Here is a 72,089-nt window from a genome sequence, read left to right on the forward strand (position 1 = left end):
AAAAGTTAAATTCAAAAGGTCATGTTGTATAATCCCATTTCTAGAATATTCTCCTGATGACAAATTATAGAGATGGAGGACAGATTAGTGGTTGCCGGGAGTTAGAGCTGGTGGAGGTAGGTATGACCATGGAGGGAGCAGCACAAGGGAGAAGTTCAAAAAGTTTTTCTGAACAAAAGATCTCATATATTACTAAACCAACCTACTGGTACAGAGGCATAGTCACAGAAAAATCATTTCCCCAATAAAACATGTCTATTGTTCAGATAGTAGTGATGCACACAGAATGATAGGATACGAGCACGTGACCTTCGTGCAGGATAAGCATGTGTGCCATCTCATATGTAATCCCTTAGAGACCTAGTCTGGTTCTCCTCCAATGCATCCTCTTGGAATTATACCTGGTTTTATTACCAGTTCTCATCTGAATCCAGTGGGGGAATGGGATAATTCTGCTTTTGTTTCTTGGCCAGAAATCACTTGATCCTGAAGTTTTGTGAGAAAACATGGAAAGGAACAGTCAACTCCACACACCATGAAGGCAAAGAATAGTTCCTTATCTTGACTGTACTGAAGGCTACACAAACCTACACAAGTGATAAAATGGCACAGAACTATTTGCACACATTGTCCCTATGTCTATATCCTGGTTGTAATAATGTATTACAGTAACATAGACGGAAAAACTGGGGTAAACTAGATTTAGGCTTCATGACACCTTTCTGTACTATTTTTACAACCTGCTGTGAATCTGAAATTATTCCAAAATGAAAAGTTAAAAAAAACTTAAACACACGAAATTCACAAGATAAAATGAAACACAGCCAATTTTATTCAAATTCCCCCAAATTTATACTCAACATGTTAACTGTTTCTAAAATGTATGTCACTCTTTATACAGTGATTTTATTATTTCATCTTTATTTTATAGTTTTTTTCATATTATCTTTATACAGTTCTTCAGTAGAAGCCAGAGTCCTGAGTTGCCCAGTTAGGAGCCTAAAAACACAGAAAGAGAAATTGACATGGTGAGAAGAAAGTACTTTTGGAAAAAGCTAACTTAGAAGAAAGTGAGGCTAGCATTTCCTTTTAGAATTCCTGCCCAAACCACTATGATTTTAACGACCTCCACCATTTCTAAATGTCAAATGTGCCACTTAGAACAAAAAACCACATCAAAATATCAGCTAAAACAGTTTTTGACCAATTATAAAGAGTAACAATGACAGTATCATCAATATTATTTTTTTTCATTTTTTTCAATATTATTTTAAAAAGTCCATACAAATTGATCTTCAAGCAAACAGAAAAGAATAAAATAAGTTGTTTTAGGTTGAGTTATTCTGGACTTGGTTGGAAGAGGCATAAACATAATTTCCCAATTCTTCCTCTCTTTTAAAATTGAAGAACTAGGGCAGCCCGGGTGGCTCAGCGGTTTAGCGCCGCCTTCAGCCCAGGGCGTGATCCTGGAGACCCAGGATTGAGTCCCACATCAGGCTCCCTGCATGGAGCCTGCTTCTCCCTCTGCCTGTGTCTCTGCCTCTCTCTCTCTCTGTCTCAAACAAACAAACAAACAAACAAACAAACAAAAATTTTTTAAAAATTTAAAAAATTGAAGAACTATTCAAAGTATTTGAGTATGAACTTCAATCATGAGGTCTCTGATTGTCCATCTGTTTTAGGAAGCAGCTATATGCTTCCTAAACTTCCTACACTCCAATTATACACAACCATAATGGCCAAAAAGCATTAAAGCTGGTTTGTGATTCTAAAATTACAAGGCCATTCAAGTTCCTTTAATACCTAATATGCATGCTCTCTACCAAAAGGGAGGAGGTATATTTTTTTGACACAGTTAAATACGAGTATCAGATAAAATCAGTTTTTAAAGATCAACACTATAAATAAGATCAATATTTTCAGAGAAGTATTTCTTCAGATTTAAAAAGAATTTCAACCTCTTGAAAGAAGTCTACACATGTAAGTTATCATATGCCAGTATCAAAATGATATGTTGTAAACCCTCAGCAGAAGAGTAAATGAAGCCACACAGGCAGAATAAATGGGAAGAAAAACAGATATAATATAAACCAGGAACACAATTTTTTTCAGTTTAGTAACAGATTTTTAAAAAAATGTCCATATCTCTAATTAGAAATACAAAATCAGATATAACCAATATATTAGTATTTATGTTACGTTACTGCTAAATTCCAGACAAATCAGAAAATCTGTGGTTCTTACCTCTGACCTACTATTCTGATTAAGTTTCTTCTCAATATTCATGGCCAACATCTGGCTTCTAAATGAAAGGCTTTTGGTCTTTTCAATCACTTGCTGATATGGTGAGACTGCATTGTTACCCATAACCACATGACCCTAAAATGAGACAGAGGGAAATTGATTCTGTAATACTACATCTGAACTGTCCAGGTAGGTCATGAGCATGACATCACAACACTACATGATTGTTGCACACATTTTTATGCACTGGAGATGACAATCATCATCCAGCGACAAAAAAAAAAAAAAAAAAAAGGTGGCTGCTATTGCCTTAAAACGAAGCAAAAATTCTTAACAAAATACAATAAAATATCCAAATGAAAAATTCCCAAAAAAGCTTTACAATAGTCAGCAATTTATAGATGTAGCATAACTAATTTAATACTCACTAATTTAGAATCAATCTTGGCATCCAGTCTAGCATTTCTAATCAAATTTACAATCCACCTTTCAGCTTCTTCTGGAGTCATGTTCAGTTTGTCTGCCAACATGCTAATGAAAAAAATAAAAATGATGTTAATGGAGTCTAGAAACTAAATTTCATGTACATAAGTCTTTGAACTCACTCTAGAGACTTTCAGGTATTTATGGATCACCTTCTTTTAAATATTATGATTCAGTACCTGCAGTGTTCATGTTTGTGCTATTATCTTCTACTATGCATGACCTATCCCATTTCACTAACCAGAGACTGTAAGATCCTTGAAGGGAGGAGACCACATTTCACATTTACAGAAATCCTTAATTAGTAACAATCTAAGGGAGAAAAAAGTTTTACGATGTATAATGATGACAGAAATTACATCTACTATAAGGAACATCAGTGATAAAAATATAATGAAATAACCAAAGCTTAGGGCTAGCGTATATATTTATGTTGTAAACTCTGAGGACACTCAGGATTGCACTCTATAACCTAAACGGCCACTGAATTTCAGAGGAAAGAGAAAGACACAAAAGGAGAGAGGGAAAGGAGCAAGGGAGATAATCGTTTTTGAAAAAGAGGCTTAATTTATTGGTACCAACAATAGCACCCTTTAGTAGTAGGTAAGTAGGTAACTCAAGCTGATGGAAGAAGATGTATGTATAGTATTTAAGAGTATACGGTATACATCTATGCACATATGGGTGTTTGAACATTAACTGTTCTCTTTTCACCTCTCTTCATTGAAGACATTGTACACTTGCCAGGCCCTCTCATGTTATCACTAGTTTGATGAAGAAAACTAGAAAACTAGTAATAAAATCTTTCCTTAGAATATTATAAACTGGGATCCCTGGGTGGCGCAGCGGTTTAGCGCCTGCCTTTGGCCCAGGGCGCGATCCTGGAGACCCGGGATCGAATCCCACGTCAGGCTCCCGGTGCATGGAGCCTGCTTCTCCCTCTGCCTGTGTCTCTGCGCCTCTCTCTCTCTCTCTGTGTGTGTAACTATCATAAATAAATAAAAATTAAAAAAAAAAAAAAGAATATTATAAACTAAAATTCCTAGCCTGATAGCCTTCCTGATTTTAAAATATAGTCAAGACATTGGCAATCACATAATTATGTAATTCCAGAGCTCCTAACCAACCCAAATAATCTAGTTAATAAAAATACCCTTATAAGAATAACAGAATTTATGCTAACCCTATTTTATAATTTATTGAAAAAGTTAATAGAATTTCATTCAAAATGTGAAAATTAAACTAGGTCATCAATAAAATAATTATAAACTCAATCTACAAAGATATAATCATTTAAAATTTATCCTTAAAATATGCTTAGAGTTAAGAACAATTTGATGATAAATATGAGCCAACTCAACCATAAAACTCCCTGGATTTATGTGTCAAAATTTTGTTCTCTGTGTTTCTGATCAATTTTCTTCTAAGTACACATTCTAAGCAAACATAAAGAACAAGTAATCCAAGAAAAATGAAATCCACTACTATTTCAATGTCATGGATAGTGGATTTCATTTTATATCACTGTTCTTTACTAACCCTCCTTTTATTTGTTACTAAAAATCAGGAATTGTGTCGATTTACTTAAACAAGAAGGCTTATTTTTTTGACTGGTAAAAATTCCTGCAGCTTGTGTGGTTTCCCATTAACTCCTGTGTTTTCTGCTGGTGCCTGACTTATTTTAGAAATGTGTAAATTTCATTGTCTCTGCATTGCTATAGTTAGCTAATATCTGATACTCTTACCTAAAGCTGAACTCTAAAGGTAAAAGATTTTCCACAACATACTCAGTATTTTATCACATTCGATAGCCATTTATCTTTTGTGTGTCTCCTGCATCCCCCAAAACACAACTCTTTAAAGTGAGGTCAAAAGCATTTTACTCTGAAAAAAACAAAAGAAACTGTACTAAATATATTAATACTCCAATGTTTAAGACCACTATATTTTGTTTTAAAAGAGCAGAAAATTTATTCCCATTAAAGCTACAGATTATGTGGAGTTGGTATTACAAACATGTTTTTAAATGATAATATAAAAGCTATTTATGAAGGTGGTTTAAGTAGCTAAACATTTAATGACACATTCAGTCTTGAAGTCTAGGTTATCTGTTGGATTCTTTCTCTTGCTGCCATATACAACTGAGAAGACCTAGAATTCTCTTTAACCACTGCCTCTTATCTAACCATTCTATTACTATCATGAAAGACTCCTCTCCACCAGCCATACTAAATTTCTCCATTCATTAAACATGACCAGTTTTCAATCACTTCAGGGCCTTTGCATATACTGTGCCTCCTGCTTAAAAAAAGGCTCATCCATGTTCTTCTTCATTTAGCTAGCTGTTCTAAGGCTCTCAGCTATATCAGTATCCTCATAAGCCTTCCAAGACTTCTCTGCAAGCTGTAACATATCTGTTTGATGCTTTCATAGCCCCTTTATTTTCTCTGGAGCAGTCATAACAGTTGCAGTTTTTTCTGCTGAATATCTGCTTTTATGATATACTGCATAGATAACCAAAGATCATGCACCATAGCTTCTTTGTTCACTGCTTTCTATCCAGCAATTAGCAAAATGCCCAGTTTATAGGAGTCGATTAATAAATATTTACTGTCTGATTCCTAAGCTGGTCACTCCCCTAAGTCCAGGCTCATTACTATTTCCCCGTTTTTTAACGAATTTACTTCTCCAGTCTCTCTTTAATCTATTTTTACATAACTGTCAACTAACCAGTTTATGCCCAAATTCCTTTTAAAACTTTAACAGAGCCTTTCTACCAAAACAATAAAATCCAAACTTCTAAATTTCTCATTCATGGTTCACTACAATTTAGGTACAACCTCGTTTTCCAACCTCTCATTATTCTCCCCCATGAGTACCATATGCCAGCCAAACCAAACCAATTACCTTCCTTCCTTGCCTTTCATTCAACAAAATATGAACTATTAGATGCTAATGACAAATACGTCTATTCCCCACTTTTATAAAGTTTACGCCAGGCGATGGGCAGTAGAGGACAATCACTTAATCCCCAAAATATATAAATTATTATAGATGAAAAAGATGGAAAAAAAGATGAAAAAGTAGAAGGAGCTATGTGAGATGCAAAAAAGTTTACTAGTTTTAGTTTGGAGGCTTGGAGATATATTATTTAAGGAAATATTTAAGGTCAGATTTTAACATAAAAGAAAGAAAAGTCTATTCTGCATAATAACTTCATGTAGAATTAATTTTTTTGTCCTTCCTTTCTTTGCATCCATATTCTGTCTCATATTCCAACATAGCTGGGGCAAAATGGCAACATACATCAAGACCCACAAGTACTGGGGCATCCCTGGGTGGCTCAGTAGTTTGGCATCTGCCTTCGGCTCAGGGCATGGTCCTGGAGTCCCTGGATCGAGTCCCACATCGGGCTCCCTGCTTGGGGCCTGCTTCTGCCTCTGCCTGTGTCTCTACTCCTCTCTCTGTGTCTCTCATGAATAAATAAAATCTTAAAAAAAAAAAAAAAAAAGACCCACAAATACTGCAAGCTGATCCATAATCCTACTCTGGGGATTTACTGCTTTGCATTATGCTTGTTGATCTTTTTATGTATTAAAATCAGGTCAAAGCAAAACCTGAAATAAGGTCCATGAAGTATTAGTAAATTATTGATAGCATCTCAGGTTATCTAGGCTACCAATCACTCCGAGAGTGAATTACAGAATATGGCAATAGTCCAGTTCCTTTAAATAACAGGAAAATATATAGAATAAGAGAAATTAAATGACAGAAAGCCTCAAAATTGACAATTCTTACAGTCTACCGATTTTATGCAAAAATAGTAAAGATTTAAAAATAAAAATATAAATTCAAGCTTAAAAACAAAAAGCTGGTTTAAGCTATCCTATACAATGCTTATCTTAAAGTAATTCAGCTCATCAATAAAATACAAAATGTATCAAAATGCAGAACTTCTGAGAAAAATATCTAATTTGGTCAAGATTTTAAGCACAAAAATAATTTTCTGATTATTCAGATTATATAGAAAAATCTCAATCTTGTCCAGACAGCTTAAATATTTTGTGTAAATATTCCTTAATAGATATCTTCAAGTTGACTAGCACTCCTTTTCCTTTCCCAAGTGATGCAACAACATATTGAGTACGTTAAATAAGAAATACATATGGAACCACAAAAGATCCTAAACAATCAAATCAACCTTAAGCAAGAACAAAGGTAGAGGTATCACACATCCTGATCTCAAACTATATTACAAAGCTATACTAATCAAAACAGTATGGTACTGATACAAATAGACAAATGGAACAGAATAGAAAGCCCAGAAATAAACCCATGCATATATATGTGGAATTGACTTACAACAAAGGAGCCAAAAATATACAATGGGGAATTGTATATTCTTTGATTATATATTCTTCAATAAGTGGTGTTGGGGAAACTGGACAGCCACATGCAAAAGATTAAAACTGGACCACTATATTACACTATAAACAAAGTTAACTCAAAATGGATTAAAGACTGAAGACTTGACTGTAAGACTTGAAACCACAGACATCTATTAGATCGCACAGGTGTGCTAAGTTCCTTGACATAAGTCTTGGAGATGACTTTTTGGATCTGACACCAAAGTAAAGATGACAAAAGCAAAATTAACTAAGGGGACTATTTCAAACTAAAAAGTCTGCACAGCAAAAGAACTCACCTACAAAATTAAAGGGCAAGCTACCAAATGGGAGAAGATATTACAAATGATAGAGCTAAGGAGTTAATATCCAAAATACATAAAGAACTCTACTACCGAATAGCAAATAAACCTAAATAATTCAACTAAAAATTGGGCAGAGGATCTGAACAGACATTTTCCCAAAGAAGACCTATAGATAGCCAACAGGTACATGAAAAGATAGGCAACATCACTAATCATCAGGGAAATGCAAATCAAAACTATAGTGAGATATTATCTCACACTTCTCAGAATGGCTATTATCAAAAAGATAAGAAATAACATGTTGGAAAGCATGTGGAGAAAAGAGAATATTTGTACGTTGTTGGTGAAAATGTAAACTGGTGCAGCCACTATGGAAAACAGCACAGAGGTTCCTCAAATAATTAAAAATAGAACTACCAAAACAAAAACACGAAACTCAAAAAGATACATGTATACCCATGTTCACTGCAGTTAATTTACAATAGCCAGACATGGAAACAACTTAAGTATCCCATTGATGGAGGAGTGGATAAAGAAAATGATAAGCATCTAGCTATTTATAGGCCATAAAAAAGAATAAAATCTTGCCATTTGCAATTCCATGTATGAACCTTGAGGTCATTATGCTAGGTGAAATAAGAGAAAGACAAATCCATGTGATCTCACTTATAGGTGGAATCTTCAAAACAAAACAAAACAAAACAAAACAAAACAAACAAAAAGCTCATAGATACAGAGAACAGATTGGTGGTTACTAGAGGTGGTGGGTGAAGGGACAGATAAATGGATGAAGAGGGTCAAATGGTACAAACTTCTAGTAATAAAATAAGTCATGGGATATAAAGTACTGCATGGTGACTATAGTTATTAATACTGTACTGCATATTTGAAATTTGTCAAGAAAGCAAATCTTAAAAGTTCTCATCACCCCCCCAAAAAAATACTATGTGTGGCTATGGGTGGTAACTTAGACTTATTGTGGGGATCATTTCATAATATATACAAATATCGAATCATTACATTGTATACCTGAAACTAACATGTCATATATTAGTTATAGCTCAATAAAAACCCTAGAACTATCAATATCCCTTGAAAAATGAAAAATCATTGATATTGTATCAATAATTGATACAATATCAATAATTATCAATAAAATAATTGTCAATAAAATAACTGAAAGATGTAACATCAGATTTTTTTTTAAGATTTATTTATTCATGAGAATACATAGAGAGGAGAGAGAGAAAGAGGAAGAAACACAGGCAGAGGGAGAAGCAGGACCCATGCAAGGAGCCCGACGCGGGACTCGATCCTGGGTCTCCAGGATTATGCCCTAGGCCGAAGGCGGCGCTAAACCGCTAAGCCACGTGGCTGCTCAGAGATTTGTCTTTAACCTACAGAAGATTTGGAAGATGATGCGAGAAAATCTCCCACAGTGTAGAACACAAAGAGATGGGAAATTGGAGAAAAGATTAAAAAAAAAAAAATAGAAGTCTGGTCCAAGAGATCCAATATTTAACCAACAGCAGTTCCCCCAAAGAATAAACAGTGAACATAAAAGAAAATAATTCACTTAAGAAATAATTTAAAATATTCCCCAGAACTAAAGATGAATTTCTAAATTAAAAGGGTCTATCTAGTATGAAGAATTAAAATAAACCTATACTAAGGAATATCACTGTGAAATTTCAGAGCAATGAGGATAAAGGAGGAAAAATAAACCCTTCAAATTGCTAGAGAGGAAAATACATGATCAAGGATAAAAATGGCTTCTGACTTCTAGAGTAGAAAGCTAGAAAGTGATAGAACAATGTCTTTAAATTCTGGGATAAAGTAGTTTTCAACCTACTATAGTACCATGCTTAGCAATACCATTATTCAAATATGAGAGTAAAATGGACATTTTTAGGTGTGAAAAATTTACCTCTAAAGCAACCTTCCCTATAAAGCTACTGAAGCTTTACAATAGTAAACCAAGAAAAAGGAAGACAATGAAACTGCAGCTCTATCACAGGAGACAGACTAAGGTAATCTCCAGAACAAATGACAAAGGGAGACAGGTATTCCACCAAGGCACAGAGAACAAGTCCAGATTTTTTTCCCCCAGGAGATATAACTGATAGAATAATCAATCTTGAGAAGAGATTTATAAATTGGCAAAAAGTATGAAGTATAATTAATAATGAAGACAATAAGAAAAACAACTAAGCAAATGACAGTGGGTCACAATGATCAAGTCTAGGGAGCATAGCAAATACTAAAACATATCACAAATCTACCTTTTTCGAAACAATTTGGTCCTGACTCAGGAATCAAGACACAATCAGATTAAAGGGTTCAGAAAAAGTCCCACATACAAATGAGAATTTAAAACGTGATACAAGTGGCATTTCATATTAGTGGGGGAAAGGATAATCTTTCAACTGAACACAAGAATGATAAGAAGCCAACAGCCCTACTGCTGATAGGGAGAAATTTTCAGTGGTCTGGAAAAAAGATCAAAACAGGCATAACATTCCCTGAAGCTGAAACCTAACCCTAAACAAGGTCCTAACTCTTGTCAATTCTATGAGGCTGAGAAAGGTTAAGAAAGCTACAGAAGAAAAGTCTAAAGCTAGTAGAGGTTAGTTCATGAAGCTTAAGGGAGTTACTTCTAGAACATAAAAGCACCCAATGTGAAGTTGTATTAATGTAGAAGCTGCAACAAGTTTTCCAGAAGATCTAGCCAAGATAATTAATGAAGGTGACCATACCAAACAGATTTTCAAGTAGAGCCTTATATTGGAAGAAGATGCCATCTAGGACTTTCTTTTTTATTTTTTTTATTTATTTATGATAGTCACACATACAGAGAGAGAGAGGCAGAGACATAGGCAGAGGGAGAAGCAGGCTCCATGCACCGGGAGCCCGACGTGGGATTCGATCCCGGGTCTGCAGGTTCGCGCCCTGGGCCAAAGGCAGGCGCTAAACCACTGCCCCACCCAGGGATCCCGCCATCTAGGACTTTCATAGCTAAAAAGAAGTCAATGCCTGGATTTAAAGCCTCAAAGGACAGACTGACTCTCTCATAAGGGGCTAATGTAGCTGGTGACTTTAAGTTTAAGGCCCTTATGAATTATGTCAAATTTACTCTGTGCTCTACAAACAAATTATGTCAAATTTGCTCTATGCCTGGATGATAGTACATCTGTTTACAAAACCATTTACTGAATATTTTAAACCCACTGTTGAGACCTAATGCTTAGGAAAAAAAGATTCCTTTCAAAATATTACTGCTCATTGACAATACACCTGGTCACTCACGAGCTCTGATGGAGATATACAATGACATTCATGTTGATTTTGTGCCTGCTAACACATGATCTGTCCTGCAGTCCATGGATCAAGGAGTAATTTCAAGTTTTATTAAGAAATAGCCTTTCCTAAGGCTATAGCTGCCATAGATAGTGATTCTTCTGATGAATTTGGGCAAAGTAAATTGAAAACTGTCTAGGAAGGATTTACTATTAAGATGTCATTAAGAACATTTGTGATTCATGGGAAGAGGTCAAAATAGAAATATTAACAGGAGTTTGGAAGAAGTTAATACCAAGCCTTATAGATGACTTTAAAAAATTCAAGATGACAGTGGAGAAAGTAACTGTAGATGTGGTGGAAATAGCAAGAGAACTAAAATGAAAAGTGGAGTCTGAAGATGGGACTGAAATGCTGCAATCTCATGGTAAAACTTAAACAGATGAGGAGGTGCTTCTTATGGCTTTCTTGAGATGGAATCTACTCTTGGTGGAGATTATTGGAAATGACAACAAAAGATTTAGAGTATTACATAAACTTAAGTTGATAAAGCAGCAGCAGGATGTGAGAGAACTGACTCCCAATTTTGAAAGAAGTTCTGTAAGTAAAATGCTATCAAACAGTATCACATGCTACTGAGAAATCATTTGTGAAAGGAAAAGCCAGCCAATAGATGTGGAAAACTTCACTGCTGTTCTAAGAAACTGCCGCAGCCACCCCAATCTTTAGCAACCACTACCCTGATCAGTCAGCAGTCATGAAAATCAAGGAAAGACCCTGCACCAGCAAAAGATTATGATGCACTGAAAGATCAGATAATGGTTAGTGTTTTTTAGTAATAAAATATTTTTAAATTAAGGTATATATATTGTTTTTTAAAGACATAATGCTATAATGCACACTTAACAGACTATAGTACAGTGTAAACACAACTTTTATATGCACTAGGAAACAAAAAAATTCTGACTAGTTTTATTATGATACTCATTTTATTGCAATTGCCTGGAACCAAACCCACATCTCTGAGGTAGGTCATATATTACTTTTGGTTAACACAGAAATGCAAAAAGGCTTTTAAAACTATTTCATCTTCATCTGGAAGTGCACCCTTCTATATTTTTCCTTAATATCAGGAAGTATAATTATGAATATAAACTGCTGTGTAATAAGAACTTTAAGAAAAATATTAAGATTTAAAATGTTACTTATAAATCAAGTAGAATGGCTTCATAACTTAAAGAAATGCAAGCGTAGTTTGCAAATACCTTCTTTTGTGAAAAGCCAAACTAACTTCCTTAAAAAAATTACACAAGTGTACACTCCAACATGTTTATCACACACATTCAAAATATTACTTCCATACTTTGTTTTTATCTACAATTGAAAACTGGTCCAAGAATTATTCTAGAACAGCTTTTAAATTTCAGACACACATCATATCTGATAAATTATTCAGCTATACAAAATTAAATCCCACCATAGTAATCTTTTTTGACAGATGCTGCATACTTTATGGTAAACAGATTGGTTATTTATCCTACAAATCTATAAGACTGTATATAAACTGATAAAAACATTCTTAATATGCATTTTTATAAAGATATAACTATCACATGTGCTCAGTCATAAGTCAAGAAACCTATCAACTAAGAATGTTCCAAATCACAAATAGAATTGTTTAATAAACAACCTTGGTTTTATACTATGTACTATTCTCTTCAGCATTTAAAATGTGTTGACTATTAGACAGTAAGGAGGACAGAGACAAATCCTTCCTTCTCTGCCCCCCCCAAAGATAGAGTATCAAATAATTTTAGATTAATTAGAGGCAAAGATAGGTCAGCACAAGCTAGTGAATGGAATAATTTGTAATGATTAGTATACAGTGGAAGAGAATTTACTTTGCAGCTTAAAATATTCCATTTTGGGGCACCTGGGTGGCACCTGCCTGTAGCTCAGGTGATGATCCCAGGATCCCAGTATTGTGTCAGGCTCCCTGCTCAGCGGGGAATCTGCCTCTCCCTCTGCTCATACTCTCTCGCACTCTCTCTAATAAATAGATAAAATATTTTTAAAAATTCCATTTAGTGAGTTACCAGGGTTCATTAAAGCCTCAATCTAAATTACTTCTCTGACTGATTTTCCAACATACTAATTATGCCCATGTCATTTTAATTATATTTTTCTTCAAACACCTATCATAATTTATAATTTTATCTTCATTTAGTATGTTTCTTCTGGGATCCCTGGGTGGCGCAGCGGTTTGGCGCCTGCCTTTGGCCCAGGGCGCGATCCTGGAGACCCGGGATCGAATCCCACATCAAGCTCCCGGTGCATGGAGCCTGCTTCTCCCTCTGCCTAGGTCTCTGCCTCTCTCTCTCTCTCTCTCTCTGTGACTATCATAAATAAATAAATTTTTAAAAAAAATAGTATGTTTCTTCTTCTGGACTTAAAGCTCTGAGGATGTGCTCTCTACCTTCTACCAGTGTGTGGCCAGAAGAGGCACTCATTCACATTTGTAACATTTCCTTCTCTGAACACCTGTACTAGTTACACTGCTATTACTAATTACATCATAATCATGACACATAGTGTATTTATCCTCTTGGGAAAGTTGAACATTACCTTTTAAAAAAGTTTTTGCATATCCTTAAATGACAGAATTGTAGAAATGGTTAACAGATGAGAAGGTATCAATGTCAGTATGCTGGCTGCAATATTTTACTACAGTTTGTGAGATGTTATTCCAAGATGTTATATTGGAAATGTCAACTGTGTAAATGGGAAACTGTATGAAGAACAAAGAGGATCTCTTTATTATTTCTTACAACTGCATGTGAATCCAGAACTATCTCAAAATAAAAGGTGTAATTAAGAGGTCTTACAGAAGAATTACTTAAAGGAGCTTTAAAAAAATATAGATGCCAAGATCTCCTCCCCAGAGAATGTTTCAGTTTTTTAGGGGTCGGACCCACCCTTCTTTCTTTCTTTCTTGCCTGCCTGCCTGCCTGCCTCCCTCCCTTCCTTCCTCCCTCTCTACCATTTAGTCATTCATTCATTCATTTTAAAAGATTTATGTATTTGAGAAAGAGTGCATAGGAACACAGTGGGGTGGAAGGGGATAGAAAGGGAAGGAAAGAAAATCTGAAGTAGACTCTTAGCACAGAGCCTGACCCAGGGTTCAATCCCATGACCACAAGTCAGTTAAGATGCTTAACTGACTGAGCCATTCAGGTGCCCCTCAGTCACCCCTTATTTTTCTTTTAAAAGCTTCCCACTTGGAAAAAAAATTCCCACTTGATTCTACTGTGCTGTGAATACTATAAGTCATTACTTTAGAGCAAATGTTTCTACCCAAGGCTGACTATACTTGGGAAGCTTTAAACTCATATTCTCAAACCCTGATCCTAGAGATTCTGATTCAGAAGATCTGTGGTGACTCCAGAAAATCTATTTATTTTAAGTTGCTGTTATTTTAAGTTCTGTACAGCTAGGTTAAAAACCTGGGTTACAGAACAATGATTTTTTTCTACGTACTGTTTAAAGGTAAGCATTAAGCTTGGTAGATTATTATCATGGATTTCAAATCCTTGGGAGTCTGAATTAAGATGATTTCTGAATTTATAAAAGGCCAACTTAAATGCCTATTTTAAACCATATTCCTAACCCATTTAAACAGTTTTAAAAAAGGAAAACCTGGAGTGCCTGAGTAGCACAGTAGGCTGGGTGTCCAACTCGTGGTTTTGACTCAGGTCATGATATCCAGTCCCATGTTGGGCTCTGTGCTTAGCACAGAGCCTGCTTAATGCTTAAGATTGCATGTATGTATCTCTCTCCATCTGCCCCTCCCCTAACTATTTGCATGTGCACGCTTACTCTCTCAAAAAAAAAAAAAAAAAAAGCCTAATCCCTGGACTAAGTCCTACTGGATACACACCTTAGAGATCTCATTGTTGCTCTAAGTCGAGTATTTCTTTTTTCACCTGAAGCTATATATTCTGCTTTGCCCCTATCTTCTTAATTCTTTATATACTAAAAATACCAACTCACTGACTTTTCTTTCCATTACGTTAACAGGCTGTGAATGTGCGCCTAAAAAACTGGCAACCTGATGCAAGTTCTTAATCTTGGATGTGCTTTCGAATAACCACTCTGAAGGTATAGTACAGTAGCTCTGTTATACAACATAGCAGAGCATACTCAGAAAATCTGATCCAAAAAGTTTGAGATGGCTTCAGGGAATGTGTATTTGTAAAACAAAATGAACTTATTAATAATTCTAAGACACAAAATTAAACAATGACTTATGGTTTCCATCTTTATCTTCTTTTAGTGAAAAGACTAAAGACAAATTAGTCTAAATCTGATATTTCTAAAAATATCATTAGTTCACAATGAAAAAGAAAAAAATTGATTTTCTAAAAAGATGTTTTATTTATTTGACAGAGAGAGTATGAGAGAGCACAAGCAGAGGGAGTAGCAGAGGGAGAAGCAGACTCAGACTCGCAGGACCCTGGGATCATTACCTGAACTGAATGCAGATGCTTAACACTGAGCCACCCAGGTACCCCAAAAAAGAATTTATAGTGAGGCACAATACAATGAATGCCAGAGACCTATTAGAGTCCAGGCTCTCCATTAAATAAGACCTAAGCAGCTTAATGTCTCTGAGCCTTAAGTTTTCCAGCTATAAATAAGGAATCATCTCTTTTTCTGGTATAAACAGTGTTTCCAGAAATCTTATGGCTCTACAGAAGTAATTCAGCAGTCAAGAGGAAAGCTGAATAGCAGGCTAAACAGCATGAAGGGGCTCTGACTGGACTTATACACACACACACTAATATATATATACATACTGCTCATCTGAAAACAAGCATAATACACACACACACACACACACACGATTTAAAAACCACGGTTGTAGAACTTGAAACTTGAGCCACATTTAAAGTGCTCAAAAACTACCAGAGGACTACTGGCAACTATACTGAACAATGTAGTTATAAAAGATTTCCATCACTGCAGAAAAAAGTCCTATTGTTGATGATTCAGCAACTGTGCACTGCTGGATCAGAAACTCTTAAGATTTTTTCCAACTCAAATTCTTCCTTAATATTTGAAGAAAATGCATTAATATAAATCACTGAATTAGAAAACATTTCACAGGTAGCCAAAAACATTTAAACAACTAAAATAAAAAGGAAACACTATCATTGGAAAAGAGAAAAGACTTCTGGACTTTAGACAGCCACTAGAACTTTAACCTGAAAATGCTTTATTTAGACTTTGTTCAAAACTATAAAAAACTACAGGAATCAAAAACATAAAAACTACACTGGTATCAACTTTACAAAGAAAAAAAAATTATTCATTCAACAAATATTTATTGAACACCTATACTGTACTAGACTGGTATATTGTGTGTACTAGACTAGTATACTCTGTATACTACGTGCTAAAGGTATAAAAAGGAGAATTTGTTTTCAAAAGAGTCATAACAGAGATAATTAAGTTAGTTCTAGATAAAACAAAACACCCAAATGATCATATTCTAAAGAGAAATAGGGGAAAAGTCCACAAGGAAAACCAAAGTATTGGAATCCTTCTATCACAAGGCTGAAATTATACATCTTTGGGGGGGGAAAAAAAGGCAGCACAAGAATTCAGTTATCTATTGTCCACTACCATTTCACATATGATTCATCTCTTTATTTCACAACCAATAACATATTAGGAATTGAATGTATTATTTAAGAGAATCAAATTTTTTTAATTATATGTCTGCTAGCTTTAGTAAAGTACTAATAAAACTGGTCAAGGCTTTAATTCCCATAGGAAAAGCCTCATGACTACATGATACTTCTACTCTGAAAAACCACTTCAATAACAACCCAGTAATAATAGGCAAACAAGTACGGATGCCTCAGCAAAACAAATGGCACTAAAGAAAAACTTTGGTCTACACACAATTCCAAAGAGACAAACATTAAAGTAATTTTTTAAACATTTATGGAGCATATTTAGTTTTGACTTCTTCTGTGGCCAAAAGGGCGCTAGTTATTTTTCAAATTCTAATATGTAAAATTAGTTTCTAATAGGTTATATAAGTTTCACAATTTTTCCACCAATAATTTTCTCACACAACAAAGAAAATTTCAACTGAAATTCACCATACTTTCCATGTTTCAACATTTTAGGATGTCATAGGAGTTTACTATATGAGAATTCAAATATATAATTAAATGAAACAAACTCAATTAACTGAAATGATTACCAAATGTGGTCTTTCAACAGTATTTCCGATTCACTAAGGGCTAACTTCTTCCTTATTTGAACTTCTGTTGAAACCATTCTAAAACTGGCTATTTTTTATTTTTCTTTTCTCCTTTCATAAGGCATAACAGTATTCTTTAAAAAGGTAACTGACAATTATCGTGATACTCCCCTGAAGTTACCATTTCCAAAAATCTTGCTATGCCACACATGTAGAAGCTAAAGAAAGTATTTCTGAGTCTGTAGTATTAGCATCCCGAATAAAAACAAAAGTTAGGATTTTAAATAAATCACTATCAGATTGTTTTCTTTTTCTTCTAAAGCAAAGGGAAATAAAATAAAAATCCAATTAACTGGAATTCTATGAAGTGTCATTTTACAGTAAATGGAAATTTCCAGGAATTTAAAAGTAGAAAAATACAAATCAAATCAGGGTGTTCTTACTTAATGCTGATACACTGGTGGATGCGACAAAAAGTCTCAAATATGAAGAGACGAGCATTTTCAATGAAATCCTCAAGACAAGCCACCAAGAAGAAGTCATTCACAAGTACCTATGTATGAAAATTTAACAAAAAATAATTAATAGCACTGACAAGCAATTTTCAAAAATGTGACTCAAAATACTTCCTGTGCTTTACTCATTGTTCCAGTTTACTACAGTTCTCTCACCTAATATCACAAGTTCTATATACCACAGCACCTTATATATATATATATATATATATTTTTAATACATATATTTTTTGTGACAAACCACAGCACCTTCTAGAACAGTATGTTCAAGCCTCTAACAATTTAAAGAGATAAATGAATGCTACAAGAAAAAACCTTAGGCACTGCCATGTTTTCTTGTTCTATTGATGACTTGAGCAACCTTGTGACAAAGTAGTTTTGTCCTGTTCATTATCCTACATTAATGCTTTGTAGATAACATCTTTTCTAGGTTCTTAAAATAGTTATGAACAGACTAAAATATGCATATTTATATGTAAAGTAAGTAGACTTGAAAATAAAGGAAAAAAATTCAAGGCTTTGGCTCCTACTTCACAGATGGTATCATAATTAAAAGAGAATATTTTAACTTCATTAGTGTCTATTTAACAAATGTACACCAATACATAACACTGCATATAACTACATGAACACAAATTATCACACTGTAGTCTATTTTATATTTTGTCCAATGTGTGAAAATCACCTCTGAAGTTCTATTACATGATAATTTTCTTTTCCTTAGAGAAGATCTTAGTTCTTGAACTAATTCTTTATATTTTGTGTTAATATTTGGGTTTGAAAATGAAACTGACAACTAATAACTTTGGATTTGGTAAATGCATTTAAAAGGTAAGTTCCTGGGTAGCCCCGGTGACTCAGTGGTTTCATGCTGCCTGCAGCCCAGGGCCTGATCCTGGAGACCCAGGATCAAGTCCCATGTCGGGCTCCCTGCATGGAGCCTGCTTATTCCTCTGCCTGTGTCTTTGCCACCCCCCACCGGCCCGTGTCTCTCATGAATAAATAAATAAAATCTTTAAAAAATAAAAATAAAAAGTAAGTTCTTCATTTTTTTTTCATTTAATTTCTTAAAATTCTGCAAACTAACATAAAAAAAACAGAAATCTGACTCAGTTGCTCCGAGGTGCTTTAATTTCTATCAATTAACAATAGACATTATTGTTAAAAAAAATACACATCCTTATACCTTAACTGGTTTATAGCAAATGTGAAGTACAATCATGTGAAAAATTCTAAAGATAGGCCCACTTATGAAACAAATTGAGAATCAGACTTAGCATGTGCAATTTTATACAATCTTACACGTACCTATGAAGTACTTCATATATTTACTCATATAAGATAAGACATGGAATTACGGGTATATGTATTAATTTATAATGTCACCAATGTTTTAACAAACTACTAATAAAAGGGATACAATATGGCAACATAAAAAATGTCAAAAAAAAAAAAACTCATAAAAAATGTCTTTACCCCAGCACAATTCTAAACAAGTATTTTAAGACTAAGGTTTCTGATTTAATTACTAAAAAACTGCAAGTTAACTCTTACAATATCCAATATCCAAACATTAAATAATGTTATTAATGTATAAGTAAAAATTCATACTTACTGATTCGCATTCCCTCAGCTTTTTCTGAGCCCCATCAAAATCAAAGTTAACATATAAGCATTCAACAAATTCTGTAATTGGGTCTTTATATGTGTAAGACTCCTGTAAAATTAAGTCAAAGGTAGGTTGGATCAGATTTTACACTGTTTGGTAGACTGCCTCTAGAATATTCTAATCTTCATGTTTTCTCCTCCCTTACCATTAATTTCTAGCAAATACCTAGTGTCATCTTCTTGAAACAATTGCTCATATCCTGATTCTAGGCCACTCCTTAAGCTTATAATGCCTTCCAGACTGAGTTCTGTACATTATCATCCTACAACCATTCCACCAAAGGCTTTCACGTTCCTCTACTGCCAAAAGTCTCCCTTAGTCAATAAACAGTGATGAACCATCCCCAAGTATGTAAGGGTATTCTTATTTAATTTATTCTTAGGTCAAATAAGTAAGCTCTTTTTCCAACCCATAGTTATTGCTGAGAAACTTGCTAAAATCAACCAGTAGGGCCACAGCTTTTGTACAATTGGAGACTATTAATATTGTATCCTATGTAAAGATCACTACTCTGGAATTATGTAGGTAAGCCATCTCCCAAAAGACAGTGCCAAGCTCCAAATCTCCTTCACTCTTTGCAATAAATGCAACACTAATATAGAAGACACATTTATCCACCTAGCAGAGAGCACTATTTATTCATATCACATCTAACATAAGTATATCTTGGAATTAAAGAGAGTAAATTCCCAGTTGAGTATCCTGGGCTCCGTTCTCAATATATATACTGCATATATCCTTTTTTCCTATTTTTAAAACATTTTTACCTTAACATGTTTACCTAGAAACATATGTTAGATCTAGTTTAGACACATTTTAAAACTTAATAAAGATTTTAGTTTTTACCTGTTGAATAACTTTAACAAGATCTTTTAGCACCTGTCGGCGTTTCCGAACATCTTTGTTTGTTATGACGGCTGTAGTCAAATATCGCAGAATATGTGGACACATTGTCTGAATTGCATTAAGGTACCTATAGTAAAAATTTAAATAACTTTAGTATTTTTAAATTTAATAACACAGTTTCTCTAAATCTATAATCAACCACGTGTGATTCAAAGAAACACCTGAATGGCCAATTAATTACATTGTGCTGTTTCAGTAACGGAAGACTGAGAATACTTAAGAATAATTATAAGGACCATCTCCTCCAAGGAAATGAAAAAAACAAAAGTTTGAGGAGAATGCCAGCTTTTATGAAGACTCACTTCAGAGGTAAATAATCCTATTATTATTGTAACAGGATTTGGGAAGGCCCCTATACATGCTGCCAGTCTGTTCCAAAAGATTGCTAAGCTATGGCTTTCAGTCATTCACCTTCTGGAAAAATGTGTGAAAACTTTCTATGTGCAAATCAGTCATCATAATCAGAAAATGAGGCACTTAAAGTTTCAGAGAATGAAAGACTGGAAACTACAGGGAGAAAGAAACTGTTACAGTATTATAAGGCTCTGGTTAAACTGGTAACACCGGGAATTAGAAAGGAAGGATTAGATGTCAGACAAATGTCAACAGGGGCTCAGCTAATATTTGACAAATCCTGCGATTCTGATGCAGCTGGCCACCCTCTGTCACTTGGTGTTTATCCTGTATTCCTCCTGCTCAATTTCCTTAAATAGCTCCATAATTTTTTTTTTCTTTTTTAGCTCCATAATTTTTATCCAAGAAGTACCTTGAAGTGTCAGGCAGTATGCCAACCTCGGAAATACATGTCAATACAGTCCATTACTCTGGGCTGAATATATAAACCCCAAAGTACCATCCAGCTTCATCTCCCACCAGACCATCACTGACTGCTTCCTGTTTTTCTACTTCTTAAAGCTCACTCCACATATTCTCCCAAACACATCCCTCTGGAAGCCTAAACTCTAGCCATCCTTCAGGATCCAGCTCAGGTACCTTATCTTCCAAATTCTTCCAGACCATGATATTAATAAATCTTTGTATTTCATCATGTAGTAGATTACCAATAAAATGTTGTTCGAACTCTTTAGAGGACCCTAGACACTGTTAATAATCTAACAATTAATAATATTTAGTCCCTCCTTAAATTTCCTCTAAACAAGGCAGAGAATAAAAAGAATCAACACTCACTCAAGAATAAACCACTTTCTAGAGAAAAATAACTAAGTAAGTCGGCTAAAGTTTCATCATCTGAAAAATTATGCCTGAGTTTCAGGCAGAAATTTATAAATTGCAATCTTCATTCAGAATAACTTTTTGTCTCAATACTCTCTTATCAGAGATCTCATGCACAAACACAGGAAAGGATGACTGTTTTCCTCAATATTAATTTTCAAGTAAGTAATTTTAAATAGGCATTCCTGGAACTAATAAACTTATCCATATAGTTTAAAAAACTAAGTTTATGGTATGAAATGTTAAACGTATTTACTTATCCTAGCTTTCTATTACTGCACCACATATATCCTCATTGTTTTTAATATAGGAGAACTTCTTGGGAAATCAAATCCCACTCTTGGAGAGTATATGGCAGGGGTTAGAAAAAACTTTTCTAAAAGGCAGATAATAAATATTTTAGGTTTTGCAAGCCAGGAGGCACAACTGAGAATATTGTATAGGTACTTATATGTAAGAAACCAAAAAGAAAACAAATTTCCTGGGGGAACCTGGGTGGCTCAGTGGTTGAGGAACTGCCTCTGGCTCAGGTCATGATCCCAGAGTCCTGGGATGACCCCTCCCCCCGCCCCACCACTGGGTTCCCTGCAGGGGGCCTGCTTCTCCCTTGGCCTATGTCTCTGCTGTGTATTTCACAATCAATCAATCAATCAATAAATAAATAAATAAATAAGCGAACAAACTTTAAGAAAGAGAAAACTTTCCAAAATATTTTATTGATAAAACTCAAAGTATTAATAGCGGAGTATGATCTTTTAAATAACTTATTTACTAATGAGAAGAACAGCATTTATCTATTGGGGATAATTTTGCTTAATTGCATTCAAAGTTAAAGATCCTAACATTAAAACTTACTGCAAATGTTTATCTGTTAATGCTGTTCTTAATTTACATACTCCGTTCTTTGTAAATGTGTTTCATGAACCTAGCTCAAAAACTTCTCAATTGACAGAAATGTGATCTTAATTTAGCATATTTATCAGCTGGGAGGCATTATAGAACTCTGTTAAATTATTTTGATATTGTCCCTTATGATACTACATTATAGATAAATCACTTCCAATTCAATAGCACAGTTAAGTGAATTTGAAATATGGAAATTTCCTTTGTACCTAACAATGAGGCCTAAAACATTCTGGAACTGTAATTTGAATTTGAAAAATGGATCTACTATAAATCTGTGTGGGAATGAAGGTCTCCTTTTTTGTTTTATCATGTGAAAGAATGGAAAACAAAGCAGCTGGACATTACTTCTTATTCATTCTATGTTAGTTGTCATCAGAGTGACTGCTAAAATATAGTTTTCTTATTTATTTATTTATGAATGATTGTCACAGAGAGAGAGAGAGGCAGAGACACAGGCAGAGAGAGAAGCAGGCTCCATGCACCGGGAGCCCGACGTGGGATTCGATCCCGGGTCTCCAGGATCGCGCCCTGGGCCAAAGGCAGGCGCTAAACCGCTGTGCCACCCAGGGTTCCCTAAAATATAGTTTTCCATATAAATACTATTTTACTTTGACATTTTAGGGTGAATTAAGACACAGTAACACATTATAGCAAAGTTAATTTCCAGAGCCATCCAAGGCTTGATAATTATTTTTGAGGGCAATTTTTCTCAGAAAAAATTCAATCTTGCCCTGAGCTCAAAAAAGTCACACTAAAACTTTGCCCTTGCTAAGCCATCCAACTGTTGTTAAGTAGGGAAAATCAGGATATTCTATTTCTGACAAAAATTCATGGACAACGGTTAAGTCCACAGGAGCAAATGAAGTTCACTGTTGACAAAAATGGTTCAAAACTATACCACATGAGGTGCCTGGGTAGTTCAGTCAGTTAAGCATCCAACTCTTGATTTCCGCTCAGGTCAAGACCTCAGAGTGGTGAGATCAAAACATGCATTGGGCTCCATGCTGGGCATGGGGCCTGCTTAAGTTTCTCTCTCTTCCTCTCCCTCTGCCCCTAACCCTTGTTCATTCTCTCTCTTTGAAGGAAGGACAGCTAGCAGGCAGGTAGGCAGAGAACACACAGATTCAAGTATTTGCCACAAAGTATCTGGTCTCAATAGGTTTTGAACTTTTTTTTCTTCCACATGTATTTGCCACAAAGTTTTATATCTTAGCAGATTCCACTTCAGGTTTTATTAAATTAGTGTTTTGTCCACCTTGAAAGTATTTTCACCTACACCTGTTCCACATAGACTATTCATAAAGGTATATTCTTTAGTCATTTCAAATCCAACACTGATTCCTCAAATCAACAACTAAGCCATTTGGTAACATCTGTTGACTCCTCAAGACCCAAGGAAAATCACTAAAAATCACGTGCCTTGTTTTTTAATTGATTATTGACATTGTTCCAGATAACTTCAACTCTCAGTAACTGTTCTCAACCAAAAAGTTAATATTTTTAAGCAAGTTTATTTTTTCTGAACATTATTTCTTCAGCTACTTCAACTGAACATGATTTAGAATCATCATTGGTAAAATGGCGTTCCCTACTTGGTGAAACAAGAGCCACTCAGAAATTTATCTGCTTGAAGTCTTATTTTCACTAATTTTTGTGAGGAAATTCAGCTATAATGACATTTTAAATTTCCTAATTCTTCTGATGCTTTGCTGTCAGTTGCAATATTATAATGAGTGCTTACAGTCTTGCAATATAAATTAAATTGTACTCTTTCAGCATACCTATAGTGTCAGTTCAATGCTTTGCTTTCTAATTCAGAACAAAATAATCCCCACTCCATTGTGCCTTAAAAGCACATTTGAAGTCCACTTTTCTTGTTTTGACATGATGAGTATGCACTGGTAATAAAAGTGGTGAAGTATTGCAGTATGGCAATATAAACAGGGCCCCAGAAACATTGGCCAGGTGTATGTGCAGCATTGTTGGTTTCATAATGCACTGAGTAGCAGTGTGAGGCAACAAGAGTACAACAGTATATGATCCCTGTCACAACAACTCTGTCCTTATAGTTCAAAAGCAGCCAAAGACACTATACAGATCAATGAACATGGCTGTGTTCCAATAAATTTATGGACATGAAAACTATAGTCTCAATGTAATTTTTACATGTCACAAAATATTTTTCTTTCAAAAATTTTTTAACCATTTAAAATGCAAAAGCCATTCTTCAATCATAGGCCATAAGAAAAAAAAAAACAAAAAAAGAGGCAGTGGCCCACAGTCCAGACCCTTAGTATACAGTATTACCATGGCTCTAGACTTCCAAACAGGAACTCCCTACCTTCTAGAACAGAAGTGATCCTTCCTATGTATGTATATCTACATAAATCAATACATAAAGAAGGGGAGTGAGGGATAAAGTGACTCTTAAGTTATCTTAGTTCACAATCTTGTAGGATCAGTGATGATATGTTTTATTTTAATTAAAATACAAGCAAAATCACAGATGTGGTTTAACAGTCTACACATGTCTGCTGTACTATTTTATTCTATTTCTTTCTTGTTGTCTCTTTTTCTGTCAACTGAAATCAGGATCAATGTTCATCTTTACTGGACTCTTCTAACTTTTCCAGATCTTACTGATCTGGAAGGAAACTGTTAAACCTATTGTATTTATAATGCACAATACATCAGTACTTAGTTAAATATGTTTTTAAGCTACTTCTTGTATTATTTGTTTGGATTATAAACTATTTAGGGATAGAGGGTGTAACTCCTCTATTTTTGAAATCTAATTTTATTATTTTTCCTTTCTTTTTTTAAAGTAGGCTCCACACCCAATGTGGAGCCCAACTTGTGGCTTGAACTCACAACCCTGAGATCAAGACCTGAGCTGAGATCAAGAGTCAGACCTTAACAAGTGAGCCACCCTGAGATCAAGACCTGAGCTGAGATCAAGAGTTAGACCTTAACAAGTGAGCCACCCAAGTACCCCTATTATTTTTTTCTTTTAAATAGAAACATCAATATTTATTGTATTTAAGTATAATTTCATGATAGGTAATTAAAAATGTTTTAGTATATTTTTTCTCTAGTAAACCCTGCTCCAATTATACAGTTTTATGGAAGTTTTTTGCAGTGTTTTCTAATTGCAAGTCAGATCATTTAGTAATCAAGACAAAACATCCCAAAATAAAAAAATATATAAGTAGCTAATGTGCCAGATGCTATCATAACACAGAGAATAAAAATTCTGTCCTCATACATCTTATACTCTAGAAGGAAAAATAAAGCAAGTATAAGTTATTTATTTTAAAGGCATTAAGTAATTAAATATCAAATATAAAGTAGACACAATACATAGACAGGACTTCATGAAAGTTGAAATAAGCCTGAGCTGGATCTTCAAAAACAGGCAGGCTGAGATAGGTATAAAAAAAGAAGAGAAGGGCATTTCTGGAAAGACAGTCTGAAAAAACAAAAACAAAAAACAAGGCAAGTAACTTAGGAGAACTTCAAAGGATAAACTTTAATTTTAAAAAAAATTTTTTTTAGATGGAAACCTTAAATGTCATCATCTTGTGCTAGATTAGCTAAAATATCTGCATGAGAAAGAGTTTTATCAGGAACAGTCCAAAAACAGGAAAAATAGAGACGGAAAGGTCAGTCAGGACAATTTCTGAATACCACCCAGTTGACTATTAACAGTAAAACTTGAAATTTCTTAGGCGGGAACCCCGGGTGGCGCAGCGGCTTAGCGCCTGCCTTTGGCCCAGGGTGCGATCCTGGAGACCAGGGATCGAATCCCACGTCGGGCTCCCAGTGCATGGAGCCTGCTTCTCCCTCTGCCTATGTCTCTGCCTCTCTCTCTCTCTGTGTGTGACTATCATAATTAAATAAAAATTAAAAAAAAAAAAAAGAAATTTCTTAGGGTGTTTATGTTTTTAGTTAGAAAACACTCAAGGCAGTGTTTGACTCCAACTGAACTTTAAATCTTTTTACAATTGGAGAGTAAGTAACTAGGGCATTGTATCACAAATGCATTCTTTTCTCTAATAGCCTATGAACATTTCTTTGTCTTATATTTGATACCTTATCTTATAGATGTTACATTTAAAAGTTCAACATTTTTCAAATGTGCAAATCATTTCCATTTTAGATTCAGAATAAATTATGTCAGAAATGGTAATATATATGATGTAAAACATTATTTAACCTGCACTGGTACCTAAACTTTCACTTCAAGGACAAAAGTATAAATTATCAACTAAGAACTTTTCTGTTCTACAAAAAAAAATTATGTCCAAAATCTATATTAACTATCAATTTGATGTAGTTTTATCGATTAATATACTCAATGAACCACATTTAATTGTATTATTGTGCTATTAGAAATTGAAAACAGGGGTGCCTGAGTGGCTCAGTTGGTTAAGCATCTGCCTTTGGCTCAGGTCATGATCCCACAGCAGTCCTGGGATGATCCCTGCATCTGACTCCCGGCTTGGCCAGAGCCTGCTTCTCCCTCTCCCTCTGCCTGCAACTCACCCTGCTTGTGCTCCCTGTCACATAAATAAATAAAATCTTAAAAAAAAAAAAAAAAAAAAAAAAAACCTGAAAACAGGAAGAGTAACTTCTCCACAAATTTCTAGTATTAATCAAAGACAACTGAAAGCACATACTGATTGCAGACCTACAAATGCAAATGACACTACTTACTGGTAGGTACTCCACAATCTAGAAAAATGGCTAACACAATGATATGCCAAGCCAACTAGTTATATTTTTGTATGAAAAAGATTAGAATCAAGCAAAACTCAAAAAGAGCCATGAAGACATTACTAATGTGGAAGAAAAAACAATGGTAACCTGACCTTATGGTAAGTGAAGAATAAGCACAGTATTTTAGTGAAAAGTGAAAGCTATAATCCTGCAGGAGTAGTTATTTTCCACTTGTGCTAACACACTGTTTAAAAAAAACAAAAACAAAAAACAAAACAAAACAAAAAAAACACATACACACAAAAACACAATTCCACAGCCATGAAGTTTCCTTATTGAGCAGTTGAAAATATCCAAAAATTGATTTATGGTGATGGTTGCAGTATCTGGTAAAGTTACTAAAATTCAATGAATTGTAAACAAACAAATAAATGAAAATTTGAGTATCTTAGCACAAATTGGGATAGTGGCATCATTCTATGCTAGCACTGTTTTTTTCCCACTACCATACTTGCAGTCAAAAAAAAAAAAAAAAAAAAAATAGCAAGCCGGTGCACCTGGGTAGCTCAGTGGCTGAGCATCTGCCTTTCACTCAGGTTGTGTTCCTGAGATCAAATCCTGCATCAGGCTCCTGTCACTCAGTCTCTATCTCTGCCTCTCTCTCAGTGTCTCATGAATAAATAAGTAAAATCTTAAAAAAAAAAAAAAAAAAAAAGCCTGTTTAAACTACGTCCTTGATTAGGCAGTACAAATTATTGATTAAAAATAAAATTCAACCCCTCTATACTAATCTTTTTAATATTCTGTATGACTTAGTGGGAAGTATGTATAATGCTCTTCTGCAATATACTTCAGTGTCTCAGTTATTTTAGGGAAAAGCACTTGTAAGATTGAGTTTTGTAAGCTTACTTGTTTCTCTCACAGAACACTACTTTTACTTAAAACAATGGATGACAGATAAACCAAAGCTATTCAGAATTGGGTATTTGGCAGATATTTTCTAGAAAATTAAAAGTGAGCCTAAACTTTAAGAAAAACAAATGATAAAATTAGAATTTTCCCAGAAAAAGCAGAATTTTTGAAAATATCTGTCAACCAAGAGCTTGACTACTTTCCAGTACTTTAAGCCTTTTCTAATAGGTTTAGTGGTGATAGTAATGAGTGATCTTTTTTTTTTTTTTTAAAGATTTATTTATTTATGATAGACATAGAGAGAGAGAGAGGCAGAGACAGGAGGAGGGAGAAGCAGGCTCCATGCCGGGAGCCCGACGCAGGACTCGATCCTGGGGCTCCAGGATCGCGCCCTGGGCCAAAGGCAGGCGCTAAACCGCTGAGCCACCCAGGGATCCCGTGATTTTTTTTTTGGTATTGCATGTGAACATAATTTGGAATATCTGCCTAACTCATGGATCCAAGATTTCCCAACCAATGTATGATGTTATATAGAGAAGTACAAAATCCATCAAGTGCAAGACTGACCACTATAGTTTAGGATTCAAAAAACCAAGTAAGGTTTCAGATTCCACTTATAATAACCTTTAAAGTACCACTACTTGAGTTTTTTTGGATTACCAAAAAAGAATATTCACATCTGAAAAGGCTTTATTAAAACAGCTTTTCTTTTTCTTTTTTTTTTAAGATCTTATTTATTTATGAGAAAGAGAAAGAGGCAGAGACACAGGCAGAGGGAGAAGCAGGCTCCATGCAGGGAGCCCAATGTGGGACTCGATCCCAGGACTCCAAGATCACACCCTGGGTCAAAGGCAGGGGCTAAACCACTGAGCCACCCAGGGATACCCAAAACAGCTCTTTTCTAACTATAAGTATGTGTGAGACTAAGTTTTCTTCATATCCTTCAGAAAAAAATAACATCAGGTATGAAAGTAGGTATAAAAAATCTAGTTTATGCCAGAAATGGAAAAGTCTGCAAAAATGTAAATGTCAACACTCTCACTAAATTCTTAAGTAATTTTTAAAAAATGAGTCAACTATAATCAATTTACTACTTGTCAATTACCAAATATGTCAACTTTCTTTTTTAATAAATATCCAATAGCTCCCCTGTATCTATGTTAATTTAGGTCCTGCAGGGAGTGCAAAGCTCCCATTGGATATTCCAATAGAGTTCTATTTGCCTTATAAAGATAAATGAAGGCTATCTCTCTATATAAAACATACTTTTTTTTCTAATGCACCAAAATGACCAATAAATCCATCACATCCTTTTAGTGGAATCACTGAGAAACAAAACAAAACCATCTCAAATTTCTTTCCTCATTAACTGATCTGATAAAGTAACACTTGTGTCACTTAGGACATTTCAGGTTTTGGAGAAAATCGTACAAGTGTATAACAGTATTCCTTGTCATTTTTATTATTATATCACTTCCCATAAAAAGCCATTTCATTTCTAATTCTTTTTTCATTCTTGAAATGAAATTATCAGGTTTAATATTAGTAATTTCAACATTGATAATTTTCATTGCCTTTGTTGTGTTTTTCTGTACTTTCAATCAAGGTTTTAAAAGCTGAATAAGCACTCAAAAATATGAATTAATCTGAGTGTTGCTTTGACAAAATTTTGTGTTTTATGAACATTTACTCTCTTCTTTGATTCTGTTCTTTATAAGACTCTAAATAATTTCTAGGTTTAATGTACTCTGTTCAGAAACTACAACCTATAAAATTTATATATTTTTTAACTTATTAGATTTTAAATGGCAAAAGGTACTGTCTTTTTGTATATGAACCATGGAAGTACAAATGAAGAGAAGAATTAAACCTATTAATCTAAAATAGCTTCATAATTATCTTAATTCTGAGTGTCATTTTAATGTTATTTCTATGGCTATGAGTCTCTATCTTACCTTAAAATTTTTTTAAAAATCTACTTTTTAGGAGGAGTTCTGGGAGACAGCAGAGTAGAAAGATCCCAAACTCAACCTCATCCTATGGATACAACTAGTAACCCTGTAACAGTGTAAATAATCCACAAAACAGCCTGAGGACTGGCAAAACAGACTCTCTACAGCTCCGTGCAAAAAAAAAAGAGGCTGCATCAAAGTGGGTAGAAAGAGCAGAGATACGGGTGGAGACTTTCCTAAGGAGACCTAAGGGATTGTTCAGAAAACAGAGGGATGCCTTGGGCTTGAAGTGGGGAGAGAAAGGAAACCTCATGCCAAACACTCCAGGCACAAGAATAGCACACAGGGAAAACAAATCCCCTTAACATCTGACTTTGAAAACCAGAAGCATGTAATTTCACAAGTTGTTACATCAGTGCTTAATACCTGGAACTTTAAAATCAGTAGGTGTGACTCTGGGAGCCAGCAGGGAGGGGACACTGAGTCCTCACCCTTAAAGAGCACAACAAATAGCCTCTAATAGACACAGCATAAACGCAGCAGTTTGAAAAAATATCTGGGGTATGCAGGAGGGAGATCTGTTTACTAATCTCAGAGCCTATGCTGGACAGGTAGGGATTGTTGAAAGACTTCTCCAAGAACAAAAGAGGTAGCAGGTGCCATTTCCCCCCTTTGCCTCTCAGATACCTGGGTCCCTGCAAGGAATCAGTGCGGACAACACTCTCCACCTAGCTTCCTAACAAAGCACCACACCCCCACATTCTCCAGTGGACACACCCTCTCCAGCCAGGAGTTGGTTCCACATCTCCTCCCAATGCACAAACCTTCCTAACACTACCCATCCTCACTGGCTACCCCTGCTCTTCTGATAACCCTACCAACTTCCCTCCCAAGAGGCTACAGATTTCCTACAGCAGACCAGCTAGGACCTAGCTGGCATGATACACCCAACCCCTCTAACCCCTGCAGCAGGAATTTTCTAAAGTGGAGCAAGGCTCCATAACAAGAGACCCACACAAACCTTACCAACTATCAACACTGAAACTGAATCAGTAATCAAAAGACTCCCAGCAAATAAAAGTCCAGGAGTAGACAGCTGCACAGGTGAATTCTACCAACGTTTACTATTTTTCTCAAGCTTTTCATAAAAAACACAAAAGGAAGGAAAGCATCCAAATATATCCTCTGATACCAAAATCAGATAAAGGCACTATTAAAAAAAAAAAAAAAAAGATAAAGGCACTACTAAAAAAGAGAACGAACTACAGGCCAACCTCTCTGATGAACATAGATATAAAAATCCTCAACAAAGTATTAAAAAACAAAAGCCAACAATACAAAAAAATCATTCACCACAATCAAGAGGGATTGATTCCTGGGATGCAAGGGTTCAACATTTACAAATCAATCAACATGATATATCACATCAATATGAGAAAGGATAAAAACCATATGATCACTTAAATAGAAGCCAGAAAAGCATTTTACAAAGTACAACATCCAGGGATCCCTGGGTGGCGCAGCGGTTTAGCACCTGTCTTTGGCCCAGGGCACAATCCTGGAGACCCGGGATCGAATCCCACATCGGGCTCCCGGTGCATGGAGCCTGCTCCTCCCTCTGCCTGTGTCTCTGCCTCTCTCTCTCTGTGTGACTATCATAAATAAATAAAAATTAAAAAAAAAAAAAAGTACAACATCCATTCATGTTAAAAACCCTCAACAAAATAGGTCTAGAGGAAACATACTTCAACCTAATAAAGACCATATATGGAAAACCTCACACTCAGTTGTGAAAAACTTCGAGCTTTCCTGCTAAGGTCAGGAACAAGACAAAGATGTTGACTCTTAACACTTTTATTCAACATTGTCCTGAAGTCCTAGTCAGAGCAATCAGACAAGAAAGAGAAATAAAAGGCATCCAAACCAGTAAGGAAGAGGTAAAACTTTGACTATTTGCAAATGACATGACACTATATATAGAAAGCCCGAAAGATTCCACCTAAAAACTACTAGAAGTGATAAATGAATTCAGTAAGGTCTCAGGACACAAAAGCAATTTACAGAAATTCACTGCATTTCTATACACCATTAATAAACTAGTAGAAATAGAAATTAAGAAAATACCAGGCATGACTACACCAAAAATAGCAAAATACCTAGGATTAAACTAACCAAAGAAGCAAAAGATTTGTACTTTGTAAACTACAAAACACTAATGAAAGAAAGTGAAGACAACACAAATGAAAGCTATTCCATGCTCATGGATTGGAAGAACAAATACTGTTAAAATGTGCTTACTATCCAAAGCAATCTTCAGATTTAACACAATCCCTATCAAAATACCAAGAGCCTTTTCACAGAACTGAACAAATAATCCTAAAATTTGTGTAGAACTACAAAAGCCCCAAACAGCCAAGGCAATTTTGAAAAAGAAGACGTAACTGGAGTATCACAACACCAGGTATCAAGATACATTACAAAGCTGTAATAATCAAAACAGTATGGTACTGGCACAAAAAGAGACACAGAGATCAATGGAACAGAACAGAGAGCCCAGAAATAAACCCACAATTATATGGTCAATGAATCTTTGACTAAGGAGGCAAGGACATGCAATGGGAAAAAGATAGTTTCTTCAACAAATGGTATTAGGAAAGCTGGACAGCCACATGCAGAAGAAAAACTGAATCACTTTCTTATACTCTACATCCATACAAACTCAAAATGGATTAAAGACCTAAATATGAGACCTGAAACCATAAAAATCCTACAAGAGAACACAGGCAGTAATTTCTCTAATATCATCCATAGCAAAATTCTAGCTATGTCTCCTGAAGCAAGGAAACAAAAGTGAAAGTAAGCTACCAGTACTATATAAAAATAAAAAGCTTCTGCACAGCAAAAAAAAGCAATCAGCAAAACTAGAAGATAACCTACTGAATGGGAGAAGATATTTGCAAACGATGTATCTGATAAAGCGTTAGTATCCAAAATATATAAAAATTTATACAACTCAACACCAAAATAAAATAAAATAAAACAAATAATATAAAATGGGCAAAAGACATGAATAGACATTACTCCAAAGACATACAGATGGCCAACAGAACATGAAATGCTCAACATCACACATCAGAGAAATGCAAGTCACAATCAACATGAGATATCACCTCATACCTATCAGAATGGCTAAAACACAAGAAAAAAACTGTTGGCAAAGATGTGGTTGAAAAAAGAGCCCTCGTGCGCTGTGGGTAGGAATATACAAACTGGTGTAGCCACTCTGAAAAACAGTTTAATGGTTCCTCAAAAAATTAGAAATAGAATTATCATATGATCCAGTAATTCCACTACTATTTATCCAAAGAATATGAAAAACCTAATTTGAAAAGATACATACTCCTTGTTTATAACAGTATTATTAACAATACCCAAATGATGGAAGGAGTCCAACTGTCCATTGATAGATTAATGAATAAAGAAAATATGATATATATTTAATATATTCATACATAATGGAATGTTACTCAGCCATAAAGAATGACATCTTACCATTTGCAATAACATAGAAGGATCTAGAGAGTACAATGCTAAGTGAAGTCATTCAGAGAAAGACAAACTCCATACAATTTCACTCACATGTGGAATTTAAGAAAGAAAACAAGGAAAAAAGAGATAAACCAAAAACAGTCTTAACTACAGAAAACAAACTGATGGGTTACCAGAGGAGAGAGGAGTGGGGAAATGGGTGAAATAGGTGAATGGGATTAAGAGTACTTATTGTGATGGGCACTGAAAAATGCACAGAATTGCTGAATAAATATATTGTACGCCTGAAACTAACATAAACCTGTGTGTTAATTATACTGGAATTGAATTTTTAAAATGATCTATTTTTTTTTGCATTATTTACCTTTTGCAAAATTTTGATTTGTATTTTTTTAAAAAGATTGTATATCAAAGAGAAAGAGCAAGAACATGAGTGGGGGGAGAGGCAGAGGAAGAGGGAGAAGCAGACTCCCCACTGAGCAAAAAGTCAGACACAGGACTGAATCCCAAGGCCCTGGGATCATGACCTGAGCAGAAGGCAGCCACTTAACCCACTGAGCCACCCAGTTGCCCCAGTATGATTTTTATCTTGACACTTTCTGCAATCTCAACTGAACTACCTTTGTATTTCTAGTATCCATAACAAATGGTTCTACTAATTAATTAAACATATTCTATATACCTTTTAAAATTCTCATAAGTCATAAGGTTGTCAGGAATTGATCCATATTGCTTCCCCTACTTGTATTACAGAAATTTCAAAGTGAGTTTGAATACTTTTATTTTTGTTGTTTGCATGCTTCTTTTTATTACTTGAAAATAATCAAAGAGACTGTTAAATTTAATGTTCCTTCCTAAATATATATGTAACTGCAAAAAACACAGAAGAGTAGCTCTACTAGTAAGTAGTACTATGGAAAGCCAATTCCTAATGATTCCTACGGCTTATTTCATTCAGGAAGAGCTGTCCTTATCCTTAACCCATCCCCTACGTGTCAGGTTACAGGCCAATGACTGGGTCAAATCTGCTAAAACAGAGTATAAGATCATCTTCCCACACTGATTTTAGGAATATCAATCAACTCTTAAGATAACCTTACAGGTTTTATTAAACAGGACAGAGACAAAATACTAAGTGTTATTTTTAATCTCTTTTCATTTGAATGCATATTTGGCTAATTTCCATAAATATTGAGAAATATATCCTTAATTCTTATTTAAAATACTGAGAAATATATCCTTAATTCTTATTTAAAATTCTCAGAAAACATATCCTTTATAAGATGCATAGATAATTGGGGAGCCTGGGTGGCTCAGCGGTTTAGCGCTGCCTTCAGCCCAGAACATGATCCTGGAGACCCAGGATGGAGTCCCATGTCGGGCTCCCCACATGGAGCCTGCTTCTCCCTCTGCCTGTGTCTCTGCCTCTCTCTCTCTGTGTATCTCATGAATAAATAAATAAAATCTTTTAAAAATGCATAATTTAACATTAAAGACAGGTAGGTAGCTATTTTACTAACCAACATTCCCAAATTTCCTGCAGTAATCAGTCATTTTTCTGGATACTCCAGCTTCATCCCATATTGATGTGTCTCAACTACTGCATGAGATTAACTTCAATTGTCAGTTATCACAAATAAAAAAGCCTTTTCTAAAATGTAATGGTTGCATAAAAGTACTTCTCAAAAGGGTACCTCTCAAGAATCACTGCTCTGAAAGGATTAAATAAGCAATGTACCACAGCCAAAAGAGATTAATCAATTTAATCTCTCATAGAGAAAGCTACCAGATCAGGAAGACTTGAGAAGAACCTGATAAAAGACATTAATATATTTAAATCAGAATGGGGGACGGAGGTAAGAACACAGTGAGAAATATTGATCTGAAATGAAATCATGAAAAAAGTAAAAAAGCAAATCTTAGAAATGCCCATCTAAACGTTTTGGGTGACATACATATCAAAAATGTTCATTATCTGGTACTACGGCAAGAACAGTCCTACTGTGAAGATAGATCCATTAGGCCAGCTTAATCTGATGGTCCATTAACAGTCCAGTCACAAATTAACTTTCCATTCTGATTCCAAGTACTCTTAAAGCAACCTTCTCTTTATTATATGGCTTCCTAGGTGTTAAACTTACAGGGTCAGAACTCTTACCACTTATCCTTCTCATTATGAATTACTGATGGCATTCTGATTTTATACATCAGTCTTTCTGAAGTTGGTTCAGCTTTGTCCTTCATAAATCTTCAAGATACTGCTAATATTGCTGAGCTTACTATGGTAAAGCCCACAACCAAGAATTACACCCTTGTAGGATCTTAATATACAGTTGTTTTTGTTTTTTTAAATTTTTCCCACTAGCCTTTTTCTTAATTCAACAGACTATGATTTATATATCTTTTAGATTATAAACAATTTATTATGGCATTCAGCAAACAGCAAAATATATAATAAATAAAATTTAAAAACTGCATATATGTAATTTTAATAGTGAATTTCCCACAAACAGGATTTAAGGAATAATAACTCAGAATTAGCTAGTATGTACACAGTGAATAATATGAATCTCGAGGGCATACTTAAATATATCTCTAATAAAGGAATAAATACAATGCTATGTAAATTGTAAAATTTCACCTCTTGCCATTTATATTTAAAGTGGGGTGCAGGGCAGCCGCAGTGGCTTAGCAGTTTAGTGCCGCCTTCAGCCCAGGGTGTGATCCTAGAGACGGGGGTTGAGTCCCACATCGGGCTCCATGCATGGAGCCTGCTTCTCCCTCTGCCCATCTGTCTCTCTCTCTCTCTCTCCCTCTGCCCATCTATCTCTCTCTGTCTCTCTCTCTGTGTGTCTCTAATAAACAAAAAATTAAAAAAAAAAATAAAATAAAATGGGGTGCAAAATCATACACTGTCTTTTATCTTAACTAATGCCATGTAGTTCTTCTTTTTATCTTTTTTTCAAGGAAAGAAAAACACAATTTCTTGTTACAAAAACTCCTCTGCCCATGTTTGGTTTTAACATACTGGGTCACCAGGTCATTAAAATACTGACTAAATATACTAATACTGAGCTTACATTACAATGTTAATATGAAAAATAAAACAGGCCTATTTCTGTTAAGACTGCTTCTTTTTACCAGATTCAGGGGAACAGTTAGCATTTAATGCAGAGAACAGAATATACACCATTTAAAAATGGTTCCCTTGATTCTCCATAAAAAAAAATTACTGACATTTCTAGGTTGGCTGGATACTTTTCATCTGTATTACCACTAATAACTTAATTTCTCTTACATTCAAAGTGCTATTATGTTAACTTCACTGAAGAGGTCAAACATTTTAGTCTTAAAAATCTTACTAAAACATTTAAAGTACATTTACTAATTAAAAGTCACATTTCTTAATGTGACTCAGTTTAGAATCTCATCAACTTATCCAAAAATATTGCTATAGATATTATTTTCAAGACTTTGAAAATTACAAAACATCTTAAAAACAGGTAACTCAATCTTCACTGATGTTTTAATTCAGAAGGGTATTATACCATCTATTTCCAAGCTATACCTTTATAAATTAAATATGCATTTTAGAGAAAAACATTAAAGTAATAATTTGACAGACATGAAAACAAGTGAAATATAACAACTATATCTTCATTTTGGTAACATATAACAAAGAGATGGCTCAAAAGTTATGGAGTTTAGCCAACAATATAGTCAATATAAGCCATACCATGAAGCAAATGCCAATCCATTATTGCAATCTTGAACTATGTCTATATAAGCACATATACAGGTCAAGAAGTTAATATTGCCCCTGTAATCTATAAAACAACCCTAGAATTCTGAAGATCTGTATTTTAAGAGGACTGTGGATAAACTGGCAGCTACCTACGGAGGACAACCAAAACACTAAAGAGTCTGAAAAATTACACACTTGATAAAACCATAGATATTTAGCCTGAAGGAAGAGATCAGGAAAAATTATCTTCAAACATCTGAAGTGCTCCCACAAAGTGGTTTTGTCTTCTGTTCTTCTAACCAATAAGAAATAATGAGATTCAAAAGGCACTTAGCTCAATTGGAAAAATAAATTTTCAAAACTGATTTGCAGCTAACAATAGAATGGTCTAGTTCATAAAGCAGTGAATTTCTTAGCACCAAAAGTTATATAATTGAGCAATGATGATATAAAGGACTCTGGGATATATATATTTATTCCACGCTTTGGCCTGGAGTCCTAATTCTGAATATATTAATTATCTGGGATCTTGTTAAGATTCCGATTCTGATTTAGTTCCTCACGGGTAAGGCCTGAGATTCTACATGATGTCTATGCTGCTGACATAAGCAGCACACTAAAGAAGCACTTCAGCAAATTCAAAGTACACTTTTTTCAAATAATTTACTTGAGTTACATGTAAGCTTTTTTAATTAACAAGCAAATTTATCATTTGCAGAGGGAAAAAAAGGTTGACAACAAACTGAAATGTTAGTGAGAAGTACATTTTTAAGTTAAAAAAAAAATCCATGTAATTTCACATAACGAAAGTCAGAATCATACTGTGAAATAACTTACTGCGGCTGGTAGAGGAAGAGATCAATTATGTTATCACGCCCTTTGGGGTGGTTAAAGAAAACGAACAGAGACCAGTGGATGAGCCATGTTCGCTGCTGAAGAGACTGAAGTGGAGAACTCACAGACTACGGGGTTAAAAAATTCACACATAGTAAATATTAATATATGAAAAAGAGGCAAGAGAATAAACATTGCTGATCTGAGAATTTTTATTAAAAATGAGAACCTTCTGAGGCATGCTCTAAGGCCATTATGATCAAAGTCCTATCCCCTAGAACCTCAACATTAGAAATTACCTCTCTGCTCTGAGAAATAGATTCCATAATGTCCCATATGCCATTTTTACAGAAGATGTAAACTAACTATACATCTTCTGAAAACATTTTACACATTTCAGAAAACATTTTACACGCAAGGACTGACCTAATTACTCATAAGTTGTTTTATTAGGCAGATTTTAAGTGAAAACTGTCATCTTCTGCATAGGACTTTTTGAGGATCTATCACTGAGGTGGCACTAATAGTATCATGACATTTTCACTGTACAAATAAAAAGGTGCAGTAGTTTAGGAGAAATGAAAACTTGACTTCATTTCTCCAAGAGCCAAAAAGTTTGACAGTTTCAAGGAGATTCAGTGAAACCAGTCAACCCCTAACCAGCTGTAACTTTTATGTCAAGTTAACAAAAGCTAATCTGACCATTTTAATTTCCCCCACTTATCCTTCCATTCCTCCCTCCCCTACTCTTTTTTCTTTTAATGTACAGTGTTCTCCTTATCAGAAAGTATTAAAGATACACAGAAATTTCATAGAACCACCCTGGAAAAATGTAACTCACATTATTATCTATGGTCTCTTTTAACCGTGTAAGGTCTTCCATAGCTGCATCCCAATTCTGCATTAAGATTTCAGACGCCAGTTTTCCCCAGAGTGAACTCAAAGCATTTCTATCTGTTGCTGGAACCTGTTTAAGCAATCATAATGAATTATATTCTGAATATTCTAGGAAAAAAATATACTGTGTATTTTATATGTTACATATATCCACCTAGCCTACTAAAAGACTTATAGCTTTCCACCCCAAACAGTAATTATCTAAGTTCTTATTGGATCACATTGGTTAAACTGATTTAAACAGTTTCCATTTAACTTACTTTACTAAAAATACTCCCCTCTTTGATATTCAGTCTAACTCAGAAAGAGTAACTTAAAAGTAAGGTACAGAACCAGCGTTAAAAGTATTATTTTCAGAACAAAAAAAATATCCAAATTACAACACAAATGAAAGGAGTTAGAGAAAAAAAGCAAGTCTACTGGTTAATAATAACAATAATTAAAAAAAAAAAACAATAATTATCAAAGGAATATGTACTGTGCAATAACATGTTTATTTTCACATAATCCTAATAGAAACACTAAAAGGTAATTTTTTAAATCTCCATTTTTATTATAGAGGGGAAACTGATGCATGGAGAGTGTAATTTGCCCCAAATTACACTTCTTTAAATTTTAAAAGCTATAGATTTTTTTTAAAGATTTATTTATTTTTAGAGAGCGAGAGGTAGGGGAGAGGCAGAGGGAAAGGGAATCTTTTAAGCAGACTACCAGCTAAGTGTAGAGCCTGATGGGGGTAGGGGTAGCACTTGATCCCATGACCTATGAGATCATGACCTGAGTGGAAACCAAGAGTCTGATGCTTAACAACTGAGCCACCCAGGCGCCCTCAAAGCTACAAATTTTATACCACAATCTAAACCACAAAAGAGGAAGACTAAGGGCACCTACTCTTTCTGCCACTGATGGAAAACGGTAACAAACCCAAAATACCTATTAAGGAATTTGATGGCAGTAATTAACTATAATGTACTGAATAACATTTAGCAAACACATTATTCGTAATAGACAAAAAAATGGAAGTTCAATTTTTTTTCTAAAACCACAACCAATTCAGGATACATCTCAGTTTGATATTAAAATGTGATAAGCTATGCATCTGAAAATCAGTAAGTAACAGACATCTATCTTTTACAGCAATATTATCAAACAGAACACATCAGCCCTGAAACTTCAGCCAAGACCCAAAGCTTCCAACATTACTTAAGCTTTCTTGATTCAAGGAAAAGTACCTTTAAGTCAAATGGAATGTACTTACAGGAGATAAATTTTATTTTATTCTTTTTAAAGATTTTATTTATTTATTTATTCATTCATTCATTCATGATAGAAACACAGAAAGAGGCAAAGACATACGCAGAGAGAGAAGCAGGCTCCCTGTGGGGAGCCTGATGTGGGACTTGATTCCAGGACCCCAGGGATCATGTCCCGAGCCAAAGGCAGATGCTCAACCACTGAGCCACTGAGGCGTCCCAAAGAAAGAAATTTTAAATTCTGAATGAAAACAATAACAAAACCCATGCTACTAAAATATGATCACCAACAGTTCTAGCATCTTAAAATCACTTTTATTTTAATAACTGCTGGATGAGGGGAGAGGTTATATTTTCATGCCAGATTAAAGGCACAGAGAAGGCAAATTTTTTTTTTAAGATTTTATTTACTTATTTGACACACAGGGAGAGAGAAAGAGAATAAGCACAAGCAGGGGGAGTGGCAGAGGGAGAGGCAGACTCCCCGTTGAGCAGGGAGCTGGATGCTGGACTTGCTCCCAGGACCCTGGGATCATGACTCAAGCCCAAGCCAAATGCAGACTTAACTGACTGAGCCACCCAGGCGCCCAGAGAAGGCAGATTTTTAACAATATAATTAAAATACAGTGTTAATCCCTTTTATTTATTTTTTAGTAACTTTTAAAACAAAAAATGTTCAAAAAATTCCTACCAACTCTGCTCTACCATTTCATTCCAAGTTAATGCATTTCTTAGACCACAACCAAATAGGGTGCATGTAAATACTCTTTCGATGTATTCTAAAAGCCATCACATTTTTAAAAAATAAAGGTAGATTCTGGGGTCACACAGCTTTAATTTACACAACACTGACCTACAATAGGTCACCTGGAGAGTCAAATTCTAATCACAGATCATAGTTACAATGGTTCTTTCATAGCTTATGTTTCCCTAACTATAGATTTAAGAGAATAACCAACCACCAGACAAGAATTTAGACATGAAAAAAGGCTATTATAAAAAAATAAAAGTAAGTATAAGTAAAACACTGATATTATTCATCCCAAATCCAATTCAGGATTTTTAATGTTTGCTATTAACAAGATTTTGAACAAATACATAGATTTTATGTAGTGGCTATCTTAACAAAAGAAAAAGAAAAGTAAAATTATCCACTGTTTTAAACTTAGCTTGGTTAGCTCCAATCAATAAGCCAATTTCCACCTACTCAAATGCTTTGTCACACAGATAGGACATAAATTTAAAATAACTTTCACATAATTTCTAAGCACTATCCAATCACTATATTTTGACTGCTCTTAATGTAGAACATTGATTTTTGTGCTCAAATCATGGTAATCAATCACCTAACCAAATGTCATTTGAATTCCAACACAAGATCTGTTAGGTAATACAAAAGCTTTAAAACCGAGAATTTTTTTAAATTAGGGAACTAAGATCTTATTTAAACAAAAGGAAACATAAAAACTTCAAAAACCTTTAAGTATATATACCTATCCTTTGTATAAATTTTCAGACTAATTGTAAAACCACACTACATAAATGTAATATACTGTTAAAACTAGAATATATTTATTAGGATAAAAGCTTTTTGTAGCAGGATAGCAAGTTTTTAATCCCCTAAAGGTTCATGCGTACTACTCTGGCTCAAGTCCATGTCATTACAGTTGGCTCTTCATACCAACCTGCTTTCAAGGGTGGATATGCTAGAAGAGTTTCAATATCTGGATTTCCAGCAGTTACCTTAAGTTTCCACGTCTTAGCAAAATGGCACATTCACTCACTGACCAGCAACAATAAATTTACTGTGCTAGAACTCTAACATGACACTAAATCTTCATTCTCAAAATTCACTCCCAGCATTAACAAATGATATGAATAACCAACTCTTTTCATGTACCTGTAATCATATCAGGCTTCTGATTTTACAATCCTGGTTTAAGCTGTTTACATTTCCAAAGTAATCAACTTTTGCTCTCCTAAATCCTTCATAATATTCAAAGTAAAACTGATGGAATTTTCTGATAAGCCACTACATTTTAGCATCACTGATTACCTTCAATGCACTTGCAAGCTAACCATAGCTAATCTGTAAATTAAGAATATTCGTAAATGGGAGCAAGAGAAAAATATTTTTTTTCAAATCAAATTTTGAAATACACTGAAAATATTTTCTTCTGAAGCAAGGATAGTAGTTCTAAAAAATGAAGCTCCCGAAGTACTTTTTAAGTGTAGCAATTAGCTGACTTAATAAAACAATCTCTTCTCCTTCTCTGCTCCCCCGAAAGGAAAATTTAATTTCCTAGAAAACAACGAAAGAAAGCAGCTATAAGTCTTTCTTTGTGGCAAGCATATGGGGCTAAAAGAATAAAGGCAACAGAAAATAGAGACAGAAGAAATAGACTCTTCCAAGGTTAGAAAACAGTAAGTCCCTGTCTTAAGAAGTTATTTCCCAACATCTAGGATTAACTAGAGAAATCAGAGACTCAGGTACTTGCTTACTAACCCAAAGTGAGTAACAAATTATAATTTCTCAAGTGAAAAGCTAGTTAAAACAAGGGCATTTTGATAACTCTAGAAGGCATTAATACAATTACCTACAACTAAGGCAGAATGAGAAAAACACATCTTTTCATTTGAAAGCCTGACTTTTTTCTTTGGCTTCATGCAATTCTCCTTCCCAAACAAAAGCACTGAATCTAGCAATTTGTCAAATAGGCAAACGAAAATAACAAAGAGGGTTCTCTACTATTAGAAATTTGCTCTAATAGTACCATTTAACCTCACCCTCCTCCTCATTATTAAAAAACATCATTGAGTTTTATTTTCTAATAGCTAAGGATAGAAATAAATGGAAAAAAGTTACTATTAAAAGCCATAATTTTTTTTCAAATATTATTAGAGTTCTACAGTTGTTTAAAAGAAACTCAAGGGATGTATACAGCATAAAATACTGAATTAAATTTAGGAATAACGGATTTATTCAACGAATATTTATTAAACATCCACGATGTGCTATTCAATGTGTTATATAGTAATATTAACAAATTGATTACATGATAGAATTTTGATAATGCTCATCATACAATTATACATAAAATAAGAAATTAGTGGCCTCTACTTTTGGCTTTCAAGAACAAGATAAATTTTCCTCCAAATTTTTAGGTCTGATACAAGCTTTCCTATTTTTACTTGTTCTTTGTTGGGGAAAACAAATTTTTTTTCTCCTTTCAAGGATTCTTGAAAACTTACATACAGACTCAAATCTATGACACATTTTGACAACCCAAGGGAAACTGACAGCCATATGAAATCTGAGAAGAAAAAAAATTTACTTACCAACACTCTAAAGAAGTAAAGATACTCAGCTGCTCCAGAATAATTCCCACATTCATATTGGAATTTTGCATACCTATAGAGTGTATCTAAATATTCCTGCCTAAACTAAAAAAAAGAAAAACAAATTCAGTTCTATTTTTGAGTTTTAAAATTCAAGCCATTTACTTCTTTAAATGTCTCCAGAAGTTAATTCTCTCAGTGCATCCTAGGTGTCACAAAAAAAAAAAAACAAAACAAAACAAAAAAAAACAAAATAAAACAAAATCATGATCAGAAATACATGATTCTTAAAACATACATTAGCAACCGGTGGACTTATCATTCATAATTCTGGTCTCAAAAGAATTATGAGCTGTAACAATACCTAATTTGTTGCAATGAAAATCTGAATTGCAGTAGAAGGTCTAAGTTATAAGTCTCTGTCAGTGACTGAACTTAGACAACTAACATGCACATGCATCCCTAGAAGGTTTTGTGATTCTGTGCAAGTAACATGTACAGTAAATTTCAGTTCTGTAAAAACTGGAAGTTTCACCAACTTTTGAAGTTAGCAATGAAAGCAAAGTGAAAGAGAAATATAAGAGAAGAGCTCTGAACTAGAACATTATCAAACACACCAAACATTCTCTATAGAAACCAGGAAGAACAATTTGCACAGTGGTCAGCATACCTCTTGTTATAGTAATTGTTAAATAAAAGATAAAACCGAATGCAAGTGAAGAATTAATTACATGCAAGTCCTCAAACTTTACGTTAACACAAGGGAAAGGAGCCTGGGAGATGACTAGGAAAGTCTACAATAAAATTCCTTTATTGGGGATTTACGAAGATCTTAATAATGTCAAGAACTACTATTTTCCAGAAACCAGCCAGTGTATTAATTCTATTGCTCAAAGCTTTTCTAACTCAAATTTAGTTCTATCTTTATTTGTAATGCACCAGAAATAAAAAATGGTACCCATTACTTGATTATTCTAGAAAAAATAAGAAGTTTTGAAAATTAATAGGACCTAAAGGCAAGTATAAGCATCTCATTTTCTCATCAGCATCAATCTTTAAAAACTGAAGTTCTGAAAACATACCAGGTATTATATTAATAAGTTAATCTGGAATTTAAACTCATGTCAAGCCTCAAACCTATATATGCAACACTATTCTTTAATTAGCCTTATTAAAACAAGACAACAATAGAAAATTTTTTAAATATCACTTACACCATGCTTGTCTGCCAGGTAGTCAAACAGCATCCGGCCATCTCTTAATTAGAAACAAAGATTGTATTTAATAGGCCATAGAAAACAAAATATGCATATCCAATGCTTATCCCATTACCCACATAAAGCCATTTAAATATCTTAATACTTAAACACTAGAAATAAGACTTCTAGAAAAAAGTAAAAATATTACAAGATTCATCAATTATGCTTGTTACATATCTATGCTATATACCCTAAATAATTATTATCCATATCAGTGTCAATTCAACTGAACTTTTCTTAAATTAGCTTTGCATAACTATGATGTTGACAGGCTGGTAAAAGACAAAATGATGACAAAGACACCAAGGAACGAGTGACAGATGGGCACAGTGGCCCACTTACTGGGCATTTTCAAAAAAGAAAACATTTTCTTACACTTATCACAGAGCAAATGCTATGATGTTTTTCCAGAGCATAATTTTACTTGAAGATTTAATGGGAGAGGGAATATATCATCACCAAAATTAACATGGGTATATTATAATACTGAATATGAAACATGCATGAAATTTTAACATAAGATTTCAAAAAAAAACTTAACACTTGTGTATCACAGTGAATAACTGTTTTACATTCCTTGTATCCATAATCACTGTGGCAGTATTTTCAGAAAAGTATGATAAGTACAATATTATATGTTCAATGAAATTTAAAAACGAATTGGTTGGAAGAGATTATCACTTTGAAAATAAGTAGTTTACACGTTTTTAAAACAATTCCATCCTTTCATTTATCTCAATGCCAATGCCTATTAAACTGCAAGGAGTTCTCACTTTCTAATAAATCTATATTCATCTTGATTTATATCCTAATCTCATTAGTTTCTAGTACTTAAGTGACTAAATTTGGAATTTAAATTCTAAATTTTCTGTTGAACCCTAACAGCTGGGTTATTCCAGCTGTTCCTTTGTGGACACTTACATGTGACCTGAAGGTCTGTCATTATATTCTATTCTAAGTGTACATAAGTAGCATAACACAGGCACACACACATAGCTATACATGTCTGCTTTGTTAAGACATAGCTGTGTGTACATGTATAGGTCCGTGTAAATAGATATATTATGTATGTGTTATACATAGTGTAACGTGGTGAACATTAGTAACGTAGCAGGTTACATTATAATATGGTTATATTGCTGTTTTGCTTATAATTATCTGGTAACACTTCCCCAAAACACAAATGAAAACAGAGCTAATCTCTCTAAAAATTTGGTTTGGTCACATATCGTATGAACTAAAGATACAACATAGCAAAATCTTCAGCAATTCCTCTAGTAAATACATTGGCAGCTGAGATTTACCACAATGGCAATATTCAATTTTAGTAGCTTTTATTTTAAAGAATTTCTAATAACCCAAAGGGTTTCCATTTAATGATATACATTAAGTCAGAGTGAGGCAACATGCTTTCTTTGGAAACCAAGCAATCAATTTATTTCTGGTTAAGAGGAAGTTAAGAATAAAATAACCTTATCAGCTCTACACTATTCACCGTCCTTGGGCTGAGCAATGAGGTTGGAAGGATACAAGAGAATGCAGCCAAGTGATAAAATGAGCTCAGGTTTCCCTCTTGGCACTGCCCAGGCACAGGTATGTCAACCTCAGTACTACTGACACTTTGGAGGTGGATAAGTCTTTGTTGGGGGTAGGGTACTGATCATTGTAAGATGTTTGGCAGCAACCCTGACCTCTTCTTGCTAGGTCCTAATAGCAACCTTTTAATTATGACAACTAAAAATGTCACCATACACTGCTAAATATCCCCTGGAAAGAGAGGAGGAAGGCAAAACTATTCCAGCTTAATCAGATTTGGGTAACTGGTAAAGAAGTTAAAAATAAAACTAGCATTAATATTTTAAGGAATTTCTGGGCCCTACACATTAAGGATAAATTAAAATAAATAAAGTAGTCAATTACTCCATGAACTTTTATGATGGGATATTAGACAAAATTTGAATGAACATTTGTATTAATCCAGAGAAGAGAATTTGCAGAATACAAATTAAGGGAAGATACCTGGTTGACTGCATCTGCCTTGTAGTTTCTGGATCTTCAAACATCTTCACAATTGGTTCCGTTTCTGCCTGAAGCTGTTTCAGTTGTGCAACAACTGTGGTTCTTTTTTCTCTCAAAGCTAATTAAAAATGCAAAGGAGTACTCTAATGTTAAACTATACTGCTCACCATGAAGATGTCTCTGGAAATTTTTCAGTTTACTTAAATTGTGCATAAATTTTTTACCAACATATTCATATCTAGGAATCATCAACTCAGTAAGTCTCCCAGATCCATTTTTTTTTTTCTTTCTAGCAGTGCAAAAGCACATAAAGAGGGAATCTTCTTATTCTTAAAGAAAACTGAGGAATATACTGATACAGCCTGGGAGAGGGGTGGCTGCTATGAAACAAATTATTTGATTCTACATTTCAGAGACTTCAATCCTGGTGTTTTTGTATTTGTTCTCACTGAATTTTCTTAGGTGAATATTATCCCAGAGTTTCTGAATAGACTCAGAGGCGTTTACATATTAGTATAGATCTTCAATTAGGTTGAATGGAATTTAAATCCAGTCAGTAATCTCTCTATAAATCTAATTCTGTAATCTCTCATCCCAATTCTAGTTTCTACTGCATGATGAAGAGTCAGAGAAAACATGCACATAACCTACCCTGCAGGCATGTTTTAAACTTTCAATAAGAAATAGTTAACTTTTTCATCACAAACTAAAATTTAAAGAGCTATTGTCATTTACTATAAGTAAAAAATGTGATTATGTCTAGTGTAATAATTTGTTATACATTAAAAAAGTATTATTGGAACAGTGTTTCTCAAACATAAAAGGGTACCTGTGATCAAATTTTAGAAAATGTCAATTTAAACAATGTAAACTCTATTTCTCTATTGAAAGCGTTCATAGAATTTTTTATAATACCATGTTCATAAGCGTAATAATACAGCATTTTTCAAACTTAACGGGAAAACTTTCCTTTTTTTAAGGGAACATCTATTATCACAGAAAACAAGAATGTGGAAAACATCATGCCACGGTAGTGCTCCAATTTAAGTGCTGGGCCTCCACCCGCAGTTTCTGATTAAGTATATCTGGGGTATGACTCCAAAATTTGCATTTCTGACATAACTCTCCCAGGTGAACTGATAATGCTGGTACTGGGGACAATACTTTTGAGAATACTGGATATACCCAGATACTTCAAGATGGAAAGAAATCTCTTAGAAACACAGATGCTAAATGAAAATGTTAGCAGACCAAAAACAGCAGCATTCTCAGATCATTCTAAAAAGACAATCTGATACATAAGCACAATTTTGATAATACACCCTATGAACTGAACATATTTGAAAATCATGTTTCAAAATAGTTTCACACTATTTGGGGTGAGAAAATAATATACTTTAGATGACACATAACCTTCACATTACCTTTCATCCAGAGAACTTTTAAACCATTCGAATAATTGATTAAAGACTTTTGGCTAAAGCTCTTAAAAATCACAAAACTTTAACACACACATCCTCAGTTCGCGAGGCAAGCTGCAGTTCCAAATGACAAAACTTACCATGTGGAATATCATCAGAATAAAGGTTTTTGTATACATCCATAGCAAAGTCTACCATGTTGGTATCACTAAGAAGATCCAATTTCCCTTGTAATAATTCTTTTTCATTATATATCTGCAAGACAAAATTACTTTCTAGTGAGTATGCTGAAGTACCTCCAAATAGAAAGATAAACAGCCGCACCAACTCAACTGATAAGCACATATAGGTGCTTCCTTGCCACACCAGGTAATTGGGCATCGACTCAAATTTTTTACCTTCTTAGTGTCTCACATCCACATGATGCCTACCCATCTCTCCTTGAGGTGGCCTCTTTCTTGTCTACCCCCATATATTTTTTCACTAAATCATTTGAATCCTTTATAATCCTTCCCCAATTGACACCACTAAAACAGAACCAGCACCCATTCTCTAAGTCAACTATGTCTTATCAGGTTTTTACTTTGCTAGGACTTCAAGAAACAATTTAACCCCAAAGTACAAGGACCAAAGAGATACACAAGCAAACTTACATAAATGTGAAATTTAGTGCAATGAGCAACATGGAAGGATTCTATACAATAGTATTCAAGGAGATAGTAACCAAAATTAAAAAAAAAAAAAACTTAAATAAGCAGTTATCAAGATAAAACTTAAGCAAAAGAAAAGATTTGCATACTACATTTAATTTTGTCAAGGAAAAAAAAATGCAGGAAGATTCCACATTACAGTTTGTGAGAAGATGGTGATCAAATGGTACAGCTATGAGATCAAAACTGAATCTTCGAAACTATGTAAAGAACTCCTACAAAATAGTAAGGAGAGAGAATTCAATTGAAAATGGCTAAAAAATTTTAACAGCTGCTTTATAAGAGTATAACCAAATGGTCAAGAAACTCCAAAAAGGTTCTCAACTTCACTAATCATACAGAAAATGCAATTAAAGCCACATTAAAACAACAACAAAAACACCTGTCAATACCAGTGTTGGTGTAGATGTAATTGAACTCTTACACTTCTGGCAGAAGTATAATCACTTTGGAAAATTGTTTTTATTTCCAAAAATCAAACATACTTTTTGACCTAGTAATTCTGGTCTTTGATACCCAAGAGAAATGGGTGCATATATTCAAAGGACATATCCAAGAATGTTCATAGCAGATAGACCAGTCTATCAATATTAGAATGAATAAACTATAATATACCTATATAACTGATTAACATTCAGCAATGGAATCAAAGAACTAGTTATCCTACCAACTTGGATGACTCTCACAATGTAGAATGAATTAAGTCATACAAAGCAGTACAATGCTTAATTTCATGTATGTAAAATCCAAACCAGGCAAAAAACTATTCTAGATCAGACGAGTCCTTACTTTTGGGAGATGTGAGTAGATTAAGAGGAGTCAAGAGGAAGGTTTTTAGGATATTTGTCATGTTTTATTTATTGATCTGGATGGTGGTCACACAAGTGGGTTCACTTTGAAAAAGGTGCTTATATTTAGCATTTTTCTGTATGAATGTAATATTTGATAAAATTTTTCTTTAAAAAATTGAGGCTTCCTTTCAGTGTACCCTATAGAAACTTAATTTTAAGTGAAAACATCTTTCTCTAGCATACGAACCTCTTGTCACCCATTTATAGATTTTAATTTATACGGTCTCTATTGTAGATTAAAAGCATTGCTCCTCTGCCATCAGACCTTACTGGCCTCTTAAATCTATATCTCCGCTTATATCACCTTCCCTAAATTCTGCCATATACCCACACTTACTATGTAAAGGGCAGACAGTAAATAACTTAGGCTTTTGAGCCAAGAAGCAAAATCTAGGAAACTAGGGGTACCAAGGCGGTGCAGTCAGTTGAGTATCTGACTCAAAGTTTCAGCTCAGGCCGTTATCCCAGGGTCCTGGGATAGAGTCCTGCATCTGGGCTCTGCTCTCAGCGGGGAGTCTGCTTGAGATTTTTCTCTCCCCCTGCTTCTGCCCCTTTCCTCAACTCATGCGTGTGCATGTCCACACACATGCTCTGTCTCTCAAATAAATAAATCTTAAAAAAAAAATCTAGGATACTATATATAAGTCCTGTAAGAGTTTCCACAATTTCTTTTCTTTCTAAAGTAAACAGTAATAGAGTAAAATTTTTTTATAAAAGAGATCTACTAACAAGAAGAATGAAATTTTGGGAGGGTGGGAACTAATTCATTCAACTGAGGTACAGAGTTAGTGTTTTATAATTGAAAATGTTTGCACATTTTCATCTATTAAAAATTATTTTTAGCTTACAGACCATACAAAATAGGCAGAGAGTACTTGCTGTATTTGCTTCACGGACTATAGTTTTGCCAATCCCTGCTTGGTCTATCAATCTCTTGAAAACAGCTCCTACTTTTTAACAAATTGAAAATATTCTTTTGACATCTCTTCCTGCTGTCATCCTCCACAAATCCAACATCCATACTGATGATTAAGAAACTCAAGCCTTAAAATTTCCCACATCTTTCCTTAACTTTCACTTAGTACCTTATCTCTAACACTTCAATTTAAATTCATCATCTTTTTCACTATTACCATTAAAACACTTCATCATGCCCACTATACCCCACTGTCCTTTGAAACTTTTATATCACCCTTTTTGGTTGTCACTTACATTAGTTAAGATACCATTTTTAACTATTCCAAAGATTTTCTCATTAGTAGTATCATTGATTCCATCCATTTTCTCCAGCCACATACAATTCAATGTCAATTTCTACTTCTGGAAAAAAGTCCTCCGCCTTCTATGTTCTGGCTAAGAATAACTATAAAATGTTTCAAAAGCAAGCAATAATGCTATTCTTATTCATATCTGTGCTTTTCTCTGATCTGTAATCCATCTCTGACATATATCTACAAGCCTACCTCCAAATTTCTGCACTATTTCAATAACCTTCCACTGCTCCTCTCCCTCTGACAGTGACTGTCATAGGCCCTTATAAATATATGATTTTCAATCTCAGTTGGGCCATCCATTCCCACCAATTCTTATACTTATACTTTGGTCAGTGTTCTCAGTCTCGATTTCTATTCCTTTTTTTTTTTTTTCGATTTCTATTCCTTATCTCACTCCACAAAACCCCAACTGGCTGCCTCCTCTCTCACACAGAATGGCCTACCCTCCCAAAAGAAAATATTCAAGAATATTCACTTTGTCCCAGAAGGCTAAGAGATAATGCTTTAAATGCATTACCTCTATGCAATTTTTCTAACAACCCCATAAGGTTGGTGGCAGTATCAACACTTCATGCATGCGACAGGCTTAATTAAGATGAGAAAGAAACTGCTCTGAGATATTAAATAATTATTAAAAGCATGCATGCCAGACTATATTTTACATGCTAAGGACACAGCAGAGAACAAAAGTTTCTGCTCTCATAGAGCACACATTCTCCAACATATTACAAATATATCAAACTGTTACTCTCAAGAATAATGAGCACAGCCTTTATCCTAACTATCTAAAACTCAACTTAAAACCTATCCTCAAGGGACGCCTGGGTGGCTCAGTGATTGAGTGCCTGCCTTCAGCTCAGGGCATGGCCCCAGAGTCCTGAGATCAAGTCCCACACTGGGCTCCCCTTGAGGAGCTTGCTTCTCCCTCTGCCTATGTCTCTGCCTCTCTTATGAAAAAAATCTTTAAAAACCTATCCTCAACAAAAACAAAAACCTATCTTCAAAGTCCTTTTTGCCCACAGAATAGAATCTTTTCAATTCTAACAGCACTCTGCCAGTACTTCTCTACCTTTGTCCCTTTTTGCATTGTATGTAATTATAGACCTTTATCTCCTCTAAAGGATAGGTAAGTTTCTCAGTGGTGAGAGGTCTGAGTTTTATCCTAGATTTAACACAATTCCATGACAGACCTATACTTAGTAACTGCTAAGTAAATACTCCAGTATCTTTCTTCCTCTGAGTGTATTCCAGCCATCTCACCCATTCTCTACAAAATGGCAGGTACTGAGCAGTTATTTTCCAATGACTCTCAGCTGCCATTCATAGTTTTGGTCTTACCTTATGAAAAACTAATTTTCCTTCACATATTCCTCCCTTTTATCTACCTGCCTTGTAAAACAAAAACATAAAGACCACATCACAAGAATATGGACTTTGGCTAGTTTAGGAGCATTTCTACAAGTAGCTGATAAAGGATTTCTAATATGGCATTTTTCTATTCTTTCATTTTTAGTGAATTATCCTCACACATCCAGAAAAGGAAACAAGGCTGAATAGGCGGTTTTATTCAAGCTCTAAAAATATAGGTGTAAAAAAAAAAAAAATATATATATATATATATATAGGTGTAACTACATGCTAGGTAAAGAAAAATCAAATGAACTTTGCTGCTCCTTAACATCATAACTTTAGAGTCCTGCTATGTGTTTGGAAAAGGAACAGATAATTTTGCGGACTATACCTGAACAGTAACTACCAAGATCTGAAAAGTTATCAGAACAATTTAATGTTGATTTGCAGAGCTCTTCTGTTTTATTGTCGTTGAGCCACACAAATATACTTCCCAAGTCTAGAGTTCCCTATGTAGACTTATGTTGTAACCTGCTTTCTGATACAGGATTCACTTACTTTTCTGGCCAATAATCGAATCCCTTCATCATAGTAACACTGCTTTATCATAATTACTATGTATCTATTTCCCAACAAACTCAAGGTAGAACTAACACCAACATTTCAAAACTTTCAGGATTGAGACGTTTTGAAATGAGGAATCAGAACCACATAATTCAAGGTACCTAGAGTAGCTAAATGAAGGTTAACTTTCAAATTACTCTTAGTCTGTATACACCGGAAAACCACTTTTAGGTAAAAAACAAACAAAATTGTCCAGTTTTTTTTTTTTTTGAGGGGTCGGGGAGAAGGACGCCCCATCAGACAAAATATGCCATGCTCTAAGAACTGGCTATACTTCTCGAAAGACCGGGAAAACTATGCGAAGGACTCGCAACTTTATGGAAGTTAAAGTAGGACTTGGTTTTTAAGTGTATGAAAATTATTCCAAAGATCTGGCAAACAAAAACACAAAGCCAAGCACACCCTTCCCCATAGTCCCCGAAAGAAAACCCCAAATCTCCCTACACAACAATTTGCTTTCAGAAGCAAGCGTTACTACTTGGAAGCTGGCGAATGGTCCACTTCCGAGAGGACCTGACGCGGAAGTCCCTCTGGCACTGTCCCCTCCAGCAGTGAAGCAGAGACCTCTTCAACCCGCAATTCTTGTCACAACCGAGTTCTGCCGTGCTAACCAACTGGGACGGCGCTAAATTACCCGCAGATGCTCCTGCCTCACGCAGGACCAAACTCGCGGCCGCCTCACACGTGTGTCAGGCCTAGGGCTACCGCCACCGCCTCTCGGCCTTGCCCGGCGTCTTACGCGCTCCCGCGGCTTCTTCGCGGCCAAAGCCCCCCTCACCTCTTTTACGGAGAGAAACTCAAGCAACGGAAAGACTAGATGCCGATCCAAAAAGTGCGCGATGCGAGTAGTCAAGTCGTACTCCGCCATCTTGCCAAGGAAAAAGAAAGTCTGTACTCACTAAAACTTTATTGATAGCGTCGACGAACGAACGGACAAGGCCCGGGTTGCGCGTGCGCAGTGGTTAACCACGCCCGGGGAAGGGGGCGGCGTTCAGCCCCAAGCGCTCAGAGAACAATAGCGCATGCGTGCGGGTCCTCCCTTCCTTTAGGCCACCGTGAGGCCGGGCGGAGCCGCGGGCGCGCCTTCTTCCGTTCGCGAGTTGACGGGCGTGCGGCCATCCGTTCCGCTAGTAAACACTGAGAAGGGGTTGTCGATTTCTCCGGGAAGTGGCAGAGGGCCAGATAATGAGGCCCCTGCTTTCCGGGGAGTTGCACGGGAGAAAGAATGAATACCTGAGGTTTCGTTCGGCGTGTAGTGTTTGTTTTGTAGTCGTGGGTTGCATTAAGGTGGGCGGGTTTCTAGGCAGGAAACTAGTGAAGTAGTTTTTGATGGTAATTAAGATCCGTGATCTGTCGGGCGTGGTCGGCCGGACCTATTCATTTAGGAAGGTTGGAGGAAGCACAGGGTAGCAGTTTAATGGAGGCTTGTAGCGGCTGAAGGAGGCGACAAAATTGGAGCCAGGGTAAAACCGTGCGTGGTGGATGGCTTAGCAATCAGAAAGGCCACGACACAGGAGAGGACTTGGTATAGTCCAAAAGCTGAATATCCTGTGTGACTAGACAGTGAGGCAAAGACGATGTGAAGGGCCAGGTCATGATTAAGGTAAGAAGGTGGATTTTATTCCAGGTGCTCTGAAGTCTCCTTTGCCAGTCCGCTTTCATCTTTCAGGCCTCTTCATTCTGGAGGGCCTCAGGGTCTTGGACCTCTTCTCTATCTAAGTCGATATACCCTAGTTGATATCATTCAACCTAATGGCTTTAAATGCAGTCTATACATGGACAACTCCTAAATTGTAGCCCCAACACAGACTTTTAGTTAACTGCAGGCTCACATGTATCTAGCTGGCTACACAGCACCTCAACATCAACATGTCCAAAACTAGACTCCCACATGTAGCTCATCAAAACCTGCTCTTTTTGCCCTCTTCTCCGTCTCGGTGAATGCTAGTTCCATCTGCCCACTTGCTCAGACCCTAAACCTTGGAGTCATCTTTGGCTTTTCTCTTTCTGTTACATTTTGCACTGAATGCACCAACGAACCCTTTGGTTTTTGACATCTGAAGCATGTCTGGATCCAGTCAGTTCACACCACCTCCAAAGTCACATCCCTAGTCCAAACCACCACCGTGTCTTGCTTTGGTTTTTACAGTATCTTCTTCACTAATTACTTTGCTTCCCTTCTTTTCCACCTGTGATTTATTCCCACAGAAGCCAGGGTGACTCTTAAAATAAACATGCTTAAAGCTATCAAAGCCTTGTTATCTCTTGCACTAACCTCATCTTCTTCATATCCTCTTCTTGTTCACTCTACCCCAGCCCTATTTTCTGTCTCTATAGATTTCCCTATTCAGAGCTTTCATGTGAATGGACACATATAATACGTGGCCTTTTGTGTCTGACACTTTCAATTTGCATAATATTTCCAAAATTCACCCTAGTTTTAGCATGACCAGTACTTCATTTCTTTTCATGGCCAAATTATATTCTATTATATGGCTATACCACAAAACAATTATGGACATTTGGGTGGTTTCTACCCTTTGGCTACTATGAATAATGCTGCTATAAATATTTGTGTACAAATTTTTGTGTAGACGTATATTTTCAGTTTTCTTGGTTCTATACCCAGAGATGGAACTGGTGGGATACATGGTAACTATGTTTAATCACTTGACTGTACTATAATTTTGCAAGATATTAACACTGGGGAAACTGAGTAAAGGATCTTGCAAGTGTTTGTGAATCTACTATCTCAGAATAAAATTTCAATTTGAAAAAAAATGATTTCTAGACTTTGGGCATAGGAAACTGGGTTCCCACTGGTGAGTAGTAGATGAGGGGAGAATGGTAGAGGAATAGGTATGGGTGCTAAAATCAGGAATTCTGTTTTAGAAGAATAAGATCCTTATTAGATATCCACATAATGATGTGTAGTATGCAAATTGACATACTATTCTGGATCAGTTGATATAGTTGTTACCACTTACCATGTATGTCACCTTGTAGAATAGACCCTCGTTATCCATAGCAGGTACGTTCCAAGACCCCCAGTGGATGCCTGAAACCATGGACAGTAACAAACCCTATATATGTACTATGCTTTGCCCAATACATACATACCTATGATAAAATTTATAAGTTAGGTGTAAAGTTTCCCAGAAGCCCAGAAACTAAAGTTGTAAGAGAATATAGACAGGAAAAGAGGAAGTTAAAGAAGTAGCAGCCAAAGCTTCCAGCATAAGTGACCTAGGGCAGAGGAAGAAAGCAAGCAGGTAACAGTATGGAAACTTGTCAAAAAAGGAACAGCGGGCTTTTTTGAGAAGCAGAGAGAAATAAGATGCAATTCAATTTGATTAACATTTTGAGCTTTTACCATATGCAAGGTATTAAGTAAGCTAGGTATTAATGGAAGTATATAATCAGTAAAGGCTATATAGAAGCTTTCAGTCTTAATAGGTGGCAATTGTGTATTCATTCATTCTGTGTTAATCAAATAGTTACATGGTTCTAAGCACCATTCTAGGTCCTGAGAATATAAAAACAGACTACCTTCTCTGAAGAAGATTATATTCAAGGGGAAGTTGATGAATGAAAACAGATAAATAGGGGATCCCTGGGTGGCGCAGCGGTTTGGCGCCTGCCTTTGGCCCAGGGCTCGATCCTGGAGACCCGGGATCGAATCCCACGTCGGACTCCCGGTGCGTGGAGCCTGCTTCTCCCTCTGCCTGTGTCTCTGCCTCTCTCTCTCTCTCTCTCTCTGTCTCTCTCTCTGTGTGTGTGTGACTATCGTAAAAATAAATAAAAATTAAAAAAAAGAAAAGAAAACAGATAAATATATACTTCTTTCAGTGGTGATGAATGCTTTGAAGAACAGTATGCAAGGTAGAGGTTAGAGAATGGTGGGGAAGATCTTCAATGTATGTAATGTGGTCAGGGAAGGCCTCTCTGGTAAAGTAGAATGTGTAAAGGGACCTGAAGGAAGTAGGGAGCCTATGGCTCTCTAGAGCAAGAAAATTTCAGGTAAAGGAATGTTCAGTATAAAGGTACTGAGGCCCAACTGCACTTGGTATTAATGAGAAATAGCAGGGAGACTAGCAATTCAAGAGCTGACTGAGCAAAAGGAAGTGTGATAGAAGATGAGTTCAGAGAGTGAGTTGTGAGACAGATGACATAATGTTTTGAAAGCCACAGTCAAGACTTTGAGTTGTATTCTGCATCAGGTCGGAAGCTATTGGAGAGTTTTGAACAGAGAAATCGCATATTCATAGTTAAATTTTATAAAGACCACTTCAGGGGCTTAGTTGGTTAAGCATCTTGCCTTCAGCTCAGGTCATGATCTCATGGTCCTGAGATCGAGCCCTACATTGGGCTTCCTGCTCAACCGGGAGTCTGCTTCTCCCTCTCCTTCTCCCTTCCCTCCCCCCACCATGTGTTCTCTCTCTCTCTCTCTCTCTCTCTCTCTCTCAAATAAACAAGTCTTTAAAAAAATTTAAAAAGACCACTTCAAAGGTTGAGGGGTAGGGGTGGCAAGCATTTACATAGAGAAACCAGTTAAGAGACTATTGAAATAATTCAAGCAAGAGATGATGGTGGCTTAGACCAGAGTGATAGCATTGAAAAAGTTGTTCACAGTAACAAAAATCTGAATACATTTTAAATGCAGAGCTATCAAAATTTGTTGATGGATTAGATGAGAAAAAGACGGGTCAAAGATGACCCCAAGGTCTTGAAGAACTGAGAGGCCATTGACCAAAATGAGGAAGGGTATGATAGATGCATGTTTTAGAGGAGAGAAATCAGTTTAGTTTTGGACATACAGTATTTTGGATGCCTATTAGACATCTAAGTACTGATTAGGCAGTGGTGTATAGGGATCTGGAATTCAGGAGATAAGTAAAAGCTGGAGACAGAAAACTAGATCTTGTTAATCTATTGATGAAATTTAGAAACGTGACTGAGTGATATCAGAGTATGAGTGTGCTTGAAAAAGATACAGAGAAGACTAAATCTTAGGCACTTCAACTTGTTGGGACAAGTTGGGACAACTTAGATCAAGCGAAAAAGCTAGAGAAGGATGCAAGTAGGTGGTGGAGAGAAGAGGACAAGCAAGAGAAAGTGGTGTTCCAGGCGCCAAAGGAGGAGAATGGTCCAAGCAGCAAAGAGCAATGAACTGTGTGGTGCTGTTAGTTCAAGAAGACAACTGAGTATTGTGCTTTGGCTTTCAAAAATATGCAGTTATTAATGACCTTGGTAAGAGCAGTTTCAGTGAGTGATGAATGAAAGTCTATTTTGTGTGGGCCCAAAAGATGGGAGAAGTGAAACAACATAAAAAACATATCTTTTGAGGAATTTTACTAGCAAGGGAAGCAGTGAGATAGAGGTATTGGTGTGGATGGAGTCTACTGATTTGACATGATACAATACTTATGTATATAACTGTAATGAAAGGATAGAGTATTATCAGAAACATAGGGAATCTGAGAAGAACATGGATCCCAGTCAGGCTGATCCAAGAGATTGACTCTCAACGGGAGTAGAGAAAACAGAGAGATCTTGGTGGGTCAGATGTCTTTTGTGTTGGGACTGCTGACTTTTTACAACAAATAGGGAAGAGAGCATTGCAGTGGTTCAGGAACAATTGGAACGTTGTGGAGATGCAACAACAGGAAAATAGAAGAAATGCTTGAGAAAGACAGCTTGGGAAGTCAGCTGAAGATCAGAGACTATGCCAGAATATGCCAGAAGAGAAAAGATGGGGGCCAAATAGTAGAAAGCTTATGTGAGGAATTTGAAATTTATCTGAAATCATGAGGAACCTTCAAGTATTTTTGAATATGGGAATGAATAATTCTGTGTTTCAGAAAGATAATTCTGACAGTTGTATGGACAGTGGATTTGATAGGTGAAATGGAGCCAGACTGTGGAAGGTCTTCAAAATCAGACTGGGAAACTTGGATTTGATCAGATAAGCAATGGGAACCACTCATTAAGTTCTTAAATAAAAAAAGACACGAAGACAGTGGTGTTTTGTCCTTTAAAATTAAACTAGAAATGATTTACAAGTTGGATTAAAGTGGTGACAGATTGGAAACTCTGCTGATTTGCCTGGCTTTTCCCCTGGAATTTTCCTTGCTGGTTTGTGAAAATATCTTGTTTCTTTTTATAAGAGATTTAGCCCCAAATATGGAAAATCTGACTTTTTGGCTTTAGTCTCTTCCTAGTGTTGTAGTTAAAAAGAGATATTACAGAAGGACAGGCAAGGCCTCACCTGGTACTCTGGTATTTAATTCCCCTTCATTTATTAGATGTCGATTGAATACTTGCCATTGGCTATCACCGTGTCAGGCTCTAGGGAAACAGAGAGGAAACCAGTCTTAGCCCACAGGGAGCTTACCATTTTATCAGTGGAGGCAGGCATCTAAAATGTAAAATAATCGTAGCACAGTGTGAGAGAGTCCATGCACAGAGTGCTTCTGAGAGTGCAGGGGAAGGAATGATTTGCTGCTAGAGGAAGTTGGAGCTTCATGGGTAAGGTAACATTTGATTACCTCTACCTGAATGCATGTTCAGCTAGCTAAGAAAAGGGGAAAGAACATTTCAGACAGAAGGAAGAACAGGCATACAGGCTTGGCCTTGAGAAAAAGCATAGTGTGATCAAAGACACTGAGAAGGTCTTTATGCCTAGAGGATGCCATGTGTGATGTTGAGTGGCAGAACATGAGTCTATGTTGAGGGATCATGGCTAAAATGTCAAGGGCACTGAGGACTCTGCTGAGAAGTTTGAATATTAGCTTGCAGGCCAGTCTTTCTGATAACCCTTAACATCTTTCAACACATCCTCTTCCTCTGTCTTTCTAGTTCAGGCTCTGATCATCTCTCATACTTGAATAATCTTTCGAAGCTTTTCACTATCCCTGGTCCCAGACTCATCTAACCTGTCCTCCCCTCTGCTATTTGGATGACTTAAATAGGCATCTAACTTTGCTATGAACTGAATTGTGCCCCACCCCCAACTCCCAGATTTCATATGTTGAAGTCCTAACTCATCCTGGCTTAGAATGTAACTATATTTGGAAATAGGGTCATTAAAGGCAGTAATTAAATTAAAATGAGGTCATTAGCTGAGCCCTAATCAAATACGCCTGGTGTCCACATAAGACAAGAGATTAAGATACACACATGTACAGTGGAAAGACCGTGGGAGAAGATGGCCATCTACAAGTGAGGGAGAGAGGCCTTTAGAGGAAAGAACTCTGCTAACACCTTGATCTTGGACTTCTAGCCTGTTTGTTATTAAGCCACCCAATCTGTGATACTTTTTCATGGCAGCCTTAGCACAGTATATCAAGTTTTTTAGAAACTTATCACTCCAGAACCTTAGACCTTCCCATGCTAAGCTCTCCTCAAACAACTAACCAAATTTATTGTTTTTCTACATCAAGAAGCAAGAAAGATCCCAAATAAACAACCTAACTCTACACCTTAAGGAACTAGAAAAAGAACTGAGCCCAAAGTTAGTAGAAGAAAAAAAAATAAAGAGTAGAACAAAAATAAATGCAATTGAGAACAAACAGTAAAGAAGACTAACTAAACCAGGAGTTGTTTTGTTTTTTGTTTGTTTGTTTGTTTTGTTTTGTTTTGCGCCTGCCGGGCTCCCCGGGTGCGGCTGCGACACTGGCCGCAGCTGGGGCGATCCACGGGAAGGGCCCGGCTCGCGTCCAGAGTCGCCGCCAAGGAGTTGTTTTGAAGATAAACAGAATTGACAAATCTTCAGCTAGCCCAACCAAGGAACAAAAACAGGATGCAAATCAACACAATTAGAAATGAAAGAGACATTACAACTGATACAAAAGAAATATAAGAATTATAAGAGGCTCCTAGAACAACTATACACCAACAAACTGGACAACCTACAAGAAATGAAAAAAAATTATTGGAAACATACAACTTATCAAGACTAAATCAAGAAGAAACAAAGTCTGAATAGACCAATTACTGGTAAGGAAATTGAATCAGTAATTTAAACAAAAAAATCTCTCAACGAAGAGAAGCCCAGGATCAAAGGGCTTCACTGGTAGATTTTACTATTTAAGTAAGAATTAGGGATGCCTGGATAGCTCAGTGGTTGAGCATCTGCCTTCACTCAGGGTGTAATCCCCGGGTCCTGCAATCCAGTCCCACATTGGGCTTGGAGAGGGCCTGCTTCTCCTGCCTATGTCTCTGCTTCTCTCTCTGTGTCTCTCATAAATAAATAAATAAAATCTTTAAAACAAATAAGATTTAACACAAGGAGGTGGGAGGAACACCCCCAAACTCATTTTATGAGACCAGCGTTAACCTGATAACAAAACCAGAAAAGGATACTAATAGAAAAGAAAACTAGTTGGATAAATACACTAGTTATACTTTTAGTAAATAAATATAAATATATTTTTTTCAGGTAAATATAGATGCAAATACTCTCAATAAAATACTAGCAGACCGAATTCAACAGCACATTTTTTAATTTTTTATTGAAGTTTTATTTGCCAACATATAACACTCAGTGCTCATCCCATCAATGCCCTCCTCAGTGCCTGTCACCCAGTTACCTCAACCCCGCCCCCCCTCCCCTTCCACAACCCTTTGTTTGTTTCCCAGAGTTAGGAGTCTTTCATGGTTTGTCTCCCTCTCTAATTTTTCCCACTCAGTTCCCCTCCTTTCCCTTATAATCCCTTTCACTATTTCTTATATTCCCTGTATGAGTGAAACCATATGATGATTGTCCTCTGATTGACTGACTTCACTCAACATAATACCCTCCAGTTCCATCCACGTCGAAGCAAATGGTGGGTATTCGTCCTTTCTGATGGCTGTACTCCCTGTACTCAGCATTCCACTACATCTGTATCTTTGAGGTAAATACCCAATAGTGCAATTGCTGGGTTGTAGGGTAGCTCTATTTTTAACTCTTTGAGGAACCTCCACACTGCTTTCCAGAGTGGCTGCACCAGTTCACATTCCCACCAACAGTGTAAGAGGGTTCCCCCTTCTCCACATCTTCTCCAACATTTGTGGTTTCCTGCTTTGTTAATTTTCCCCATTCTCACTGGTGTGAGGTGGTATCTCATTGTGGTTTTGATTTGTATTTCCCTGATGGCAAGTGATGATGAGCATTTTCTCATGTGCTTGTTGGCCATGTGTATGTCTCAGCAGCACCTTAAAAGGATCATTCACCTCACCGTGATCAGTGGGGTTTATCCCTGGGATACAAGGATGGTCCAGCATATGCAAATCAATTAGTGTGATATATCACATTAATAGAACTGAAAGAAGAATCATAAGATCACCTCAGTAGAAAAAGTCACACATTTACATCTAGGTGTTAAGTCTTTTTTTTTTCCCAAAATAATTATTTGACAAAATTCAACAAACATTTATGATAAAAACTCTTAAGTTAGGGTTAGAAGGACTACATCTCAACATAGTAAAGGCCATATATGACAAGCCCACAACTAATATCACACTCAGTGGTGAAAAGCTGAAAGCTTTTCCTCTAAGGATCAGGAAAAAGACAATGTGTGTCCACTCTTACCACTTGTATTCAACATAGTCCTCAAAGTCCTACAAGAGTAATCCAGAAAGAAAAAGAAATAAAAGTTATCAGAATTGGAAAGAAAGAAGTAAAATTATCTCTATTTGCAGATGACATGATTTTATAGAGAAAATCCAAAAGACCCAACCAAAAACTGTTAGGTCTAATTAATGAATGCTATAAAGTTTCCAGATACCAAATTAATATATAAAAATCAGTAGTGTTTCTATACACTAACAACAAATTTTCACGAAAAGAAAGAAATCAGTCCCATTTACATTAACATCAAAAACAAAATACACGGGAATAAATTTAACCAATAATGTGAAAAATCACTACTCTGAAAACTACAAGGTTTGATGAAAGAAATCAAAGAAGACACAAATAAATGGATAGGTGCCTCATGTTGATGGAATAAAAGAATTAATATTGGGGTGTCTGGATGGCTCAGTCAGTTAGGCTTCTGACTCTTGATTTCAACTCCAGTCATGATCTCAGGGTGGTGAGATCGAGCCCTGTGTTGGGCCCGCACTGAGTATGGATCCTGCATAAGATTCTCTCCCTCTCCCTCTGGCCTCCCCACCACCACCACCACCAAAAAAAAAAAAAAAAAAAGAATTAATACTGTTAAAATATCAGTACTGCCAAAGCCATATATAGATTCAATCAATCTCAATCAAGTTTCCAATAGCATTTTTTACAGATACAGAAAAAAAAAAAAAAAAACCTTCTAAAATGTATGTAGAATCAGGCATTTACTATTTCTTCACTCACTCTCCAGCAGGTCATTCAAACCAAACTGCCCTCTGCCCCTTCCCACCCCATTGACCACCTTTTCACTTTTTAAGACTCAAATGAAGCATCATCTTCCCCATTCTGTGCTCCTTAGCGGAGCATATCTGAAGTAATCAGCCTCTCTACCTCCTCTCTACTGACAACAAACTTTTATCACAGCCTGTAACAATCTAACCCACTTTTTCTTTTTTTACATCTTTTTTTCCCTCTCCTATACTAAAGACTGTGCATATAAGGACTTGAGTATAAGGACTAGGAATATCTGTTTTTATACTCCCAATTCCTGTCTTAGTACTTGGCACATAACAAGTACTCAATAGATGCTATGGAAATGAATATATGTGTATAGAGCTTGGATATCTAGACCTACATATTTTTGAAAGAAATTCAGCCACATTTTGGAATAATTTAATGAATACCTGTCACTACTTTAGGGGACACATTTTTTAAAATGCTCATGTCTCCTGATTTAATAGCTGTCTTAGATATTTATAAATAACACTAAATAACTATTTGTAATTCACTGAACCCTTATATATGGCACCAATGCAGATGCCTATTGCATTTTTAAAAAATATTTATTTATTTGAGAGAGAATAAGTGGTGGGGATGGGCAGAGGGAGAGAGAAATCAAGAGAAGCAGACTCCCTGCTGAGCAGGAAGCCTGATGTGGGGCTCAGTCCCTGGACCAGGAGATCAGGACCAAAGCCAAAGGCAGACACTTAACTGACTAAGCCACCCAGGCGCCCCCCTCCTATTGCATTTTAATGTCTGCCTTCTTTAGTTATATTTCCAGTTCATTTATTCAACACACATTTGTTCCTATTTTGTGCCAGACACAGTATTAGATTTTGCAAGTAAAAAATGACTAAAATGCTCTTTCTACCTACAGGAACTTATAGTTAAGTCGAAGTGACAGATACATAAGCCAGTGGTTATATTTTAGTGTGGTAAGTGCAATGATAGAAATGTACCTGAGGTATTAATGGAGTAGTTTAATTAGATTAAGAGCCCAAACATAGCTTACATCTAGGTGTTAAATCTTTCTTTTTCTCCCAAAATAATTATTGCTTCTTGGAGTGCATATCTTCAGAAAATGACTTTTTCCTGACCCATTCTCTTGCACTGGAGGGACCTTCTTGTAATTCCTTCTGTACCAATTCTACCCAATGCCTGTGTGAGAATTTCCAGAAGCCCCCATCCTGCTGTCATCCTCATTAAAGTATCACAGAGAGAGAAGGCGCCTTTGGAGGACTTGAATCCCCTCTTTCTTCACTTACCACCTCATATAAAGCTAGGATTGACAGCTAATTCTATTCTACTCTGAGACCTTGTAATAAGCGCAGTGAAGGATATTGGGCAAAGGGAACCATTACTGCTCTTATCTGTCTCCAACACCAGGACCTGGAATGTGGCTACCCCACTCTTGGGGGAAAGTAGCAATTACCCGTAGTTGGGAGAATCTTAGAAGAATCTGAAAGAATTGTGATGAATCTAAAAGAGTTGACAAGCTAATATAAACCACTAGCCACTTCAAAACATAATTAAAATACCTGTGTATCTGTTCAAATACTTCTAATTCTGTATGTCTTTTATAGAATATTCTGTGTTGGTATTATCTGTCTTTAAAAATTACTGCAGTTCAAATAAGCACTTAGTGCCTGATTGCCAGACCAATGGGGTTGGTTAACATACTTATTGATAGAAATGTGCCCTGAAATGCAGTACAATCTTCTAATGACAATTGTCATTTGAATACATTCTCTTATGTGAGAATAACCAGCTTCAATTATCTGATCAAAAATCCTATTTAGCATTTAATTTGGAAATTTTTATGTAAAAAATGTGGGCTCTTTAAGAAAGTAATTTTTAAGTAAAGTTTCCATGTTACTTTAAGTTATATATCTCAAGCCAATGCTAGGATCTACTGGCTATGAAGGAATTCAGCTAGTATCACATGCAAGTCCAGTTACTGCTGATCTAGCCAAAAAATAAAAAGTAAATATTGAGATGATGTAGGGAGCCAGGCAGCATTTTCAGCCTGGAACCCAAACAAGAAAACACAGTTTTCCAGGGACTCTAGGGCCCCAAGTAGAAGAGTTAAGTAGGAGAACAGTAACGCTGTTCATACTTGTGGTATACCCTTTGTCATGTTGTATTTACTTGATCTGTTTACATGTCTGTCCCTTCCACTAAACTATGAGTTCTACAAGGTCAGGAATGAGACATATTTATGTCTATTCCCATGTAACCTTTCAGAGAAATAAAAGGGGGAGTGAGTTCTGTAGGTAGCCCCAAAGGAGAATAACAAAGGGGATTCATTGGAAGGCATTAAATATTTTAATATTATCAAACTAACCAGACAGTAGGAGACTACGGATATGCTTAGTGAAGTCTTCCCTGACTTTCCCATTTAGAATAGCTTCCTCCAACATTTCCACATCTTGTTTATTTCCCTACCAATGCTTATCACAATCTATAATGACCTTGTTTATTTGTTTACTGGTTTAAATCTTTCTCAACTCAAGGTAACTTCATAAAGGCAGGAACCTACTCGGCGGTCTTGTTCATTACTGCCTGATAACTATTTGTTGCTTAATAACTATTTGCTGAATTAATCTTTGAATGAATTAATATGTGTTATTTAGGTGGGATATGTTTGTGTCTAAAAATTTCTTCCTTGATACAGAAGGCTTCCTTATACCAGGTTACAATGGGCACGAGGAGAGGTAGAACTATTGAAAAAGTAAAGAACGTGAACATGCCTTGATTCCCGGTGCTTGATCTCTGAGAGATCTTCTCTTTTTATTCTCCTATATAACAATGGAAAATGAACTCAGTGCCATGAAAGAAGAGAGCTGGATTAGTGATAGTCGTATCTTTGAAGGCTTCTCTGAGTCCTGGAGATCAGGAATGAGGGAGTTGTTGCAGGCACTAAGCTCCATTTATTTAACAAAAGTATTCTGTACCTGTTTTGTGACAAGAACTAAGTGGGGCCACGAGATACAAAGATGACTAGGAGGAAGGTTGTAAAGCAGCAACAGGTTAAAAACTGGAGCTCTCTGCAGCTGCTGGAAAAGATCCGTGTACTCACTTGACAGGGTTTTGTTTTTTGTTTTTTAATTTATTTATTCATTAGAAGGAGAGAGAGAGAGAGAGAGAGAGAGAGAGGCAGAGGGAGAAGCAGGCCCCATGCAGGGAGCCTGATGTGGGACTCCAGCCCAGGGTGTGATCCCGGGTCTCCAGGATCACACCCTGGGCTGGAGGCGGCGCTAAACCGCTGAGCCACCCGGGCTGCCCCCTTTCTTCATTTCTTTTTGATTTTTAAAAGAATTTGTTTTTTAAAATTAAAAAAGTGTTATTTCTTCACTTTATATTTAAGGCATTAACATAATTCCTTTTAATGTATAGATTAATTATCTAATTATTAATCCTCTAATTCTGTCACCTCAGTGCTGAGCTTTTCTAATTCTGATTAAGGAGGTTCTCTCCCATCTTGAATCACTACTTTAATGGCTTGTAGGCTTGTTTAGAAACGGCGGGTTACCGTTTTGAGCTGTTTTGTGGGCGCATCTTCATGGCCTGCTCTCCTGGTCTGTGGGAATGTTAGTTTGTCTCATTCCTTTTTCTTACAGTATTTTTATACGGGATTTTCCCTCCATACTATGGGAAGTTCGTTTTTTGTTTTTGTTTTTTGTTTTTCCGAACACTGATAGTGAGGCTGATGGAGAAAAACTTTTCTGGGAAAAAAAAAAAAAAAGAAGCCTCTTCTGTTGTTCCCGTGTAGCGGTCAAAACCTGGGGGGCCTGCCGCTGGAATTCCCTCCCGGACCTTTCCTGCGTCCCCGGCCCCGCGGGCTAAGGCTCCGCCCCGGCGCGGCCGCTCCTCCTCGGGGCGGAGCCGGGGCCCAGGTCGCGGCCCGGCCCAGTCCCGGGAGCGCCCGGTCCCGCTGCGGCCGCCGGGGGTCCGCGGGCTGCGGCGCCGCCCGGGCGGGACCCGACGAGGCGAGGCTCTCCCCGGCTGCGCGCTGCCGGCTGCTCGGTCCGGGGCACCTGCCGGCACCTGAGCGCACCTGCCGCGCCTATCGCAGGGCGGGGCCTCGTGGCCGCTGCCGCCCGCCGGCTTCCTTCGTCTCCTGCCCGGCCCCGATGGCTCCGCCCGCTGGAGTTTGGCTGCCCTGGCTTTGTTGTGCGTTTTGCCCGCGCGTTTGGGCTTCGCCACCCAGTTGCTCTGTTTTTGTGGTTGTCGTTTGCTTGCTTTTGCTTTTTTGTTTTTGTTTTGCTTTGTAGGAATTTGAAGACTCAAGACCTGGGCTTCCACGATCTCCCCCGAATCCGGGTCACCTGCATCTAAAGCTGAGAGGAACCTGAGACTAAGCAGATGTGACCTTCCACACAGGCTCCTTGAACCGAAGAGCGGTGCCCAGTGTGTATCGAATGGATGCTTCCTCTTTACCCGCCTCCCCCAAACATGTAGCAGCTCATTTCTGCCCTAAGCAATTCTGCTGTGTTAAGCTTTGTCCTCAACCTCCGTGCCTGGCTTCAGTAGACTCCCTAACAGGCACGTAGGACCATGTCACTCCTCTGTTCTACGATTAACTTCCCAACTCCTTGGCAAAGCATACAAGACCCTCCATAACTGGGCCTTTCCCTCTCTCTCTTGTCTGACCTGCTGCACAACCTTTAAACTCCATGGGTTTATGCCACTGGCCTGCTTGCCAGACACCATTTTCATGCTTCAGTGCTTTTGTGCATTGTATTGCTTCTGCTTGGAATGCCTTTCCCACCTTTGTTCTTCGGGCTAATTCTCATTCAACTTTCCAGACTTCATTGGCCTCCTCTTGGATCTTACAGCACCCTGTACTGTCTGTCACTTACAGGTAAAATGTACATGATCTGCGAAAGGGTCTGTCACCCCCACTTGGCAGTAAACTAGGGACCATATCTCACATCACATACAATGCCTTGCACATAGATAATTTTAACAGTTTCACTGCTTCTTGCTTCTATTGTCCTTTCTGAGTCATTTTACCTACTCCGTGGTACCAGCTATGCTCTATTTCATTTACTGCAATGGTATGTTAACATTTTTTAAAAATTCAAATTTCTCTCTGGTTCAGGTATTCTTCTGAGCTTCAGATCACTTATTTATTCACTGCTTGGGCAGCATCTGCACTTGTATGTCTCCCAAAGCTCCAAAATCAAGAGCCAGCTCACCACTAGTGTTCCCTTTCTTCATCAATGACACCTTGTTGATCATGCCAGAAAATAGGAGTCAGGCTAAATCACTCTTAACTCCCAGTCAGCAAGTCCTACTGATTCTACCTTCCAAGCCTATCTCAGTTACTTTCTTTTCTTTCTTTGTTCCTTTTTTTTTTTTTTTTAAGATTTTATTTATTCATGAGAGACACAGAGAGAGAAGCAGAGACATAGGCAGAGAGAGAAGCAGGCTGGGAGGGAGGGAGCAGAGACCCTGATGCAGGACTCGATCCCAGGACCCTGGGATCATACCCTGAGCTAAAGGCAGATCTGTGGGTGTTTTTTTTGTTTTTGTTTTTGTTTTTACGACACAGTTCAAACTTTTATTTGGCAAGAAGTTTGATCCTAGGACATCAAATCAACATTGGGAATAAATAGCAAATTCATATTCAGAATAATAGTAGGTCTGCGTACCACCCCCCCATCCCCCCCACCCCTGCCCGCACTATCGGCCTGATGCCACAGGGCGCAACCTGTCACTCTGCTAACCTGCGGGGCCAGAGGAGAGGCGCGGGAGCAAAGTGGGTACCGGAAGCCGCCAGACCGTGCAGCGTGTGGGCCCAGGACCAGGGCGGGGGCACTTGGGATGGACGCCTGAGGGAGGGGAGGGGAGGGGAGGGGGGAAGGAAGGGGAAGGGAGGAGGGGAGGGGGCGGGGAGGAGGGGCGGGGTGGGGACAAGGAGGGAAGCAGGCAGGGCTGGAGCAGGTGTTCCCCGAGGAAGAGGCCTGACCTCGTCCGAGTGTGGGACGCTCCAGGGCGTCCTGAGGCCCCCAAGGCTGCTGCAGGCAGTGCACCACGTGCGGCAGAGTCCAGGTACCCGCACGCCGCTCTCTACCCGCGTGCAGGCCGGGGCGCGGGGAGCGGAGCCGCCAACACGGAGCCACCCGGGCATCCCACGTCCATTCTTCTCTAATCCACTGTAACCGCACCGCTTGCAGCCATGTAATCTCTCACCTGAAGCCACTTAAAACATATTCCTAACTATATTCCTGGATCTACTCTTCACTTTCTCTCGCCTATTTTACAAATGACAGACAAAATTACTCTTTGAAAATGAAAATTTGATCTGTTTGTCCTCTGCTTAAAACCACTCAATGGCATGTCATTGTTTTTAGTATGAAGTCTGAAAATCCTTAAAATGACCTCTACATTCCTTGAACCTTTTGTTCATTGATTTCCTTTAAATTTCTCAAATTCAGCAAACTCCTTCCTATCACCCAGTCAAGCTATTTCCTCTGCCTGGATCCTCCCTCCATCCTTCTTCCTCCCTTTCCAGGCCAAACTCATATTTTGCCTTTAATATGATAAATACTTTTCTGCTGTTTATAGTTACATTCACTTAGAAATGTATCCGTAAAAATAGTGTGCGTTTGCTTGTTATAGAACTCTATGTTCTACATAAGTAAATCAAATCCTTTTTTTTAAATTTCCTTTAAAAAATATTATATTTACTTATTAGAGGCAGAGCTTGAGAGAGAGAGAGAACGAGCATGAGCAGGGGGAAGGAGTAGAGAGAGAGAGAAGAGCAGACTCCCCACTGAGCAGGGTGCCTGACCTGGTACTGGATCCTGAGTGGAGGAATCATGACCTGAGCTGAAGGCAGACACTTCACTGACTATGTCACCCAGGTGCCCATAAAATCAAATTCTATAAATCTGTCAATGACTTGTATTTTATATTCAACATTATGTTTGAAGAATCCATCCATGTTGCTGAATGCATAATTTGTTCATTTTTTTTCTCTATAATATTCTACATTTTCTTAAAATCTATTCCAAAATCAATGAACTTTAGTGTTGTTTTCAGTCTGGAGCTGTAGTGAACTATGAATAATGCTGCTATGATCCTTCTTCTACATGTATCTGATCTACCAGTGTACCCATTTTTTCAGGGTATATACCCTATGATCTTTGACAATTAATGCCAGATTGTTTCCTAGAGTGGATGTTCAAGATTATACCCCTATCAGGAATATAGGAGAGTTACTACTGCTATACATCCTAGCTGACACTTTTTAATTCATGACAATCTTATGCATGAGTGTTTTGCTTACACTTTTAAAAATAAGTTGATACTTTGTAAAATAATACCATAATATGTGGTCACTTGTTTCCAAAGCGGGACACAACAATGCCTCCAATCCCACATGCCCTTCTGCAATATGATTTTGTAGTTTCTCCATTAAAAAATTGAGTCTATTTCTCTTCCCCCTAAATCTGAGTTGGTGCCAAGACTTGTTTTGATTTCTAGATCTGAGTCTTAAGAAGCCTAGTAGTTTCTACTTTCACTCTCATGGAATCCAGCTGCCATGTAAGTTCAGGCTAGACTACTGAATGATGAGAGACAACATAGAGAGGCCAAACCAGCCCCCAGCTATTCCAACTACCCTAGCTGAGGTGCCAGACACAAGAGTGAAGTCATCTCAGATATTCCCACCCTAGTTGAATGCAACTGCAAGAGAGAACCCATCCAATATTATGTACAGAAATAATAAATGGTTATTATTTTAAGCCAGTCAGTTGTGGATTTATATAACAATAGCTAGTTGAATGACAATATATATATATATCAAAGGTATTAAAAAATGCTTCTACCCTCCCTGTTTCTTTCTTTTAATAATCTATCTTAAATGTTTTTAAATGATCTTCTAAAATACATACAAAAGTGTTAATCATAGTTATATTTACATTTTTAAAAAAGTGGGAACTACCTCTATGTTTAAAATTTAAAATGTGGGGACACCTGGGTGGCTCAGCAGTTGAGTGTCTGCCTTTTGGCTCAGGGCATGATCCCTGAGTCCCGGGATTGAGTCCCACATCAGGCTTCCTGCCTGGATCCTGCTTCTCCCTCTGCCCATGTCTCTGCCTCTCTTTCTCTGTGTCTCTCGTGAATAAATAAATAAAATAAAATAAAATTTAAAATGTGGAGTAATTAAATTATGATGCTTTCATAAGGTAGGACACTCTACAGAAAAAACTACATTGAAAGGATTTTTAATGACACTAGAAAATGCTGAAGAAAAATATCGGGGATTGGTAAGGGCAAGATCGATATATATTTACATATATATTCTTGTTTAAAAATTGTACATAGAAAAACATTGGAAAAAAACAATCAATATATTAACAATAGTTTAGTGGGTTTTCCCCCCTAGTCTTTGAAAGTTTTCTACAGAGAGGATATATTACTTATCTCATGAGAGAAAAGATACTAATGCCATTTTTTGGAACAGTAAAAAAAATTGACGTGCTCCTGCAGAAAAAATTCCCCTACTTTTAAAACTGTACAGGCTGTGGCACGCTGCTTCCCCTGGTGGCTATCAGTTCAAATTTCAGGAGCAGACCTGGAGGCTTGTTAGCCTAAATTTTTGAAATTCAGAGACAGTTTCTAACTCTATTTTCTATGTTAAAAATAAACTACTATTTTACTATTGTAATTATTTCATAAAAGAAATGACATTTCAAAGTCCTGAACATGAGAAGAACATAATCACAAAACAAAAGACAACCCTTTAA

General features: G+C 36.4%; 1 protein-coding gene across 1 annotated transcript; it reads right to left on the bottom strand.

Moving 5' to 3' along the window:
- Positions 1–800: 800 nt before the first annotated feature.
- EIF3E (eukaryotic translation initiation factor 3 subunit E) lies at positions 801–53,883 on the bottom strand. The gene is made up of 13 exons (XM_038555335.1): positions 53,725–53,883; positions 48,278–48,392; positions 46,717–46,834; positions 44,653–44,695; positions 43,439–43,543; positions 38,791–38,916; positions 37,953–38,077; positions 20,040–20,166; positions 19,140–19,241; positions 17,453–17,562; positions 2,673–2,775; positions 2,245–2,379; positions 801–999 (listed from the first exon to the last, which is right to left on the bottom strand). The coding sequence occupies exons 1-13, from the start codon at positions 53,812–53,814 to the stop codon at positions 961–963; spliced, it is 1,338 nt and encodes a 445-aa protein (XP_038411263.1). The 5' UTR covers positions 53,815–53,883; the 3' UTR covers positions 801–960.
- Positions 53,884–72,089: the final 18,206 nt, after the last annotated feature.

This window comes from Canis lupus, chromosome 13, assembly GCF_011100685.1.
Source record: "Canis lupus familiaris isolate Mischka breed German Shepherd chromosome 13, alternate assembly UU_Cfam_GSD_1.0, whole genome shotgun sequence".
NCBI classification, from domain to species: domain Eukaryota; kingdom Metazoa; phylum Chordata; class Mammalia; order Carnivora; family Canidae; genus Canis; species Canis lupus.

What these genes read in the sequence shown, in the direction of transcription:
- EIF3E (XM_038555335.1), bottom strand. Translation starts at nt 53,814, where the DNA reads ATGGCGGAGTACGACTTGACTACTCGCATCGCGCACTTTTTGGATCGG. An exon ending in TTTACTTCTTTAGAGTGTTG is followed by an intron (nt 38,917 to 43,438) that starts GTAAGTAAATTT and finishes TTGCTTAAACAG; the next exon opens with GTTCCAGCAACAGATAGAAA. An exon ending in AGCTGAGGGAATGCGAATCA is followed by an intron (nt 17,563 to 19,139) that starts GTAAGTATGAAT and finishes TTTCATACATAG; the next exon opens with GTACTTGTGAATGACTTCTT.